This window comes from Marmota marmota, unplaced genomic scaffold (genome assembly GCF_001458135.2).
Source record: "Marmota marmota marmota unplaced genomic scaffold, marMar, whole genome shotgun sequence".
In the NCBI taxonomy this organism is placed as follows: Eukaryota; Metazoa; Chordata; class Mammalia; order Rodentia; family Sciuridae; genus Marmota; species Marmota marmota.
The window spans coordinates 58,950,759-59,011,706 of NW_025999900.1; the positions used below are offsets into that span (position 1 = coordinate 58,950,759).

The 60,948-nt window shown below is 53.4% G+C and overlaps 4 protein-coding genes and 2 long non-coding RNA genes across 17 annotated transcripts in view; 2 read left to right on the forward strand and 4 right to left on the reverse strand.

Moving 5' to 3' along the window:
* Positions 1-9,246, reverse strand: part of LOC107144704 (putative alpha-1-antitrypsin-related protein) — an 11,645-nt gene extending 2,399 nt beyond the window's left edge. The window contains exons 1-5 of the mRNA XM_048799274.1: positions 8,648-9,246; positions 4,210-4,320; positions 3,913-4,040; positions 1,396-2,039; positions 1-65 (exon numbers count right to left, since the gene is read on the reverse strand). The exon at positions 1-65 is cut by the window's left edge and continues 206 nt beyond it. Coding sequence (XP_048655231.1) covers positions 1-65; positions 1,396-2,039; positions 3,913-4,025 — 822 coding nt within the window. The 5' untranslated portion in view covers positions 4,026-4,040; positions 4,210-4,320; positions 8,648-9,246. The remainder of the gene's footprint in view (positions 66-1,395; positions 2,040-3,912; positions 4,041-4,209; positions 4,321-8,647) is intronic.
* LOC107150222 (alpha-1-antitrypsin-like protein GS55-MS) overlaps positions 1-17,190 on the reverse strand; it is a 55,039-nt gene extending 37,849 nt beyond the window's left edge. For 5 of the 6 annotated variants that reach the window (XM_048799269.1, XM_048799265.1, XM_048799268.1 and 2 more), the window contains exon 1: positions 17,069-17,190. In XM_048799269.1, coding sequence (XP_048655226.1) covers positions 17,069-17,175 — 107 coding nt within the window. In that variant the 5' untranslated portion in view covers positions 17,176-17,190. Of the gene's footprint in view, positions 1-17,061 lie in introns of all 6 variants that reach the window. The other variant, XM_048799267.1, reaches the window with a different exon arrangement.
* On the reverse strand, positions 10,250-15,349 carry LOC107144711 (alpha-1-antitrypsin-like protein GS55-MS; the record flags this gene model as incomplete). The annotated part of the gene is made up of 4 exons (XM_015488524.2): positions 10,250-10,526; positions 11,340-11,487; positions 12,691-12,961; positions 14,746-15,349. Coding segments are annotated over 4 exons (1,215 nt in total), but the record flags the coding sequence as incomplete, so codon positions are not given.
* Positions 17,191-31,880: 14,690 nt separating the features above from the next.
* On the forward strand, positions 31,881-34,513 carry LOC125615354. Of its 2 annotated transcripts, XR_007345958.1 has the most exons (3): positions 31,881-32,253; positions 32,698-33,410; positions 33,742-34,513. It is a non-coding gene; the product is annotated as an uncharacterized LOC125615354 (long non-coding RNA). The 2 variants fall into 2 exon arrangements; XR_007345959.1 differs by having other exon boundaries at positions 32,698-34,513.
* Positions 34,514-36,398: 1,885 nt separating this feature from the next.
* LOC125615355 lies at positions 36,399-45,775 on the forward strand. 2 transcript variants are annotated; one of them, XR_007345961.1, is made up of 3 exons: positions 36,399-36,726; positions 37,362-37,530; positions 37,980-45,775. It is a non-coding gene; the product is annotated as an uncharacterized LOC125615355 (long non-coding RNA). The 2 variants fall into 2 exon arrangements; XR_007345960.1 differs by having other exon boundaries at positions 37,362-45,775.
* Positions 45,776-47,690: 1,915 nt separating this feature from the next.
* Serpina11 (serpin family A member 11) lies at positions 47,691-59,091 on the reverse strand. 5 transcript variants are annotated; one of them, XM_048799272.1, is made up of 7 exons: positions 58,989-59,084; positions 57,488-57,535; positions 56,474-56,539; positions 53,759-54,404; positions 52,260-52,533; positions 49,530-49,677; positions 47,691-48,024 (listed from the first exon to the last, which is right to left on the reverse strand). In XM_048799272.1, the coding sequence occupies exons 4-7, from the start codon at positions 54,399-54,401 to the stop codon at positions 47,821-47,823; spliced, it is 1,269 nt and encodes a 422-aa protein (XP_048655229.1). In that variant the 5' UTR covers positions 54,402-54,404; positions 56,474-56,539; positions 57,488-57,535; positions 58,989-59,084; the 3' UTR covers positions 47,691-47,820. The 5 variants fall into 5 exon arrangements, with proteins under 5 accessions (XP_048655229.1, XP_015350691.1, XP_048655230.1 ...); XM_015495205.2 differs by having other exon boundaries at positions 56,474-56,651; positions 58,989-59,074; XM_048799273.1 differs by having other exon boundaries at positions 56,474-56,536; positions 58,989-59,059.
* Positions 59,092-60,948: the final 1,857 nt, after the last annotated feature.

The following is a 60,948-nucleotide window of genomic DNA, read 5'->3' on the forward strand; positions in this document are numbered from 1 at the left end:
CTTCCTGTTCACGTGAAAGTTCTCTACGATGTGCCGCTCAGCATTGGGCTCCTCATTCCATTTGCCTGGAGGCAGGGAGGGAGGCAGGGAGGGAGGGGGTGAGATGTAGGTAGGGCACTAGGCAGCCACCAGGGCGCCCTGAGCCCCCTTCCTGTGAAGCTCCTCTCTGAGCCTCAGTTTCAGTGTCTGTCAAATGGGATGAAGATGGAAACAGGCTGCTGAAGGTTTATGTGGATACAATGGAAAGCCAGAGGGGGTTTTAGGATTTGGATAGAGTCAGGCTTAATGTGAAAACCCGACTCCAAAGAGACATGGCTCTAGGTGGATTTTATGTGGATTTAATAGTACCCGGAGGTGCTAAGAACACTGATGGCAGGATCGCCCCTGGGTGCTTCTTTCCCGGCGGTTCCCTGTCCCTCGTGGATACATGGTTTTGTCTGTATTCAGGACACCCCTAAGTCCTCGTCCTGGACCTATGTGAAGCCCAGAGCTCCCCCTGTGCTGGACAACAGTGCCTGACCCTCACTAGCAGCAGAGTGGCAGGGGCCACAGGGAAGCCTGAGCCCTGATATCTCATTGGGCAGGAGGAGGTGGTGCTGGGCGGGACAAGAGCTGCCCTAAGTCTCCGAGAGCTGGCCCCTCAGTTGTGCTGCCAGGTCCTGGGGCTCAGCACGGGATTCCGCCTAGGAACAAGGGAGCCAGGGTGGGAGGAAGCCGACCCTGGCCTTGACTCTGCTGGCCTCCCCTGGCCATTGCCCTGGGGCAGTGGAAGCTGCCTTAGGACCTGGGGCCCTGGAGTCCTGGCAGGTGGCAGGCTGAGGGTCCATGCCAGCTGCTTAGCTGTGATGGGCCCCCACTGTGCCATGCTCTGTGTGACTTGGGTACTCCTTTCAGACCTGACAAGATAGGACAGTCACATCCCAAATGATGAGATGGCTCCTCCAATGTCAAGGCCATTGGGTGGTGCAGGCAGGATTTGAACCCAGGTCTTGCACACCCCCAGCTGCCACACTCCACAAGAGTTGTCCAAAGTACATTTCATGAAAGGGCCCTCCCTCCCTCCACCTGCTACCACTTGCATTTGTGGCTCTCTATTTAGGAGCCATCACATGTGTCCCTCCCTCTTGGGGATCCCCAGTGAGCAGGAGGACAGACAGGGCTCTGACAGGTCCTGCAGAGAAGATGACCCATGACCAGATTGAGCTCGTCCCTCCCGAGCCTCCTTGGTTCACAGAATGGATTGAATCGTGTCCTAGTGGAAACCCGAGGAGGCCAAGTGGAGAGGCCCTGCCCTATTCCTTTCCGCATCATCATGAAGGAGAGTTTAACAAGAGGGAGCCTGAAGGACACTTTGGATTATTTCACCGGAACCAGCTCAGGCTGGAGGCACCTCACCATGGAAGGAAATGTAGTTCAGCAGGGCAAGAGCCGTGTCGTTCTCCAGATGGTTGACCAGACCCATTACTGTCCTTCGGGTTTTCTGCTGCACCTGACTGTTGATCTGTTTCTTGGCTTCGTGGGTGTTCCTGAAGTCGACGGGGACGATCGCTGAGTGGTACAGATTCTTGGTGTCTTGGACAAACTGATCCACGAGCTTTAGGCTGCTGTGGATGAAGAGGCTGCTGCCCGTGGTCAGCTGGCGCTGTTGGCTGGGCTGCTGGAAGGTCTGGAGGAGATGCTGGAAGCACTCATGGATCTTAGCCTCCGGAGTCTCCCTGAGATTCAGCTTCAGGCCCTCCAGGATCTGGGTGTGAGTGTCACCCTTGGTCCCCAGGGAGAGCATGGCAAAGGCCATCGCGATGCTCACTGGGGAGAATAAGATATTGCTGTGTCTTGACCATGTGGCTGGCTCCCTGTATAAGGTGAAGGCCATGTCAATGACCCTGGAGGAGACATTGTGGCAGGTTGAATGTTCCTCATGCTCGTGGCCATGATCAGATGATTGGGCCTCCTGGGGATCTTGAACCTGGGAGCCTGGGGCCAGGCAGCACAGGCCTACCAGCAAGAGGAGGCCCCATGAGACGGAGGATGGCATCGTCCTGCAAGACAGAGAAGGGAGGGCCATGTCCTGAGCACAGGCCAAGACGACTCCCCTGCCCAGTGATGGACACCAAGCAAAAGAGTCAGCTGACTGCCCGTGTGCCAGGTGCCCAGCCCACGCAGGTGCTGCCTACATCTCCATCAGCAGTGATGATGGTGCACCTGAAAGGCACAGCAGGGCCTAACCCCCACGGTGAGCTACCAAGAGAGTAGAGCCTGGACCAGGCCCTGGGGAGGTGAGCAGGTCTAGATAAGGCCACCAGGGTGCAGCCCCACGATTGAATCTGGGGGTCTAATTAGATGAGACACCAGAGGAGACACACACCTGCTCCCTGAGTCTGACCACATGACCCCCGTGCCGCCTTATGACATCTGGCCATCAAGACAGCCCTCAGCAGATATGGACCCTTGGCCATGAACCTGAGCCGGGAGTCCCAATAAACCTGTCCTCACCAGGATCGACCCAACACAGAATGCACTCAGTCCTCATCACGGAAAAGAATCAGGCAAATATCAAAATGAACATGATGCTGTCCCTCTGGTGACCTCGGCCCAGCTATCACCCGTGTTCACGCTTGGCTTTCTTGTCACAGTGCTGAGGGGAGAATTGTGACTACTACAGAGAGGTTAAGGCACATAGATGTCCAAAGTCAGCCAGCAAGTAAAATGGCAGAACCAACTCAGGCAGCAGGCAGGCTGGGTCCTGAGCCCCTGCAGTGACCTTGAGGTGCAGGTGCCCCAGACCCCATTCTACAATGAAAAACCTGAGGCACAGGAAGCCTGAGAGTTACCCAGCAAATGGACTCTATCAGATCAGGGAGGACTTTGAAGCATCCGAAATATTTCTGCAGGCTCCCACTGATCCCATTATACAATAGACAGAGCAGTTGCTGCCCAGAGAGGGCAGGATCTCTTGCCAAGACCCACAGCCAAAACACAGAGCAGCTGTGGTCATCCACAGCTGCCTGATTCCAGCCCATGCTCCCCAGATCCCGAACACTCCAGGCATTTCCCTCTTCTCGCAACTACGACAGCCCTCACTTCGTAAGCCACTTGAATTTGATATTTTTCTGAGTCCCATGACATTCCTAACCTGGGAATTGCCACTGATAAAGAGCCTATGGGATCACCCTGGTCCTTGACACTTACAGACACTGGCTTTGGTCTCAAAGCATGTCTTATTCTACTTTTCAGGGTGGGGGAAAGCAAGGCTTAGAGTGGTTCTAGTAACTCACTTAAGACTACATGGCAGTTCAGACTGAGCTGGAGCCAGACAGGTCTGCAGTCTGCTGTGGTGCTCTGTGGGCAGCTGGGGCCGTTCCTATCGTTCTGAGTCCTCTGAGGCTGGGAGTGTGGCTACTGTTCAGGCTGAGCACCCAGGATGGCAGAGTTCCGGGTCCTGGCAGTGTGGACATATTGAGCTGGGGATGCTTTGCCATGGGGGACTGCTGCAGGATTTGTGGCAGCCGAGAGAACACCAGATGTCTGTCATGACGCTGCGGCCCCCAGGTGTGGCAATAAAATAATCTCCAGACATTGCTGAGTGTCCCCTGCGGAGCACCATTGCTGAAGAGCTTTGAGCACCCCAGCCAGTTTGTCCTCTTTCTGGACTGGACAGAAGCTCTCCTTTGCAATGTGGGTTCAATCTGCCACATTGGAGCCAAAGTGTGCCCAAGACCCAGGCATTTGGGATGTTTCTCCTTCCTGACCTGAGGGCTGTGTGGGGTCCCAGGATTCCTCTGAGGCTGCTGTACCCACCCTCCAGGACACTACAGCTGGTCTCCCACACATCAAGGTGCACCTCAGCGCCGCAGGGTCCACAGTTCATGAGAGTGCGATGCCCCCGGCTCGGGGCAGTATCCTTGGACTAACCTGCTGCACCTGTCTCCAGAGGTCAGGGCCCTGCATATACATAGCCAAGGTCCTATCAACAGCCCAATGCTCTGTCCTGGCCACCAATGTTGTCGCAGACCTTTTGTGGACATGATGAGGCCTTCTCTCTGGAAGATCAGCATTTGGGGCAGGAAGAGAGTTAAACAGACCTGAGTTCTAATCCAGATTGCCAAGAGCAGCTGTGCCACCCACACGGCACAGTGGAACCTCTCTGAAACTCATCTTTCAAAAAGGACGGGGACAATTAAATGAAATAAAGGTCGATACCAAACTTACATCCAGATAGGACCTGGGAGGGCAGCTCCTGGGGGCAGAGATGGTGGGCTTTGTGAACCCACAGCCTTCAGAATGGCGAGGGGCTGGCGCATAGGACACAAAGCCATGAACCTAGTGAGAAAGAGCAAGGAGAGGGATGAAAGGGCAGCCAGGTCACCGAGGAGTTAGGTATATACCTCTCCTGGGATCTCCAGCAGGAGATGAAGGGCAGAGGCCATTGGGGCCGGAGGGTGGGTCAGTGAGTACAGGGGACAGGACCCTGGACCTCCTCGGAGTCTGAGGAGCCAGCTTGATGGGCTGAGCTCCAAGGGCCCCCTTTCTCCATGAGGGGGTTGGGGACATGCAGTGCAGGAGCCTTGGTCTGTGTCTCTGGCTCAGGCTGGATTCCCAAAGCAGCAGGGTAAGGGGACGGAGCAGAGGCCCAGCTGGAGAAGAGGGCAGGGGCTGCCCAGGTCACCTCCTCCACCCTCTGCAGGGCAGAGACCAACAAGGACAGGAGGCTCAGAGCCAGTGCATGTGTGGAGGGGCCACAGGAGAAGTCACCAGGTCAGCTGCAGCCCCAGCGTTCACCCCGAGGCCCACTGTGTTCTGGGGCGGCAGAGCCAGGCCCTCACCCTCCCCGAGTCTCCCAGCAGCACGGCCAAGGCCAGGCACCTGGGCTCAGATGAGACCTGCCCATGGTCCTGAGCTGTGCCTTCCTCTGCTTCTCCTGGGTGGACCCCGGATGCTGGAGCAGGCAGGAGGCCGCGAGCACTTCCCGAGTCAGCTCAGGAGGTGATGGGGGAGGACTTACTGTGCAGCCCGGGGAGCCACAGGGAGACTCACCAGATGCCCTGCACCATGAGCTGTCCCTCACTCACACACACCCCTCGAGGACTTATAGTCCACCTTAGGAGTGTGGGGACACTGAGTTCCTGTGGGAGCAGGAGCCTTCTGTGCTGGACATCAGCCTGGGGCACCTCCTGAAGCTGGCCAGGTGTATGCCTGCAAGGTGCCCCTGTCACCTAAGGCCTTGCGGTCCTCCCTGACTGGGCAGTGCAGTAGAACCAGCTGGTGCCAGGCCATCAGGAGGGGGAGGTGCGAGGAGCCTAGTGGCCCTCCCTGACCTGGGGGTCCCCTCTGCTGAGACACACCTCAGAGGTGTGGGAAAGCAGCAGATATGTCCTGCTCAGAGTCATGTCCTGCTGGGCCGCTGGCACACGCCTGTAATCCCAGGAGCCAAAGAGGCGGAGGCAGGGGGATTGCAAGTTCAAACTCAGTCTCAGCAACTTAGGAAGACTCTAAGCAACGTAGCAAGACCCAGTGTCTAAATAAAACATACAAAGGCTGGGGTGGGGGTAGGGTGTGGCTCAGTAGTTAAATTGCTCTGGGCTCAATCGCTGGTACAAAAAAAAAGAAAGAAAAAAAATTAGTGTTGTCCTGCACCTTGTCCTGCACCTGATCTGTGTCGACATTCACCTATTTACTCATCTGAAGTTGCAGGGCTCTTTCCTTTCTTATTTCTCAGTACCAGGGTTTGAACCCAGGGATGTTCTCTCACTGAACCACAACCCCAGACCTTTTAATTTTTTATTTTGAGACAGGGTCTCACTAAGATGCTGAGGCTGTCCTTGACCTTGCGGTGCTCCTGCCCAGCTTCCTGTGTCCTAGGCTCTAAAGCCATAGGAGGAGATAACAGCCCAGTGCCAGGTGGCACAGAGGCCCCAGGGTTCAACTGGGGAAGGATCAACTTTACAGTCCCACGAATCCTCAGGAGTTCCTGAGCCCTCGTCCCTAATCTCTACATCTGTTCCCAATGTCTTAGGAAACAATGAGTGTCCTGCAGTGCATGGGGCCTTGGAAAGGGGAACCACCTTCCCTGGGGGCCACAGGAGCCTTGAGGCCCAGGGAGCTTCAGGAGGACCCAGGGGCTGTGTGACCCAGCGAAGGTTGTCTAAGGTCACGGCAGAGTCAGCAGCCGTGGTCGCAGAGCCAGGGAAGAGCTCCAGTGCCCAGGACCCTGTACCTGTTGACCCATGAAGTGAGATGTGCTTTGGAAAATATCGTGATGTTTCCAGTTATCAGTCAAATAAGGCTTGAGAGCCTTAGGGCCTTCCTTGATTTTGGTTCACACTTGAAAAACACATTCAGACACACACATGTGGAGACTCACACACAGGAACACGTAGACACACGACCCCAAACTCTGTCCTGTCTCATGAGGCCGCACAAGCACCACGAGAGGCCACACCTAATGGACTTCCGAGGCAGGGGCTGGACAGGAGAAGCCAGCCATGACCTGGTGACGGGGTGCTCTGCACAGGGTGAAGATGGAGATTCTCTCCTCATGTTGCTAGGGGCTGCTGCAAGTTTCAGGAGAGTGACTTGTCCTCTTTCCTGCAAGGCCACAGCATCATGACTACTTGCAGGCCCAGGCCAGGCCCTCCCTCAGAACTGACCCCAGTCTGCCTCCCCAGCAGTCCCTGAGCTCCCTGACCTCTGTGTCTCTCTCGGAGCCCCAGGTTCCCACACATGAAGGAAGGATACTGCCTGCCCGGCCTCCCCTGCCGAGAGGGACCTGGTGAGTGGGGAAGAGTTATGAGCCCGTCAGCCCCTGTGGCGGGGTCATTAGGACGGCCCTCTGCCTGCCTTGGGAGGGGCCCCATGATGTCACATCAGCCTCCTGTACTTGGGCATGAGCAGGTTCCTGCCCCTTTTGTGTGTCCAGAGAGGAGCCCACAGAGGAGAAGCCCAGGAAGCTGGGGCCAGGGGCAGGGAGAAGCCACCTTAGACCAGGTGGCTCTCAGTCAGCGCTTCCTGCTCTGGGACCCCAGGCCTCTCTCTGCTCGGAACAGACCTAGGAACCATGGCCAGTGTCCACAAGAGGGCCTGAAAGTGTCTGTGCGCCCACAGCCCAGGCCACTCCTGAGACCACGTTTGATGCCGAATCTGCCTGTTGGCCCAGGTCTGTGCACAGGTCTCCGGTCACCTGCCACCTGAGTACCCCCACCTGTGTGGGCTCCTATGGGGAGTTGTACCCCTTAAGGAGGTGAAGAGGCTTTGCCTGCTCTGTCCCTGCCTGGGACCTCCTCACTGTGGGTCCTCTGGGCATTCCTGATGCCACAGCACCCGTCACTGCTGTGATGCCAACAACGGCTGTGGGAGCTCCAGACATCTAGGACCTGTATGGGCACCTTTGAGCTCCACTGACCAGCCTTGTGCCCTGCCTGGGGACAGCCACTAGAGGGAAAGGACCAACATGGAGCACTTCAGGTTTTATTGCAGTGTGGGCATGTGGTTATGCTCGAGGGCTCTGGGCTTCCAGTGCTGCACCCCCACAACACAGGTGGGTGAGCCCCACCCCGCCCAGCTCAGGGCCCCAGGAGGCTGTCTGGGGCGGGCATGGCCAGGACAGGGGCTCTAGATAAAGGGCCCTGTCACTGTGTTTTCATGGAGACACTGCAGAATGGAGATTTCTGTCCTATTTTTGATGAGGACATTGATGCAGAGGCTACAAAGTCACAAGGGTCAGTTACCTTCTGTCCTACGTGACACTATAATAGCCAGAGCTCTGCCCACACCCAGCGGGTCCCTCCTGGTTCCCACCAAGCTGGTGAAGTCCCCTCTGGGGCTAGAATATCTCCCAAGTAGAGTCCTGAGTCCTTTAGTGACAGGCAGGTTTAGAATTTAAAAGACGGGGTCAAAGGTCAGAGGCTCTGGCTTCTTCCCCCCTTCCCTCCCCTGAACCCTCAGGTGGCAGATGGCCAGGTCCTCTCCTGTCCCCTCCCACACAATGCCAGGGCGAGGCCACATTGAGATCTGTGGGCGGCTTCCCAGGGCTGTGGGCTGCAGAGGCAGGGGGAGGCCACTCCATGAGGCACAGGCTCTTCCTAGGGAAGCACCAGGTGCCACCAAGCACAGGTGTCAGCGATTCTCATGGTTTAGGAGGAATTACTGCTCATGAGCCCAGGGAGGGACAGAAGGGTGGGTGAGGGGTTGGAGGAACAGGGTGAGCCATGAGGTCAGGTTGCCACTCACTAGCCATGGGACGGTGACAACATAGGCAACGGGTAGCCGCCATGAACCTCGATTTTCTCCTTGGGGCTTGGAAAAGCACAGATATCTGCTGAGGGCATCACGGTGCTGCCACTAGGATTCAGGGGAGAGACACTGGGACAGCACTTCCCAAGGAGTGCCCTTGTCCCCACCTGCTCTATTCAGAGGTCTGGGAGGCCTAAGGCCATGTCTCAGGTGACTCCCAAGCCAGCTCCAATGTGGGCTGTACTGGCAGCAGTGAGTTTAGGGGCTCAGAGAGGTCTGACAACCTCACTCAGGTCACACAGCTGCTATGTGTTAAGATCCAGGTTTGGGACACTCACGTGTCACTTCATTCTGGGTGACTGATGACGTTCATATCATGAGAAGTGTATGTGCAGGTTGGAGGTCCCTATGTAGAAACCTAGAGATCCTGTTTCTTCTTCAGGGAGAGTTCAGACCCATTGACAGGTGGTGCCATGTGATGGCAGAGATGAGACTGCTCAGACTGTAAAGAGGACCCTGTGTCAGGACCCCACCTAGGGCGTCATGTCCACCGTCCTCCCATGAGAGGTGAGGGATGATGCTGAGATGGCCGTGAGGTGTCAGTGTGGCCACAGGAGAAGGGGACCCCAAGCCCTGGGCTCCCAGCTACTTCAGCCCAGAGCCTTGAGGGTGGAAGGGGCCAGGGCGCCCCATGGCAGGGCTGCTCCAGGACAGCATGGGCCACCCACCAGACCTCCTGCTGTCCTGAGGACCTGGGGGGAACCCTGGAGGAGGCGCCAGGTGCACGTGCCCCAGTGAGAGCCCAGGCAGGGCAGGAGGGCTGGGGTTCCAGGGGGGCTGTCCTTGCCCTGTCACAGCCAACGCAGCCTGCCGTGACCTTTAGGAGCCATCCCTGGGGACATGGCACAGGACTAGGGAGAAGGGACATAGGGTAAGTAGCCTGGGGACCTGGGGGCCTGGGGCCTGGTGGGCTTGAGGGGGAGACAGTGACACAGAGCCCCTCCTGCTCACTGGGGACAGGGGGCTCTTCCAAGAGGGGACGTGTGAGCCTCCTGGGCAGCTATGGAAAGACAAGGACAGAGGTCAGTGTCCTGGCCCAGCCCATTGAGGAAGGCTCCTCACCACCTCCTCCAACCCCCCTAGGACATGCCCTGTGAGGCCAGCGGCCAGGTCTGGTGAGGGGACAGTGTGGTGAGAGGGGTCATGGTCACCTCCCTGCTGTGGCTGTAGTCACAGCTACTCAAAGCCAGGGTGTGAGCCGCCAGGTCTGGGGGCACAGAGGGTCATGGTTGGATGTGAGGTGTCCCCAAAGCTCAGGAGGGAGACACTGCAGAAGGTTCAGAGGAGAAGTGAGGGTTGTGAGGCCCTAAAGCCGATCAGTGAGTCCTCCCTGAGGGGTTACCTGGGGGTCACTGAGGGACGTGGGGGTGGCTGGAGGGGAGGGCACTGGGGACATGGGTTATGGCTGGAGGGGGAGGGCACTGGGGACATGGCTCTGGGGTTATGTTTGTATCTGGTCAGTGGAGTCTCTGTGCTTCCTTGTCACCACCTGAGCCGCTTCCCTCCCCCCCCACTCCCCCACTCTTCCCCCATGGGGGTCAGCCTCACCTTGGGCCCTGAGGAATGGACCTGGCTGTGTGTGGACTCCGACCTCTGCCACTGTGAGCCCCAGGTAAATGTTTCCACCTCTGAAATTGTCCTGGTCGGGTCTTAGTCAGAGGAGCACAAAGGCTGACTAACAGGTGGGGCTTCTTGGGTGGGTGTGGCCAGCGATGGGTGGGAGGGGGCATGGGGTGCTGGGTGGACCCTGGGCCTCTGGCTGCTGTTGGGCCACAGACCCCCTCAGGATTCCCAGACAGGACATAAGTTCTCAGAATGGACATGCTCAGGTCCCGCAGGACGTGGCCTCAGCCAGTCACCATTGACCAGCACACACCTGACACAGTGTCACTGAGAGGTGCTGTGACCTGGAGTCCTCTCATGACCTCAGGACACAGAGGGATTCACCAGAACCACAGGATCAGGGTTGGCCAGACCACCCATTGTTTAATGTCATCTGGGAGGGGCCCAGCAGGCAGGAGGGCAGATTGTAGCACCCGAGGTGGCTACGGTTGTGTGGGGTTCACCACCTTCCCCACAAAGAGGGGGCTCTTGGTGTAGTGCTCAATGATGACCAGGAGGAAGGGCCTGTCAAATTTCACGTCAGGGGGAAGAGACATGGGCATCATTTCGAAAAATGTGGCCCCCGCAGCCTCTGTGCCTCTCTCATCGATGGTCAGCACAGCCTTATGCAGGGCCTGGAGGGGAGAGAAGCAGAGGGCTCTGAGGTCCCGCTGCCCCACCCCAGGCTGCAGCGAGGCCCCACGTGGGAGCCTCCTACCAACAGGACCTCACCAGGGCCTTCCTGCTGGACCAGCCTGTCCTCTCCTAGGCCTCCCTGTGGGTCACTCAGGTCCCCCCAACCCCATCTCAGCCTCTGCCTGACTCAGCCTGCTGCCCTCCCCCTCCTTTCCTGAGCTCCATCTCTCTGGCCATTGGATGTGACCTCAGGGCACAAGAGCCTCCATGTCACCTCCACATATATCCCCTCCCCCTGTAGGGCTAGGAGGTCCTCAGCACAGGGACACTGGTGGTGACCTTCCCAGCGCCCAGACCCCTATAGAAAGCCACCCACATGGACCTGCAGTTGCTTTTGGTCCCTTCCACCTTTTTCTAGCAAGTGGCCCACTGGACTCAGGAATGATTCAGATTTGCTGGTTCACAAGTAGCTCTAATGTCACAGATGGAAGATTCCAGAACATTCCCTGAAGTCACTGAGCCTAATTCTCTCAGTGTTAATGTGGGTAAACAGAATCCCAAGGACTCCATGGCCCTGGGGAAGGAAGAGGCCAAGGGTCAGTGAGCTCCTCAGGGGAGGTCCCTAGAACAACTGCAGCACAGGAGGCCACCTCCCGGCCCTGTCCTCCTCCCTGTCAGAGCTGGTGAAGCTCTGCATCCTCAGGAGGACTTGACTCGCCCTTGCTGTGTCCCTTGGCCCCTCCCTCAGCCTCAGGCCTAAGCAGGCCCCCACCACTCTGGCCTGCAGACCCCTGGACCATGGCCATCCTCACCTGGGAGACCCTCAGGGGAGCGTCCTCCGTGATCCCAGACAGGTCAGCCTTTTCGCTGAAGACGTTGGTGATGCCCAGACTTGTCAGGACGGGCTTCAGATCGATGGTTCCAGAGATGTTCAGTTTGGGGAAGTATAAATTGACGGAGCTAGTATGCAGATAGGAAATGAGGGGTTCACAGAGTCTCTGGGGTTCCGCTGGACCCAACGTGCTCTGAAAGTGTTTTCTCTCCTGATTGGTTATCTTGCTTAATGCCCTGTCCCCACCCACATCCATCGAAGTGCTTTGGCTTACTTACGTTTAGCTTCCTGGACACTTGGCATGGAGAATGTTCCCGTCAGTGGGAACATCTTGTCCTGTGGCCCCTGCACACCCCCTCCACCAAGGAGCCTTCCAGGCAGTGTCCTCCCAGAAGCAGGGGTCATCCTGTAGCCCGTGGTCACACCAGCCTGCCCAGCCAGGAGCCTCCCTGGGGACTGTGGCCCAGGGTATCATGGGTCAGTGCAGCAGGACTGAGGGACACAGGCTCACTGAGGGAGAGGTTTGTCACCTCCAAAACCCAAGGCTGCAGGCTCATCTGGTGTCCCCAGGGACAGTGACAAGACCAGGGGCCTGTGCTGAGGCTGCACACTGGCACCGAGCCTCAGGGACCAGTCCCAGGATGCACTGCACTTTGTTCCCAGCCCAGGTGCAGGGACCTCAGGAGGCTGGGTGGGCCAGCAATGGTGACCATCCAAGTGCAGTTTAACCTGGACGTGTGTCACATCTGTCTGCAGTGTGTCTCCTTCACCAGTGGCCAAGCCTGGGCTCAGGACAGTGCACCTGCTCTGTGTCACATACCCAGCTGTGTGGTTCCTGGGACATGTGAACCAGCCTGAGATGCGACAGAGAAACAGAGCCTGTGGGAACGTGCCCTGAGCTCCCAGTGCTGCCTGTTCCTGTTCTGGGCCTTTCCATGCAGGTGCTTCCCCTGTGCACCTCGGCAGGCCCTCCAGGAAGTCCTCCCTCTGGCTGCCCTAACCTGCAGGCCCAGGCCTTTGTCCTTGATTCTGCCACAACATGTGCTAGTGTCAGTGCCCCGGCCAGGCCCTGGATATTGGGAGGGGACCATGTACATTCTTGGAGGGAAGTTCCCCTCCAGCTGGATCTGTGTCCTGCTCTTTGACCACTGTCCCTTCTCAGCTGCTACCTGAGCTGAGCCCTGGCATTTCCTGTAGCACAGGGTCATTCACTGTAGCTGTGGCCCCAGGGATGGTCCCCCCTGCTGCCCGTGCTGTCTTCGGATGCATTGGTCCTGAGGGAGCTTGAGGTCTGTGCCTGTGCCGTCCAGCGGGTCCCTGCCTGGACTCACCTGCTCTCCCTGTTCTTCAGGAACTTGGCGAGGATTTCCTTAGTGATGGTGTCCTCCAGGTGCTGCAGTTTCCCCTCGTCGGGCAGGAGGAAGATGGCGGTGGCGTTGCCCAGGTAGTCCATCTGCAGCACCCAGCTGGCCAGTGTGGAGCAGTAGTGCAGGTCGAACATGCCCAGGCGGTTCATCATGGGCACCCTCACGGTGGTGGCCTGGTCCACGTGGAAGTCTTCTTCCTTGGTGTGATCTACCTCGAAGGGTTTCTTCCATTTGCCTGGACAGAGGGAAAGTGGACGGCAGCGGGTGGGATGGAGGCTTAGGTGTGAGAGGAGAGCAGAGGCGCCCTCAGCCTGCCTGGGGGGAAGCTCCTCACCCACCTCTGCTCCATCCTGGGCAGGAGGGCCTCCAACCCCTCCAGGATGGGGATAGAGAGACGGGCGTTCAGGACTAGAGGATCAGCTGGGATTTCTAGATCCTGCAGGCTGCCATGGAGACGCCTCCTGACTGTGCCCAGTGAGCATTTCTGTTACAATTACATTTTTTATTGAAGGGCAGTTTGGGATTAAGTGAAAAGCTCTGGTCCCAGTCTACAGTGGGACCTCTTCTCCTGGACCTCAGGATCCTTATTGATTGACAGTTCAGTTGTCACTCAGGTCAAACATTCAGTGTACCCTAAATCCTTGTCCTGGACTCACATGAGAAGCACAGATGTCCAGGCAGCCCGCCTCTTCTAGGCAAGAGCTCCTCACCCTCTAGGCCACCAAATTGGGAGGGTAGTGCAGGGAACCCTGAGCCCACATGTCTCAATGGAGTTGGGAGGAATGAGACCTGCCCTAGGTGCAGCAGAGCTGGCCCCTCAGTCGTGTTGATGGTGGCCTGGGGCTCTGTACGGTAAGACTCTGCCCAGGAACAAGAAAGCCAGGGTTCAGAGGAAGTCACCCTGGCCTTGTGCTATTGTTTGGATGTGGTGTCCCCCAAAAGCTCACTTGTGAGACAATGCAGGGTGCTTAGGAGGAGAAATGACTGGGCCATAGCCTTAACCTAATCAGTGAATTAATCCCTGATGGTAACAGGAGGCAGGTGGGCTGAGGCTGGAGGAGGTGTGTATTTGGGGGTCGTTGGGGACATGGCTATGGGGTATACATGTTGTCTCTGCAGAGTGGAGTCTCTCTCTGCTTCCTGATCACCATGTGAGCTGCTACCCTCCCCCACACTCCTCTGCCATGATGTTCTGCCTCACCCTGAGCCCCAAAGAATGGAGCTAGACATATATAGACTGAGACCTCTGCAACTGTGAGGCCCAAATAAACGTTTCCTCCTCTAAAACTGTTCTGGTTGGTCTTTAAGTGACAGTGGTGAAAAGCTCAGTAAAACACCTTGACTTCCCAGGACTCCCGAAGCCATTGCCCTGGGGCAGTGGAAGCTGCCTTAGGTCCTGGGTCCTGCGGAGCCCTGGCAGGTGGGCAGGCTGAGGGTCCCTGCCAGCTACTCAGCTGTGACAGATCCCCACAATCCCATGTGTGACTTGGGTACTCCTTTCAGACCTCACAACATTGTCCATGACAAGATAGAACAGTCACATCCCAAAGAGGTGAGATGGCTAGTCCTATGTCAAGGCCATTGAGTGGGGTAGGCAGGATGTGGACCCAGGCCTTGCACACCCCCAGCTGCCACACTCCACAACAAGAGTTGTTCCAAGGACTTTCCATGAAAGGCCACTCCCTCCCACCACCTGCCACAATGTGCATCAGTGGCTCTCTAGTCAGGAAACATTACAGGTGCCCCTCCCTGCTGGGGTCCCCAGTGAGCAGGAGGACAGTCAGGACTCTGATGCGTCCTGCAGAAAAGTCAATGCTTTTGACAGTTTTATCAACTTTTCCCTAACTTAACTGATGGTGGAAGACATTTCAGGGCTTAGACATGGAAGATTGAGGAGCCACTGTGAGAGGCCCTGCCACAGCACAGACAGTGCTGCCAAGGAAAGTTCCAGAACTGGTAGATGGAAAACAACTTTGGGGTTTCCATGGGAACCCACTCAGGCTGATTGACTCGTCTTACCTTTAAAGAAAATGTAGTTCACCAGGGCGAGAACTGAGTCTCTGTTCAGATCTTTCACCAAATCCACAATTTTCCCATGGGTCCCTTTCTCCACATAAGTGTTGATCTGCTTCTTGGCCTCTTCAGTGTTTGTGAAGTTGGTGGAGAAGGCCTCTGAGTGGTACAGGTTCTTGACATCCTCCAAGAACTTGTCCAGCAGCTTCAGATTGTGGTCAATGAAGAGGCCGCTGCCGGTGGTCAGCTGGAGCTGGCGGTTGGGTTTGTTGAGGGTTTGGAGAAGATGCTGGAAGCCCTGGTGGATTTCAGCCTCCGGGATATCCGTGTTGTTGAAGCCCAGACCCTCCAGGATCTGGGTGTGAGTGTCAGCCTTGGTGCCCAGCGAGAGCGAGGCCAAGGCCGTGGCGATGCTCACAGGGGAGAAGAAGATGTTGGTGGTGTTGGACTCATGGGCCAGCNTTCTTCCCTTTAGAGTGAGGGTCTGAGGCCCAGAGAGGGTCAGGGCCTGGCCAAGGCTGCACAGAGAAGCTGAGGCAAAGGTGGAACAAGCCTTGGTTTTCTCCTCTGGGTCCAGGGGCTGAGACGTCCTGCCCTTGGGATCCAGGCTTCATGGATGTCAGACCCAGGCCCTGACAGTGACCCCAAGCTTCCTGCTGGGTTCCCTCTATTTCCTGGCCTGTTCCTGAAAGCCTCAGGGGCCCAAGACCTGCTCCCCCTGGGCTGCTACTGCAAGCAGCACGCTGCAGCCCCAAAACCTTGAGCTGGGCAGGCCAGCTGCAGAGGGTGGACTGGAGCCCTCAGGTACAGACACGGAGGCCAAGCCTTCAGGAAAGGACTGGAGGTGGCACCCTGATGGTTCTGGAAGGGGGTGTGGGTGGGAGCAGTCAGTGTGAGGCAGGGAGAGGGAGGACCCCCAACCCAGCTCATCCCACACCATTTCTGCTCCTCGTTGTTGACCCAGAGCAACGAGGCGGGGTCCAGGAAGGAGCCCTGACCTGAGGTCACAACCCATGGAAAGCACCAAAGCCCAGCATGAGCCAGCCCTGCCCCCTGGTGACAGTGGCCTTGGTAAATGACTTCCCCTCTTTGAGTGTCACTTCCTGTCCTTACAGTAGAGAGGAGAACCTGTGAAGGAAGAAGTGAATCACAAACAAGGTGACCAGCAGGTGGCACTGACCCTGGGGAAGCGCCCACACCTGCAGGGTGCCTGCTGGTGGCCACTTGCCCCAGGCCAGACAGGGGCTCCGCTCAGCAGTGAGCTGCTTCTGAGGGGGCATTTCCACCTGTCCCCACGTGTCTGCCTGCCTACTTCTCACTCTATGCCAGAGCAGACATCAGCCCAGGGTCACAATCATTGTCACATCATTGTCACCAACACTCCAGAAACCCAGGCTAGTGAAGATGAGGTAAGAGAAGAAAACCAAGAATTTTCTAGGCCTTGCTCAATGGTCCAGAGGCTGAGCTACAGTCCAAGGTCACAGAGCAGCTGAGAGGCCTCCAGGCCAGACCAGGCTTCCTATTCTCCAACTAGGGTCCGAGCCCCGAGAGAAGCATTCAACAGTAGGCCAAGGTCAGCAGCATGAGCTCTGGAGCCCAGTGCCCGAGTTTGAGTACTGGGCACTGAGTGATTTGGAGCAAGTTTTCCACCTCTGGGTTCCCAGTTTCCTCATCTGTAAATGGGAATGACCACAGAACCACCTCAGAGGGGCTGTGAGGCTGAAATGTGTTCTTATGTGCACTGAGCTCAGCGGCGGCTGGCTCAGAGTGGTCACTGGGGAAGGTCAGCTCTAACCCCATGAAGGTGACCTTCCCAGGGCTCCCATTCCCCTGGGTGCACAAGGTGGGCTCAGAACCACGGCCCGGGGGAGCTTGTTCTGGTTCTGTCCCTGGGCGCATCAGAGGGGATGGAAGGTGCCAGCCGGCTCCTGGCTTCCCTTTCTGGCCTTCTGTCCTCATCTGCAGAAGGGGAGGAAGGTCCTCACCCAGGCAAAGGGGCTGCAGAGGCTGCCGAGACACAGTGGCAGGAAAGACCAGGCCACCAGAGCCACTGTCCCCGCGGCTGCTGTGGCCGCACCTCGACTCCCCAGGGCTGTGAGCTAGATGCCCTCTGCCACTGCTCAGGAGGGCTGGTGACCCACCAGATGTACTGCCAGGTTCTGGGGTGGCTGGGGGAGATGGAGGGGACCTTCAGGGTTACTGTGGCTAAGACGACAGGAGGGCCAGCTGAAGCCTGCCCTGTCCACCCTGCCTGCGTCCTGCCTCTGCCTGCTTGGGACCCAGAGGCTCCTAGAGGCTGTCCCCAGGGAAAGGCATACTCACCACTCACTGTCCCAGGACCGGTGTGGTGATGGGGGCTGAGGAGGCAGAGCCCTGTCCTTGTCTGTATTTAAGCAGTGTACATAGAGGGGCGATGGGGGAGGCTGTAGTGGACATTAGCCAAGGTCACTCTGGTTATCGGAGAAGCAAACAGACAGGGACTAAGTCCATCGGCCAGATCCCAGCTGCCACCCACGCTGCCATCGGCGCTGCCTAAGGGGTGCACAGCCTCTGCAGTGTGACCACCTCTTGGCCACAGCGCCATGTGTCGGAGGGTTGTGAGTCACTACTGTGAGTCTGGGACAGCACCATGGAGTTGCCCGGTGTCGCCACAGGGATTCTCGGGGTTGTCCGGCTGTTTATTGAGCCAGCTGCTTGGACATGCCTGGTGCTGGCACCCGGATGCCCTGGCAGTCAGAGCAGCATGAGCCCACCTGACGGATGGGGAACCTGAGGACCAAAGTAGTGAGGCAGCTCCTGCAGTCACCCCTCCAGCCTTACATGCAGACACTCTCTTGACTTCCCTGAAGGATGAATGGGGCATGACTGAGGGGGGACACAGTCGTGATACCCTGGCCATGGTGCCCGTCAGCCCGGCCAAGGGCTGCAGTGTCAAGAAGAGCTGTTCCGTCTGAGGCAGGCCTCTTCACCTCTCTGACCAAGGAGGCATTGTCAGTACGGGCTGGGAAGCCCCAATGCCCAATGAGGTTGTCAGGACAGACCTTGGTCCAGTGGTGGGACACAGTAGGCTTGTGGCTTGGATCTCTCTGGCCCTCTGTCCAGCCTGCCAACCAGTGGCCCTGAGCAGGAGGAGGCCAATCTCTGGCTGGTCCCAGGCCTGATTCTGCTTCTGGCTCCCAGAACACCTGAGTGACCCATAGAACTCACTTGCATTTTCCTGGGGAACTGCCCCTCACAGGTGGGCTGGGGGGTGTAGGGATGAGGCTAATAGGGTCCCTCTTGATTGCAATCCCTTTCAAAACTTCGTCCAACCCTGAATCTCACACACCGCCCTCTGCAGTCTCTGAGAGAATGGTGGGTGCCCTCTGGCCCCCCGGTTGGTGTCCAGAGGACCCACAGGACTGTCGGGTACACTCAGGTCCAGGCCAGGGAGCCCATTCAAGTCCTTTAGCCTCTCTGTGACTCAGTTTCCCCACCTCTAACATGGGGACCCCACCTCTCTGGCTGCCTTGAGGACTAGATGTGGCAGTCCCAGGTAAGCTCACAGCCTGGCCCTGGGGCTGCCCCTCGCCAGTGGGTCTCCCTGATGTCACTGGGCCCGAGGGGGCGTTTCAGGAACTTTCCTCCTGGCCTTCTCAGTGACACTGTGAGGGAACATGCACACCATCCCCCTGCAGGAAAGGGAAGCTGAGCTCAGCCCTCCTCCACCCTCGGGCCCTGGCCTCTCCTGAGGGTGCTGTGGCTGAGGGGGAGGCCTCCGTACTCCCTGGGCCTGTTTCCCCTTCCTGGGCCTCAGTGTTGGTGTCTCATCTGTACAATGGCCTCACTCCAAGCCCAGCTGTCCCTCCCATCTGTCACTGTGCCAGATGCCCCACCTTCCCTGCTGCCCCTCTGCCCCCTCAGGTAGGTAAGGGTGTCAGCGAGAGGTGGCTGCCCCTCTCCCTGGGACTCCTGGCAGTGCCACCCTCCTGTGCCTGCGACGCCCTGGTGTGTTGGCAGGAGCTCCTGTCTCTGCCCCAAGGGAGGACGCTCCCGTGGTGGGGGTGCCACATCCAGCAGGGGCGAAGAGCCAGGGCAGGAAGGGGCCTTGCTCTGCGCCAGGGGGCCCAGGCCGTCCAGGGGGCCCAGGCAGTGCTGCGGGTCACCCACTCTGCTTCTGGGTCTAGGCCCTGTGATCCAGGGTATGTCACCCGCACTTGGAAGAGGAATGGTCCCCTGTACCTCTGTAGAGGGCACAGTCTCGCAGGCTGAGAGGGTTACGGGAACAGACAGGCCTCACTCACTGGCCCCAAGCCTGGCACCGACATCTCGGCAGATTTCCGAGGCAGCTGCAGAGGGGAGGGAGCAAAGTGCTCTGAAAGGCCCATCTGTGCCCCACGATGTCGCAGGTCCCAGAAGGGACCCCACGGGTGTGTCGTAGGTCCCAGAAGGGACCCCAGGGGGCCACTGTGGCAGTTGGAGGAGGAATGAAGAAAGTGGGGGGCCGTCAGGGCCTGCAAGGGGCTCAGATCTAGGGGTCGGGCCCTTAGGGTCAAGGGCTCGCCCTCGCCCTGTTCTGGACACCATGGTAGGAAGGAGGGGCTGGGAGGATCTGGGGAAACAGGCCAGAATTCCTAGGGGGTGTGGGGACCATGACCATTTTTGAAGAAACAGCTCCACAGACGCCAGGCTGCAGTGGGGGGAAGTCTTGTCCACTGGTCACACCTGGAGTTAGCTGCTGAGCCTCCGATTGTCTCCCTGGGGGTGAATACACCATGGGCCATCCCAGGGCTGGTTGTAGACGGGGCTCCATAAGGCTGGGGGTGGGGGCTCCCTGTGGGGTGGAGTCCGCATCAAGGAAGGCTGTGGAAGGGTCCTCAGGCCAAGGGGATCAAGGAGACGCAGCGGGCCTGGTGGCCCTCGGGGGAGCTGACCGGTCGTCAGAGCTCTAGTGCAGACCCAGCCTGTGCCCCCACCCCCTACCCCGTGCACACATGTGGACACGCCCATGCCACGCTCACCCTCCCAGGCCTTGGCTCCCTTCTGGGAAGCAGGGGACAGTGTAGGTCAGTGGTGGTGGCGTGTCAGGGGTGTGCCTAGGGGTGCAGGCCTTCCTGCCACCACTCCCTCCTTGTGAGATCTTGGGCCATGTGACCCTGGAGCCTCCGTTTCCTCATCTGTGGAACAGGGCTGACCCGTCACTTCCTCCAGGACTGGGAAGCGAAAATGCCATAGCATGCAGACACTCAGGCAGCCCGGGCACACGCAGGCCCCACGTTGCTGCTAACCACTGTGGGCCATGGGTGTGACCTTTCAGGGGGTCCCAGGCTCCGAGAGGGAGGGGCTCTGTTCGGCCCAGGTTAACAGGGCAGCCCTCTGTGCCCAGGGAAAATGCCTCAGATTGCAGCTTCTGCTTATCCAGAAAGGCTGCCATCCACCTCTTGGTAGCTGGTGTTCATTTTGCTTCCTGAAGGGAGGGGGCCAGGTATATTTAGCATCTTTCTGAGCATCTGAGAGGGGCTGAGGAGGTAGTGGGGAGCCTGAAACCCCAGGCAGCCTGGGGATTTGGGGCAGGGCTCTTGTACACTTCTCTGACCCTCAGTTTCCCCATCTGTAAAATGGAGATGAGTCCTTTTTGCACACAGTTCTTGCAAGGGTTTAACGAGGTGATGTCTGTGGGGCGTTCCACACAGCCCTGCTGGGTTGGCAGAGCGGGCACTTGGATCTGTCTTCTCCTAACTTGTTTATACCTAGTTATTCCAGAATTTATACCCCAGGAGATGAATCAAAGCACCATCTCTTCACCCCCACCCTCACACCTTGCAAATCAACCAATTTGCAACCTACAAGGACGAGTGGACACTTTTGTCTTCTGTGCCCAACCTCCAAGCCTGCTGCCCACACAAGGGTAAATTCTGCTTTCTCTGGAGCCAGTGGCCTCATGGCTTCTTGTTTTCACTTCTCATCCACCCTCAGAGGAGAGAAGCAAGGCAAATCTGCACAACGTGGCCCACTGTGTAGTTAACAGAAGAATCAAAGACACGTCCATAGCTTGGCCTTCTTGTTAAAATGAATGGGAGTGATGTTTGACCACAACTTTAGTTTAACTTCACTCTTTTCAAGCTCTAATGGCCATAACGGACTGGTGGCTCTTAGGAGATGCAATCTGTCCCATTTAACTAACAATTTTTTTTTTTAAATGATCAACTTGTCATGTTTTGGTCCAAGAAGTCCTTTTAGATCTCTTTTCTCCCCGCAGCAATCTGGACGTGACACCATGTCCAGGCCCATCTTCATTGTCTCTGGTTCCAAGACATGAAGAGGGTGACAGCCTTCCTTCTGGAAGCTGCAGGCGGGGCTGTGTGTGCAGGGCTGGCCTTGCGTGGGGTGTTCAGCTATCTGCTCTGTGTGGGCCGCTGGTGCTCAGAACTTGCTCAACTCAACCTTGGCTCCGAGTGTCCATCTGCCCTGTTGACTTTTCCTTGTTGACATTGGGAATTTTCCATTTGACCCGTTTTACTGAGTCTCTCTTGCTGCACACCCCTGCACTGGCTTGAGGCAGGGCGCGACCTCTTGCGTCAGGCTTGCTCTTTCCTGAGCACCTACTTCCTGCCAGGCTCTGCTTTAGACACATCCTGTCTATTAACTCCCCTGGTCCAGGGCAGTGGGTGCCGTTCTTCCCTCCTGTGAGCCAAAAAGTCATAACTGAGATTCAAATAAAGCAGACGTATTTGATCAGGGTCAGGAGAGGTGAGGGATGTGCGAGTCGGGAAAACACGGGCGCAGTTTAGAAAAGGTTAATGCTCTGCCAAGGTTAAGCAAGAATTTTACAACCCACAGGAACATTCCTCCGTAGGGCAGGCAGGAAGGGCAGAAGTCCAGTGACAGGACACTGACGGGCACCAGGGCGCTGGTGGGTTCTGTAAGCTCTTTGGAGTGCCGGGCAGACTGAGGCTCCTCAGACCTTGCCAGGTAGTGTCGATTCTGCAAACACTTCCCTCTGCCAGATTCTGCTCGGGATATGTCTTGCTGTCTTTCTGATCATTCTGTATCCATTTCTTTTTTCTTTTTTTTCTTTTTGGGGGGATGGTGGTGTTTACTGGGGGTTGAACTCAGGGGCACTTAACCACTGGGCACGTGCCCATCCCTTTTTTGTGTTTTATTTGGAGACAGGGTCTCACGGAACTGCCTAGGGCCTTGCTAAGTTGCTGAGGCTGGTTTGAACTTGTGACCCGCCTGCCTCAGTCTTCAAGTCGCCAGGGTCACAGGCGTACTGCCATTGCGCCCGTCTCTGCATCCATCTTGATGTTGGCGCCATTGCTCCCCAGAGCAGGAAGGACGCTGGGGCACCAGAGGTCAGCACCATGCTGTGGATACACGCTCCCTCCCGCCTCCCCTCCTCTCCCCTGTTCTCTGCTCCCACACACCTTGCACAGAGCCCTGTTTCCCTCCAACCTGTGAGGTCTGCACATCAGCCACCTCTCATCCAAACAAACCAACCCAAAACTCAACCAGTTGATTTGTGACTTAAGCTAAAAGGGAAGACTGGGAGAGCAGCAGCCAGGGTGCCACCCTGGGATGGCCGCGGCTGGGATCCCATGACACCCAAGGCTGGGCCTCCCCCTCCCCCTCCGTCTACCCCAGGAGAAGAGAGGGACAGTCCTGGTAGGGAAGCAGGATGGGCGGAAGTCCAGTGGCAGGAAACTGACAGGCACCAGGGCTGCGTCAGGGCCTGGCCCCTCCTCCCAGGCTCCACCTGGCCTGTGCAGAGTCCGCTCACCTTGACCTCCCTGCCCAGGAGCTGACAGGCATAATCCCAGCAAAAGCAGCCTGTTTCCTGATTGGCTACCAGGCACCCTGTTGGCCCATCTAACAGCAGCTCTCATGTCCCCGACGTCTATGCAAGGTGGGCTTTGTCACAGCTGCTGAGGTGAGGTGAGGTGCAGGGGGCCAGGGATGGTGGCCAGCCGGCCTCTCCTGCGTCCTGCCCTCCCTCTGGCCACCCTCATCCCTGCCAATGCCTAACTTGCCTTCACTTTTGATGGATTTATTTTTACTGAGGTGTTTGCATGTAGTAAAAGCATAAATCCTAAATGTATAGCTCAGTACATTTTTACATTTGGGTACACCTGTGTGACCACCACCCTGAGCCAGACAGAACAAGCCCAGGGAGTCGTTCCTGTCCCTTCTGTCAACCCCTGAAGACAATGACTGTCCTGACTCCTCTCCTCTGAGACTGGATCTGCCTCTTCCAGGACTGCATATAAATGGGATGGTGATCACACACCTTTCAGCATCTGGATTGTTTATTTTACCTGGACTTTTATTTATTTTATCTGGATTTTTCTTTATTGGGATTCTTTAAATGAATCTGGAGATTCATCTAACCTGCTACGTGAATGGGTGCTTTGCTCGGGCTTCGTGCTGAGCTCGTCCCTTTGCAGGAGAGCACCATACAGGGTCCCTCCACTGATGGACATCTGGGTGGTTCCTAATTTGCGGCGTTAGGAGTGAATTCCCACGAGTGTGAAAGCACAGTGTAGTCTTCACATGAAGAAGCTTTCACTCCTCCTGGGTGCGGAGGCTGGTGAGAGGCCAGAGTATGACAACCTTTAAAAAGAGGGGCTGCCTGTCCTCTGCAGCCTCGCCTCCTCCTGCTGGCTTTGAAGGCCTGGGGGAATAGAGTGGGGAGGGTCCCAGAGACGCAGTACAAGTCCCAGACCTGCCTTGACAGATGAGAACCCAGAGCCAGACACTGCCCTTCTTATCCATGGGATGGAGACGGGGGTCCTGATGCCCTGGGGCTGCAGCAAGGATCCAGGAGGCAGTGATCCCCAACTTCCTGGCTCAGTAAATGCAGCTTCCCTTTCCGTCCCCCTGAATGACTGTGTGACTCATTTTAATGGCAGATGAGTAGAAATCCAGTCATTCAGTGGAAGGCCTGGGACGGTGGAACAAAATGGCTCCAGGAATTGGGTGAGAACTCCTCGATGACGTGCGTGCCATGGGCCGTTCTCAGGGCCCGCTCCTCACTCCTCGCCTGGTCACAGAGTTGGGCAAGCGGGCAAACACCACAGGTCCACAGCGCTGCCAGGAAGGTCCAGGCTGAGCAAACAGCGAGGACGTGCTCTCCGTGCTCTCCGGCCCTCCCTGCAGCCCGCCCTCCCTGGGGGCTAGGTGGGAGCAGGCTGCTCAACAGGGGGGAAATGTATATATATTATATATATGTATATTTATATAAATACATATTAAATATATGTGTGTGTATATATATATATAATACTAAAGTGTATGCATAGAAGGTTCTGGAAGGAGGCACACCAGAGATTATCCAGGAATTTACTAGCTGGGGAGACTTTTGCTTTGTTCTTTATGTTCCCATGTGTTGTTCATGTCTCCACAAGGACAGATGGCCTTTATAAGGAAGGGAAATTTGATCCGTTTTAGCTGAACCCAGGGGAAGGATGCTGTGTTTGAATACAGCTTCTTTCAGGTCTTCTTAGGAAGGTGGCTTTCTGGGTGCTCTCTGTGATCTCTCTGGCTTTCCTCCAAACGCCCTCAGTTGGGAAACAGCCTGACAGTGTGGAAAGGCCTCCGTGGGGAGGTCAGCCAGGGCTCAGGTCCTGATCAGCTGCTTATTTACTGAGCGTTCCCTCAGGGAAGCTTAGTCACTGTGATCCCAGCAATAAGGTGGGGATCATGCCTACTTTGGGGTGCTTGGGGAGAGTGGAGATACCCCGTATGGTCTGAGCAAAGAGCAGTTCCTTGGCAAGTTTCCTCCAGGTGTCGGATGTGGTGCTGAGTCATCTCCAGGGTGGCTGCCTCCCAACGTCCTGGACACGAGTCACAGCCCTGTCATTCTCCTCTGCCATGAGCATCTGAGGCAGAGAAGTGAAGTATCTGGGGCAGCGTTTGGCCCTGGAGAGCCAGCTGGGTTCCTTATTCTCTTGCTTACGTTGCAATACATCCATGGCCTGTGCGATAGGCACGCCATATTTTGGCTTTGGCCCTGGTGCCTGGAGAGGTGGTTAAGTCTCTGTCATTCACTGTCCTCCTGCAGTTTGTACCAGGTGTGTAACCCAGAAGCTTCCCTGAGGATGGGACCCCCTGGGCCTGGACTTTAAGGATTAACCCGCTGGCCTCATTAGCATGGAAAGACCTTAGGGAATCCCATACTTCTGCCTCCAAGGACATTTTCACATGCAGAAACAGCACCGCCAAGATCCCCCTTTGGATCTTTGTGCAGAACTCTGAAACTGTGACTTTTTACCATTAGGAACCAGACCTCCAGGCGTGACTTGCTAAACCACGACTCCAGATCAAGCGGGCACACCTGCACCCATGGCTGCTAGCCTGTGTCCCCTGCGACCTCAAGCTCGGTGTACGAACCTGCACACAGAGGGGAGAGCTGTCCATGGGCCCCCTGGACTGTGTCAGGTTGGGTCCCTTGGAGTCCTGGGATTGCAAAGTTTTAACTGAAGAGGTTTCTGAATAAACCTCTTCATCCCACACAGTTTGCTGTGGCTTCTCTCCTCTTTCGTTGGACTTTGGCCTCAGCAGGAAGCCAGCTGATGGTCTTTGCCCTGTGTCCACCACACCGGGCAGGAAGCCCGACTGGTAAACCTCTCTCATGTCTTTGTTGGTAGATTTTCCTAGAGTGCCACCCTCCATGTACACGAACACGGGGTCTCCATTTCTCCTAGGTCTGTGGGTCCGTCCCTTCCTGTAACGGGCTGTGACATTGCAGTCAGCTTTATACCTTCAGCGTGTGTGTGGGAAGGCATGCACAGACACCCACATGAACATAGCCCTCGGCATTTACGTGTCGTGGAAATCACTCCTCCCTGCCTTTGTAGCAGGGAAAATGGTTTTGCCTTCCTTTTCCAGCTTCTCGGGGAGAGCAGTAGATACGTGTGCATCTGTGAGAAAAAGAACAAGGACATATTGTTCTCCTCAACTCCCTGCAACTGGTCTGGAGGCCAACAAGCCTAGAGATGGCTAGAGCTAACTGAGAATCCCTGTTTCCTAGGTTCAGCCAACATCTGTCCCCACTGTCCTTTCCTGCCAGCGCCTGGGGAACGCACGTCAAAGGCTCCTACTGAGCAGGGTGCACAGGTCCAGGCCATTTCAGGTGACGGTTTGCCCCCTGCAGGCCATAAACTGACCCTCATGAAGAAACTGTGGGGCTCTGAAAACCAGATGCCAGGGCACAGTTGGCTGAGTAGAAGTTTCTGGAAGGGAGGGCTGAGTAGGGTAGACATTGCTTGTGCTTGCCAATGTCTGCTTCTCCTTTCTTTGAGGGCAAACAGGAGGCAATGCTTACCCAGTTGCCCATGTTCCAGCTCAGGAAATGCAGGAAGCAAGGTTGGGTGCCACACCTGGACTGAAGCAGGGAAGAGCCTTTGAGGACTCCAGTCTATCTTACCTCACAATGGTCAGTATGGCGGCCCTGTGCTGAGAAGTGAAGCCTTAAGAATGGGTACCTCAGACCACTGTGTTGCTTCACACATGATGCCCTGAAGGATGGATGCTCGGAGAGTTATTCTATCCAGTGGCCAACGGGCACGAGAGAGACATTCTGTTGTGAAATCACTAAGATCGTAAGGGCTGTTTGTTACTGAGGCAAAACTTAACCTACCCTGACTAAAACAATTAGACATTGACATTTTCAGGCCGTCTCATGGCCATAGAATTGCTATTATATTATAAGGATCCTTTTAGTTAAAACAATAAATCTGTTTGCCTTGAAGTGATTAAAGTTATTATTTTGTTTGCTACAAGCTAAAAATTGAACTAATGATTCCATATGTTTGAAGTAAGTCTAGACCCTAAGTCTTATTGTCCTATTCTGCTTTCAGATAAAATTTCTCAAAATTATTGCACCTGTGGGCGAGACAGTTTTACTGTCCTGTGGGCGAGACAGTTTTTCTGTCCTGTGTGCTAGGAAACTGGAAACCTGTTTATTTCCCTGTGTGCATCCTGGAGGACCTGACATGGGGTCCTGCAGGAAAAGCCTATTTGTTAGCGGAGAGTGATGGCAGGGAGTGGGCGGGGTGAGGGTGTGGGAGGGGAGAAGGTCCCCGGGGATTACAGTGATTGCAGATCTAAACTGTGGCTAATTATGGTGACGGTGCCTCTCCATCTCCTGCTGTTGCAGGGTCCATATGGAGTACACTGCGAGGAGGACTCAGCCGGGGTGGCCTCTGCCAGTACAATCAGGGGAAAAGGAGCACGTGGGTCCATGAGTATAGTGAAGGGTCACAGTCTTGGCAACTACAGCAGAAAGGGTGTGGCCACAGAGAGCGTGGCTTCAGTGGGACGAGGAGCTCTGGACTGGGGAGGTCTCTCTATGTGCATATGGAAACTACAAAGAACTGGAACAGGACGGGTGATGGAGCCTGAGGATAAGCCAGTAGCTAAAGTCTTCAAGGAAGATGAGCAAGTAAGTAACAGAAATGCTGTGATCTGGAGGAAATTTAGAAGGAGCCATGACAGAAAATAAAACTGTGTGTGGGGACCCATCTTAGGGAGGTGATCAGGGAAATCATCTGTGAAGAGGGAACCAAATCACTGACAGATGGAGAAACATGCTGGATAGGGGGAAAGGGCAGGTGTAAAGGCCCTGAGGCAGGAAAGAATTGATTCCTGGCCCTACAGGAGGATTCTAGAAAGTTCTAGGAAATGATAACAAGTAAGAAAATAGTGGTAGGTGTTTGTTAGATGGAGGAAAAACAGAAGAGAACAGCACTTATTGTGGACCAGGAGTACCAGACGGATTCCTTTAACTTGTCAAATAAGCCCAGTGAGCACTGAGCCTCTTTGGGGGTGGCCAGGGAAGAAGGGTGCAGCAGCTTGTCCTTGGAAAGACCTCGAGCCACAGCCCTGACCACACATTCCCTGGAAACCTCCTCTGTGAGGCTACCTGCCCCTGAACTTGGGCACACTCACAAGGGCACCCTTATCAAAGACGTCAAAGCACTCACTGTGACCAGACGTGATGGTGATGGGCACAGTGTCCTTGTTGCTGTGGGCCCGAGGGACTGTTGGCAGTAGTCCAAGGTCATTCTCCAAATCCACTCGGCTCCTGCACCGTCCTAAAGGGTGGGTTAAGTGAGACCCCCGAGAAGACGGCCGTTCACGTTCCCCTCTTCCCAGTTTCTCATCCTCTCTTATCACACATGTGAGAAATGTCCAGCACTTCCAGGTTCGTCAAGCCGACGCCCCTATTCTAAGTTTTAAGGATTCCATTTTTGTTCCAATGTCCTAATTAACAGGGGCCACTTGTGGGGACTCTGAATTCAATGTCACTGCTGTTTGGCAACCCACTGGATTAAATTTTGTGGTTGACTTTCAGCCACGTCAGTCCTGTGGGGACAAGAAACAGTTCTGAGGCCACCAGACAAGTGTCTGCTTCTCAGATGGACTTGAACAGAGAGGCCCTGGAACTGGCCTTCGCCCTCACCCTCTAAGTGCTCGCGGGCACTCAGAAGGCCCTTTGCTTTTGCTGACAGTCATCTTGATTGTCACAACAACTAGCACGGGTGAAGCCTTGACTGACTTTGATGCCACCATGTACCCACACTACCAATGTGGCCGAGGAGCCCCATGCTGGGTCAAGCTCAAGGACACAACCGGGTGAATTCCAAAACCCCAGGTCCTCCGTCTGCTGGGTCCACTCTTAGTGATGATTTCCTGTCAGTCTGGGTCCAATCATGAGGGATAACAGGCAGTGACTTTAACAGGGATTGTCTAACGCACAAAAGATACCGACTGCAGAGAGCAATTGAAATAACGGGACACTGGCTTGTAAAAAGTCAAGGGGATTTTAAAGAAAAAGAGACCAGGTAAAAGAAAGAGCACTACCTCTAGGACTGAGATAAAACACCAAGAAGGGCCCCCAAGCCCCAGAGCTGAGATGCCGGGCTCACTGGAGAGGGTCAGCCATGAGTTCCTGAACCTCAGAGGAGTCACTGTGGCCTTGTGTTGGCAGACAGTTCTTGAAGCCTGTTGAGAGCCATAGCCGAAGGGGCCCCAGCAAACTTCCAGCTGCCAGCAAACTTCCAGCTGCCGGCTGATGATTGGTTCACAGCGGCCCCAGCAACATCTAGCTGATTGGCTCCTCTGCGGTGATGCTCATTGGGCTGTTTCCCTGCCCTTTCAGACCACGGAGCTGCTCATTGGGGGACTTTTTTGGCTCCGCCCATGTGACCCAGCCAATCGGCCTCAAGAGCAGGAGGATTGTGGGAGGTGGAGAGAAGCTTGTGTGGGAGAGAGAGGCTTGTGGAAAGCCGGTGGTGGCAGTTGGGCTCTGAGGGGTTTTCCTGAGGAGCTGTGTGGTGTGGTGTGTGTGTTCTAAAAAATAAAGTTTGTTTCTTTTGACAAGTGGCTCCTGAATTGTGCCCAGCCAGACTGCGGCAGAAGCCTACTCTCCAGAACTTGCTAGAAACCAACTTTCTAGGGTTGCTGGGAAAGCCATTTACAGGGAGGCATCTCACTAGAGCCACTCGGTCCTCAAAGCAGCCCAAGTGGTGCCAGGGGAGCCGCTGGTGGCTGGTGGTGGAGGCCTGAGCCTTCAGGAGGCTGTCCAGGGAGGACACTGGAGAGGGGCAGCGGCCTCCTCCCCTCCTGCCAGGGCTCTCTGGTTCTCTGCACTCACAGAGCTCCAGATGGGCCAGCCGCCAGAGGACAGGCTTTTAAAGGACCTAGGTCCACTGTTCTCAGAGGTCACAGGGAGCTAAGGGACACTGAGCGGATAACCTGCAGTAGATGACGGCTCCCTTCTCCTACCTGCCCAAGAGGAAGCCCTTGGGATGACCTCACAACCACTTTCTCATCCCACGTCTGATGGGTCAGCAGATCCCACCAGCCTACCTTCAGAATGAGTCGGGACAAGCTTGCCCTCTCCACAGCTGTGGCCTGGCCAGGTCCGGCCTCCTTCGTCCCTGGCTGGGGTTATTGCATGTCAGGTGGTTCGTCTCCCGAGCCTTTGTGTGTTGGAGGCTGGCTCCTCAGCGCACCAGTGTTGAGGTGGTGGGACCCTTAAGAGGGGGGGGCGAATGTGAGGTCCTTGGTACCTGGAAGGGATCCAGGTAGCTCTGGTGGCCCCCTAGGTGAGTTCTCAGAGAGGCACGTTATTAAAGAATAATCCCGGCCACTCTGCAACCTCATTGGCTTCCCATCTGGCAAATGATCTCTCCCTCTTGCATGTGCTTCTGCCATCGTGACACCAACTGCCATGAAGTCCTCACCAGAGCCACACTGATGCCAGCACCCTGCCTTTGAATCTCCAGAACTGAGCTAAATACGCCTTTTTAAAAAATAAAGCTACCCAGCCTCAGGCATTTTATTTTGGTAATAAAATACAGACTGACGCATTGCCACAGCATCCTTATTCATACTTCTGTCTGGGACCCCCTGAAGTCCCTACTCGACACAGTCATCAGATCATGCTACTGCTCTTTGAGAAACATCTTCAGTAATTTGGAGTCAACGATGAAGTTTTTACAAAGATTTACTTGCTAACTGCAGGTTAGTGCTGAGTCCAATTTTAATCAACCAAAGTAGTGTTGTAGGGACAAACGAGGCAAGGCACCGAAGACAGCAGGAAACAATTTTATTTGGCTGCAGCCAGGTTCAGAGGGCACAGATTTTGCTGTAATCAATCAATCCCCCAAATCCCGAGTTCAGGGAGTTTCAGAGTTTTATACCCAGCATGTAAGGGGGGGGGGGGGGCTCAGAAGTTCACAGTCTGCAGAAGTTCACATAAAAGCAGCTTTTTCTCTCACTGTTCTGGGTAAGTTAACTCTTCAAGGACAACACCTGAGAAGGGGGGAGCTTCTTCTCCCCTTTCTTTCCTCCCCTGCCAGCTGTTACCATGGGCCCATTTGTAACTTATCTTAAAAATAGAGACATCTCTGTGAAGCCCAGCTCAAGGCCAGAGGCCTTGTTTGCACATTTCTACAAACTACTAAACTGGATATTTTTGTGAAAAACTAGTAAGGGGGTGTCCAGCACCTGGAGTGCTGGTATCTTCTCGGCCAGTGGCCAAGTAAACAGGGCGACACAAAAATAGAAAGTTTATCTACATTGGACTCTTTTGCAGAGACTCTTCTGCTGACAGTCTTAAAATCAGCCATGGAGAAGAGGGCTTTTCTGTGGAGAAAGGGGTGCCACTTCACTAGGGAGCAGGGACAGCCAACTGCAGCTGCTCCCCAGTTTCTTGTTCTTCTCTGACCTCATCCTGCATGACCCCTGCAGCCCATCCCACTCCTCTCCAGCTGTCCTGGCTTCTATTGTTTTCCTGAAATATGCCCCAGGGTCTTTGCACTGGTTCTCTCAGTCTAGAGTTCTGTTCCCTTTAAGACCATTTGATTACCTTTCTTGTATCCTTCAGGGCTTCCTCAAACATCTTATCAGTAAGAGCTCCTCTGGCCACTCTTTCTTAAAATGTAAGCCCCTGCCCTTGATGTTCCACGGTCCCCTTCCCAGTTCTTTGTTCCTCTCCTTAGCACTCTTCCCCACCTAGCCTGCTAGAATGCCACTTTCTGACCTTTTTTACAGTCTCTCACCACAAGAGCAGGCTGCAGTGTGTCTCAAGTATCACCGAAGCCTCAATGCAGGTTGTTTGTGACACAGAAACACTAACAGCACAGGTCTTTGCCTGAGGAAGCCCCAGGGCCTGGAATCGGGAGCCCAGTGTCTCCACTCAGCCCTCGGCTAGTTCCAAGGGTCACAAGGCTTTGCCATGTGGTGGCCTCAGATCAGACGTGGCCGTGGCCTCTGTGGTACTCTCCCTCTTTGCCTGTAAGGAAGAGATTCAGGGAACAGAAAGCAAAATGCTGCAGGAAACGGCTGAATTTCAGCAAGTCAAAGAGGACACCGGGTGCTCTCCCAAGTTCTGCCTTTTTCGGAAGGGACCTCTGTCCCAGTCCCGCCCTTTTGCCATGGGCCCCAGGATTCCTGCCCCTCCCACGGTGACGCCTGTTCTCTTGTCAGAATCTGTTTTAACCAGCCTGTTATGACCAGAACAATTTTAGAGGAGGGAAAGTTCATTTGGGGGCTCACAGTCACAGAGATCTCCGTCCATGGACAGCTGGCTCCGTTCCTCGGGCTCCAGGTGAGGCTGGACATCACGGGGGAAGAGTGGGGTGGAGGGAAGCAGAGAGAGACTCCACTCTCCAGATACAAAATGTAGACCCCAAAGCCACGCCCCAGTTCCCACCTCCTCCAGCCACACCCCCCCCTCCAGGCACCACTCATTAATCCCATCAGGGACGGATCCACGGATAAGGTTAAGGCTGTGGCCCCCCGTCGTTTCTCCTCCAAGCCTTCTTGCACTGAGTCACTCAGGAGCTTTGGGGGGACACCTCACACCCAAACCACAACAAAATCTGTGTGATGGGTCACCTGCTGCCAAGACCCCTCCCCTAGTCCTGCTTCCCTCCGGTGGTAGAGTGTCCGACATTGGTGACAAGCCAGGGGCCATTGTGAGCAATATTTCTCACCCCAGGTCTTCTTAATTCCCATCAGAAAATGGTGAGTGGTAACTTTATGTTCACTCCTCTTAACTGTGTGTGTGTGTGTGTGTGTGAGTGTGTGTGTGTGTGAGTGTATGTGTGTGCACGTGCACATGGTGGGGGATCCAGAGCCCCTAAGAGGAGCCCAGTGGACAACACGGCTCCTGTATCTGTGGACAGGAGGGCTCAGGAGCCATCCATGTCAGTGGGGGCGTTTCTGCCCCTGGAGGGCTGGCCCAGCGTCCCAGGAGCAGCTGCCTTTGTAAGACCAGGGCCGCCCTCGGGGAAGAAGCAGCTTCTGCCTCGCTTGCCCCCGGGTTCTTGGTTTCTTCTACTTCTCATCTTGTAATTAATGTCACTTTTAGGAACTTTTTAAAATCTAGATTTTTTTCTAGCACAGGTGATTCTAACAAACTGGCCATGACCGGAAACAGTGATTTGTTTCTTTCCTTTTTCACCTCAGGACTTGGAGCCTCTGCTTTGGACAGTCGTCCAGGCAGCCCTGCTCATCACCAGCTGCTCTCCAGGCTGCTCTCCCCCAGGGGCGACCTGGGGCTGGGAATGTGAGAGCAGAGGCACTGAGCTGGTTGCTGCTGTCATTTTGGGGTATCCCAACCATCTTACTCCCACCATCTATTTGGGTCCTCTGTCACATCCAGTCGCAGACTGGAAAGCCCCTGACCTAAAGAACATCTGTTGGCACCCCTGGCACAAGAGCCACACTTGGTCCTTCCCCACAAGAGGAGGCCAGGCCTGCAGCCCACCATCAGCCCCAAAGACCTCCACTGTCCACAGAGTCTGGACACAGATGAGTCTGACCCGAATGCTTCTCTGTCCTCTGAGCCTTCTAAGTCCTCTGACATCAGGGACATTTCAGCAGCCCAAGTCCCCTGGATGAGCTTTGTTCCCCTCTTCTGGGCAGAATGTCCAGCACTGGGCCTGGAAAAAAGAGAACGTTCAGAAGAGTCTCTTTGGATTCTCATCAATCCACCCTCAAACTGTTGCAATGCGGAGGAAAGACGGATGTCAGAGAGCCAGGAAGACACTGGCTGAATCCAGACTGTGTCATTTATTATTTATGGATTTTCTTTTCCCCATCTTTCTCGGTTCCCTTGCTATAATGAGAACAGTGGCTTGATCATTTCTAGCAGGACCGACACCTACTTTCCCTGTCAGGTAAGGAGAAATGGCAAGTACATGATTTAATTTTCTCCCAAACCACACTGAGGTCCCTTCCATGTGGCCTGCTAGTCATGGAGGTGACAGAGGACCCAACCCTAGTCAGTGCTTTGTCCAAAGGAGAAGCAGGCGTGGCATTCGCCCATCAGAACGTCCTCCGGGTGTGGCTGGGCGCGCTGTAAGCTGGTCTTTGAGGGCAGCTCCTGACCTCTCACAGCAGCCAGGAGATCTGAGCTTTCTTTTTGCAGACTCAGGTAGGCCACGGGGTCGGCCTGTTCTGCTAAGGCTGTGCTGCTTCTGAGTTCCATGCGTGTTCCTTGCCATCTAGGTAGAATGGGAAAATAGGAAACATTCCAGAGGAGAGACAGAAACTGTGCCAGGAACAGGGAGGATGTGCGGGACAAGTGGTCACGCAGAATTACCAGGCGGCAGAGTCCAAGAGTGCGCCGATAGACAGAGCCAGCCAAGGGTCCCCAAGGGGATCTCAGCAGCGTGCCCTCCATCCTTCATCTCATGGTGGACAGCAGCTCTGGGCAGCCCCACCGGCTTACGAGGGGGAGAGTAGAGGAGGCCACTAAATCAGGAGGTAACTGTGAACAAGAGCAGAGCGAAAAGAAAAGGACGTGTGTGACAGTTGGTGTCTCTGGGTGTCTGTGAGCCAGCCCCCCTGCCATGGTGATAAGCTCACTGCCGGCAGTGACTCCCCTCCAAGGGTTCCCAGGTTCCAAACAAATGTGCAGAGACACATGTTTCCTTCTTCACTAGGAATGTGGAGTGCCCAGCAACTGTGCCCAGTGACCTGGTCAGCCGTGGATTGTTCTAGCTCAAAACAGACAGCACCATGCAGCAGAGGACTAGCCCTGGGGCCTGTGGGCACATGATGGCTTTTGGACCCTCTCGTGGAATTTCTCCAAGTTCCAGGGAGGAGTAGTTTTATATTCCCTGGGGGCTGGAGCAGATAGGTTCCTTTGAAGCATGGGTTCTTTTGAAAACTTGACAAAGTTTCACCTTTTGCTCGATGGTAAATCTGTTTGTTTTGACATGAAAACAATGTTTTTAATGAGTTACTATTGAATAAACTGAAACTCTGGTTATGTCAAGGTTGGGGTAGGTTCTGGCATACATTGTGGGCCACAGGCCAAGCGTGTTGATCTTCTGTCTGGGTACAAACTCTGTCTCTTTCTAGAGAGACTTTGGTTACTTCCACAGAGAGTTAATAGGATAAGAGGGATGTCTTAGTTCAGGCTAATGTTGTCTCCACACTCCAGATTCACAGGTTGATACCTAATCCCCAACTGGGGGAGGCCACCACACCATGTGACCAGCATTTTCCTTTCCTGATTGGTGGAGGCTTTGTTGGTCACTTCCCATGATCTGGCCTCATCAAAGTGGCCCTAGATGGCTGCCCCGATCTTGGAAGTCCCATAATGTCACAAAATGTGTCTTCATGTGTAGGCGTGCCTTCCTGCATCCCCATGGGTGGAGCTACGCTCACCTGTTCCTTTGTGATATTACCCCCTTGCCCTGTTTGGGATGGAATGTTCCATGAAAAGGCCCGTTGTGTGTCCCCTTCTCTTGCTCTGCCCTTGGGTGTGGCCTTCCTAGATGTCAGTCAACATGCTGACAGCAGACATCAGGAAGCTAGACTCAGCCCCTTGAAACCTGACCCCTTGACTCATTTGAACGGCTTCTTCTCAATAAAAGGGGTCGTTCGCGCTCTCTCTCTCTTTCTGCGGACACTTAAGGTCAGAGGAGCCATCACAGGAAATAGGAAAAAGGTATCTCTGTCTCTTGTGTGGTTATTTCACTCAGCCCAGTTCCCCTGGAGTGACCCTGAGAGTTTTGTCGCCATGAATGCGACCCCCAGTGAGGTGGTATTAAGAGAATGGACCTCGGAGGTCGTTAGGTCATGAAGGACTCAAGAATGGAATCAGTACCCCTAAAAAGAGGCGCCAGTTGGCTTCTTCACCTTTTCCACCAACAGAGGACACGTGCTGGAGCAGACACCAAATCAGCCTTGACCTTCCCAGTTTTTAGGGCCGTGAGCCACACATTTCTATTGTTTACAAATTACCCCGTCTAGGTTATTTTGTTATAGCAGCCGGACCAGATGGAGACAGACTGCTTTAACAAGTCACCGTAGATGGGTGGCTTAACCAGCAAACACTCATGGCTACAGTTCTGGAGGACTGACCCCCAGGATCAAGGTGCCTGCAGACCTGAGGTCCTGCTTCCTGGTTGGCAGGGGGCTGTCTTCTCAGGTGTTGAGGACAGAGGCAGGGAGCCAGCTCTTGCATCTACTCTTCCAAGGACACTAGTCCTATTTGCGAGGCTCCACCCTCATGACCTTGTCCCCACGCATGGCCCCTCCTCCTAACACCATTGCATGAGGGGATGGAACTTCAACATGTGCATTGGTGGTGGCAGAGGGTTACAGTCTACGACAGCGAGGAAGACCTTCCTGGGTGGCTAGACTTGAAGAATATTTCTGAGTGAGAGTCTTGATGGTGAAGTGCTGCCTTCCATTAAAAGCACAAGTCCTGAACACCCAGGGCCACAACATATTCCAGTCCTAAGCCCTGACCACCAGCCAGTCGCCCACAGCCTTCCTCCGCCACCCTTGAACACTCTGTCCCCAGCTCTCCTGTCTCCCTGTTGGTCTCAGTTACCCACACCTTTCCCTCATCACCATAGCAACAGCTGCCGGAGCTGGGGTCCAACAGCAAAGGTTGCCTCTGTGCAGAGCCTGCAGGGACTCTGGGGGGAGGGGAAGAAGGATGGGACTGGGAAAGTCAACACAATGGGTCAGACGTCACTTTCCCGTGTCATATCTGAGTACACGACCAGCGTGACTCCACGTCACGTTCAACCACAAGAGTGGGAAGTTACACTCCATGTATGTAGGATATGTGGAAATGCATTCCACCGTCACCAATAACTAAAAAGAACAAATAAAAAAAAGAATTAAAACAGTCCCAAGAATAAGGTCGCAAAACTCTTTAGTCCGGGGAACATGAGGCCTGAGTCTGCAGTCCCCTGGGTTATCCTGACCTCCACCACAGGACTCTGCCGACTCCCTGACCCCATGAGGATAATGAGCAGCTCTGCTCCTAGCTGTCCCCTTTCTTTGCCTGGAACCGCCAACTCGCTGTGACTCCTTCTTGTTCTTTCTATACAGCCAGAAGCTGCTGATGTCATTCTGGAGCACTTGGGTGGGCAATGGGGACACGGTTCTCCTGTGGCCATCCTCACTTTAGCTCCGTACCTTGCTCTGACCTCGGTGTGTCTCCACCTGACTTTCAGGTGAACGATGGTGAGTTGAGCTGTCTGACGTCAGGGGCCATCTGTACTTGGTGATCTTGCCAAGTTACAAACTTCTCTGTGCCCCAGGACTCTTGTCGCTGTGAGATAATGTATTACTTCTGAGTTGATGTGAAGATGGGCTGGGAGGTCGAGCCGAGCAGACATCCAGCAGGGAGGGCCTGGGAAACGGCAAAGCCCCTCTGCCTGGGTAGCTGTTGGGGCCACTGCAACCTCTTTGCCTCCCACCCAAGCCTCCTCCAGCCTCTCTCAAAAATGCATACCGCCCACATACCACCATCTCAAATCTTCACAGTTAAATTTCCTTGAAAGTATGGAGTCTAAGACTCTCACCACAACAGCACAAAGGGTGTAAAGGTAACTGCCCCACCCACAAGGCTGGATCCCCCATTTTCCACGTGGCCAGGCAGCCACTGATCTGCTCTGGGTCCCCCTGGCTTCCAGGTTTTTTTCAAATATAACGGCACAGATGGTCTCCTTGCATTTGGTTGGTTTCTTCCCCTCGGCATCTGTGTAACTTCTTTGGTGAAATGTCTGTTCGCATTTTTGCCCCTATTTCGAATTGAGGAGTTTGTTTCCTATTGTCCGGGGCCGAGGGTTCCTCATAAGCGCCGCCGTCTCTTTCAGATCAGCAAACACTGGCCTGGTGATGGCAGCCCCGGCTTGTCTTCCTGGGTTTTCATCCTTTCCTGGATCCTGGCTCAGTGAATCTCATTATCCTGCTGGGTTTCCACTGCTGTAAGGAAGACAGTTGAAGAGTATGGAATTCAGCTATTTTCACTGTCTTTGGTGGAGAGTGAGTTCAAATTACTTGTTCTAACGTTATCAGGAAAAGAAGTAGGGTGGTTATTTTTTTTCCCCTTAATTTGTTTGCTTTTGTTTTGGTTTGTTTTTGTTTTCCTTATTCAGTTATCTTTAGCCAAACAGTTAAGGCTGGTTTTTCCTGAAAGATGAGGTTGTAGGGGAAACGAAACTTCTCTTTATGATTTTGCCTATATACCCCTGTGTATCACTCTTACAGTTCAAAAAAGTACAGCTGAAAAATACAAAGACACAGTATTTCACGGAGGAGCACGGTGTTGGGCACACGGCATTTCTGTGATCTTCTCCTTGGTTGGTTTCCTCTTAGGTTTGTTGCCCTGTCACCACCAGGATGACTCTGCCATTCCGTGTCTTGCTTCCTGGGGCTGCAAACCCTCCTCTGTCACAAGAGCCCCACACCCACTCTCCTTTCTCACTGTGCAGCCCCAGATTTAGGTGTGGCTCAGGTCTGGTCCTTACCAGGGTGGGAAGGAATCTGTCCATCCCTGGGAAGAGCAGAAGTGACAGGAAACTGAGACACGTGGGGGTGCCCCGGCTACTCACCGTGGACCGACCCCACAGCTGTGGGGCAACTAGGAGTCAGGTGGGTTCAGTCACATGCCAGATCTTGGCCCATTCTCCTGGAGTGGGATCTACCAAATGCCACATCTGTCATCTCCCTGTAAGCATGACCGTGGCAGAACCTGAGACACTGGAAAGTCCTTGCTCCTGAGAGTCTCAGAGAAACCAGCTCCTAAGCACCAACCCTTTCGCTGTCTGTGGAAGGTGTGCAGGAGATGCCCCCAGCTTTCCCGTGGGCCGCCCTCCCTCCTGCGTCTCCCTGAGGCCTCCTTTGCGCATCCTCCAGGATCCCGATTTTCTGCACCCCTTTCCATTCAGTTTCGAGTTTCGTCCTGTTTGACATTTGTTTTTACATTGAAAAAGACAACTTGAAGCTAAGTGTGGATGCCAGAGAGAAAGCCTAAATCATGACAAGGGGACACAAGTGCTTCTGTGACATCCTCTGCCAAAGCAGGGACCCATTCTGGGTGCATTTCATAGGGGATGTGGCAACCTCCAGGGAATGCCCTTACCCAAGCACAGCAGGCACCTACTTTCATGTACCTAACATTTATTCAGAACCTGCTGTATGCCAGGAACGTTGTACAGCATTAGCACGTTAGCTGCAATATTCCCTCCCGAGGGGAGCGCTGTGTGGTGGGTGGAGTGGAGGGAAAGCCCAGGGCATAATGATTTGCAGATTTGTGTGTGTGTGCATGTGTGTGTGTTGATCTAGGTTTTTATTCATTTATTTTTTATTAACAATTGAGTTTCTTCATTATTTTGACTTCTTTAAAAAATTGATCTATGATTATGTTTCTTATGCCAGTTAACCATTTATAGTCTTTCCCCTACAGATTCACACTTAAATACAACGCTCTGAGGTCACGGAAGGGATCTCTTTCAACATTTCTCCTTTACACTGAGCGTGATGCCAAGCTTTCTCAACAGGGGGCGCTGGGGAGGCATTGAGGGGCATTGTAATAGGGCTGTGTCTGTGAGAGGACACCTGCTGGTGCCATCCCGAGCACACCAAGGCCCAGCGCAGCTACCTGGACATCACAACTTCCTCAACATTGACTCCATGAGCTTCAGACTTCCTGTCCTTGGCACTTGTGTCCCATGTCCCTCCATTTGCCGTCCCATTCTAAGTTTTGCCTCCCATGACCCTTCTGATGCCATGGCTCTCCCATATGGTCACCACACGTCCTCCTCCAGAGTCCTCCTCTCTCTGGATGTTTTCCTAGGAAACCCGGCAAACCTCTCTGACATCCAATGTGCGGCAGCAGCACCTTCTCCAGTGAAGCCCGACGTCTGGGGAGGAGACCCTCCCTCCCAAGTTTATCTTCCTTCGTCTGCCCTGGTGCCCTGCAGAGTTCTCGTACGTACTGTGGTCACTCTTGCATCAGAACTTAATCTCTTCATGTGAAACTTGCCCTGTTTAAGTCACACTGTGGCTTCTGTCTCCTGATTGGACCTCGATTGGTACAGAAATCAACATCCAATTAGCGCTGTCTGTTCCATGAAGTTCACGTGGGTTATTTCACAAAGACAAGTGTGGTGTGGCAGAGTGGATCAGAGCGGATGAGACTGGGCTTTGGGACAAGGTGGATCTGTGTTTCAGTTCTGACTCCGGCACTCATTATCCCTGGGCCACCTATGTAGAGTGTGCTGTGGTATGGGGGATCCCCCTTCCAGACTAAGATTCCCATTCATTCCACTGCCCACAGGGTTGGCCGCTGTCAGCTTGTGACTTGTTCCTTTATGACAATTGTTCTGCACTGAAGGGAGTTGTCTTGCCAATTTTACAACCTCTTGGGAGGGATCCATACCAGCGATGGCTTGATGTGGGGGTTCCCAGGCCCAGTCCCTTTGACTTCATCTGGCATGTCTCCACTCAGGGTGCCCTGTGGGGTTCAAGGTGACTATGGCAACTGCATTGAAATTCTCCTTCTGTCCAAACCCACTTCTCTTACTTCTTCCTCGCAGTTGCTCCTGAGAGCATTCCTTAAGTAAACTTCTTGCATGCGAACCTCACAGCGTGTTTTCCAGGAACCTGAATTGTAACGGTAAGTCATTGAACCGCTCTGAGCTGCTTTCCTTTATGCAAAGTGCTTGGCAAAGTACCAGACAGATAGCACTCAACAGAGGTTGGTATTAAGAACATCAATAAATCAGAGGCATTATTATCCCCATTGTACACACAGGACCACCGAGGCTTAGAAAGTTTAAGTAACTTGCCAATGCCACATAGTACACAGTGCAGCTTGGATTTCTGTTTCTGCTACTGCTTTCTATTGCCTCTTGTTCTTTGATGCAGCTGGCAGAAGTTTTGAGAGAAGTTTTCGTTAGAGCTTGTGGAGGCCATTGGGAAGGCATGTAGTCGCTTGTCTAAGGCTGATTGAAAACGTATGGTGATGAGCTTTAAAGACCCACAGGAACAATGGCTCCATGTTAAACTTCTATGGGATGGAACCAAAGAACAATCCAGCAAATATTTAAAGAAGTTCTGAATCAGTTGTTGCTTGGATGTGCCAATCAGGGGCAGGAAGTGAGAAGCTGAAGCAACGCACTTCCAAGAAATTTTAATGCTTCTCAGAATTATTTCTACCTGCTTGCCAAATCCTTACAGCGGGAGGAAGAACCCATGAGCATTTTTACAATCCACAGGCAGTTTTTCCTTTTCTTTTTCCACTTCAGGACAATGGAATTTCCTTTGTGAAGGACTCTCCTGAGCCCCTGTGGTTGAAAGTAGAGGGACATAAAATAAAGAACAAAATGATAAGAAATGCTTGCTGAAGATTGGGACTCTAGCTCAGGGGTGAAGCACTTGCCCAGCATGCAGGAGACCCTGAGTTCCATCCCCAGCACCTGAGGTGGGCGTGGGGGGACTCACAGGAAGTGACAGACGAGGTAACAATCAGAACACGTCAGTGAGCCATGAGGATGGGTCGAGCTATCAGCTCTCAGCAGCTGTGCCTCTGGTGTTATTGTCCCCAGGACACTACTATGGGCTGAAATCCAGCCATCTGTCTTCAGGCAGGGCCAGACCATGGAGGGAATCAATGCACCCCCAGCCTTTTCCCTGCCTGCTCTCAGACCCTGCTCAGAGCCACGCTGTCACCCAGGTGGCTCTGTCTGCCATCTTGCATCCCACCAGCAGGAAGAGGGTTCTCGCCTCTTTGCATCTGCCCCAGTGTGGGGCCTGGACAGTGTGCTGGACCTGGGCCATTCTCAGGGGTGCACTGTTATATTCCACAGCTCCTTGCTGTGGTGTGCATTTCCCTGAGGACACATGACATGGGTCTTCTTTTTATATGTCTGCCTGTCATCTGTACACCTTCTTTGGTGTGGTGTCTGTCAAGGTCTTTGTCCCTTTTTGAACACTGGGTTCCCTGTGTCCTTGTTGAGCTGTGAGAGTTCTTTGTGTACGCTGCATGACAACCCTTTATCAGATAAGCCAGTATTTTCTCCAGTCTGTGGCTTGGGTTCTCGTCCTCGTGGTCTTGCCTTTCACAGAGCAGCAGGTTTAGTTTTCATAAAATCCAGCTTGTCAATAACTCCAGGGGTGTGACATGCCCTTGGTGTTCTAAAAAGTCATCTCTGTATTTAAGGCACCTACATATTTTTCTAGTTCGTCTTCTAGAAGTTTCATAATTTCATGTTTTACATGTAGGGCTGTGATCCATTTTGAGTTAACTTTTTGATGATTTTAAGGTCTCTGTCTAGTTTTTTGTTGTTGTTTTTTGCATTTGGATGTCTGTTGTTCTAGGACCTTTTGTTGTAAATACTCTCTTTGCTTGATTGTGTTGCTTCGCTCCTTTGTCAGAGACCAGTTGGCTATGATGAGTGTTTACTTGTGGGCTCTCTATTTTTCACATATTCCCACCATGATATGCTCCCTCACCACAGGCCTCAAACAACAAAGGCAGCTGATCATGGACTGGGACTTCCCAAATTGTGAGCCAAATAAACCCCTTATCTCTATAAGCTGATTATCTCAGGTATTTTGTTACAATGACAGAAAGTGAACACAGCATTTTTCCTTCACTGTTGAAATCAGTGTTCAGAATTCTAAGTGTAGTGTGGGGAGGGGGCACTTTTTCTCTCAGTATTTCCAATGTCTTTAAATGTTTTATTCCACCATTTTTGCTTGCATGATTTCTAAGGAGAAGCTAGAAATAACTTCTATCTTTGTTCATTGATAGGTAACTTTTTTCTTTTGACTTTGGTGAGTTTTTCTTTACCTTTGATTTCCTAGAGTTTGAAAATGACATGTCTAGGTGTAGACTGGAGTGGCATTTATTCTGCTTGGTGCCCACTGAGTTTACTGAGTTTCCCGGCTAGGTGTCTGGCATTAATTGGGGACATTCTCAGTCACCCCTGTTTCTATGGTTCTTTCCCTCCTCCTTCTCTGTCTGCTGTTCCCACTCTGCATGGTCACACGTTCATGGTCATCTCAACATCACTGGGTATTCTACTCTTGTGTGAGTCCTCTCTGCTTTTCAGCCTTAGAAGGTTCTGCTGATGCCTCCTCAAGCTCAGAGACTCTTTCCTCAGCCCTGACCTGCCTAGGGTCAGCGCATTGAAGAGCACCCTCATTCTGTCGCCGTGTTTTTGATTGCAGCGTTTCTCTTGGGCTCTTAGCACCGCCACCTTTCTGCCTGGTTGGCATCTGTTCCTGGTCGCTGCCTCCTTGTTAGAACTCTGAGCATATTAGACTGATTCTTTAGATGCCTGATTCTGATCAATCCTGCCATGCCTGTTTCAGATGCTGGCTCTGCCTCCTAATTCCATGGTTTTTGCTCTCAGCATAACTTTCATTTTTTCTCAGTAGCTGGACATGACACACCAGGAAATAGAACCATGAATGGGCCTTCAGGGGCGTGGCAGCAGGAGAGGTCTGGGGGCCCCGTGATGATGGCCCCGTCTTTCAACCAGCTGGTGCTCCGGACTGTGGACTTCCCAGGGGCTTCCGGGGTCCTCCCTCCTCCTCGGTGGGTGGGACAGGTGGATGGCCAGAGCCAGCTGGAGTTGAGCCTCCTTCCCCAGGCAGACGAGGCTCTGGTTCCCTGGCCTCCCCTGGACCCTGAGGGTCAGGACGAGGAGTGGTTTTTCACAACTTCCCCCTCCACCTGCTGGAAGCGCAGGGGATCTTCAATATTCACCGTGAGAACTCGTCAAGCTCCCGGAGGTAAAATCATAAAAGTGTGGGATCCCCGAGGTGATCCCCCCAGTATTTAACACTCGAGAGTCATTGCACGGAGCCTCCGGGACTCCACAGCTACGGGTCAGGTTTCCCTACCCCCACAGCTTCTGCTCAGGGACTCAGCTGAGGTCAGTCGTGCGTCCCTGCACCGCCCGCCGGTCTTTCCAGCCTCCCTGTGTCCTCCCCATCTCACAGATCCCAGAGACGCTCTGGATCTCTCGGTCGGTTCAGCTTTTGACTGTATTTCCTAGGAGGGGGTGGAGCCTTTCCATCTCCTTATGTGTCCAGCTGGACGACCAAGGTCCTTCTTGGTGTTTAAAAACATAAAAACAACTGAAAAGTCCATCGAAGGAGAATTTCAAAGGAAAAACACATGCCACCCCTAAAACAATGGAATGTGAAAGTCATTAAAATAATATGACAAAGAAAGTCAAAAGCATTTATCACAACAGGATCCCGTCTTGTTAAGTATTTGTGTATTTTTAAAGCATCACTTGTATTTCTATAAGAAAAAATATGTAACCAAGAGCCGGTCAGATGCATTCCTAGGTGTGCATTTTTGGATGACTACAGTTTACTTTTCACGTTGCTGTCGTGGCTTGTACAAGTGAGTACGATGGTCACGTGTGACTCGTGATTAGACATCCACAAAGGCAGCTTTTGTCGAGCTGAAAAGCCCTCACTGCCCAGTGGCTGTGTCTCATTCCTGAGCCACACAATGGGTGGCACCACACCCATGACGTCACTAGCCCGGCACCCACTGCTCCTCGGGGACAGCTCTCTGAGGGACGGCAGCTTCCTATTTCTCTTGCTTGCCTGAAGCCTTAGTCCCAAACTCAGAAGCCACTTGTTCAAGTCACTTTGTCAACTTGGCCAATGAAGTTGGATATCCTGGCACATACTTGACCTTCAAAGAGCCATTGGGAGCATCAATCGTGAAGACAGGACTTCTGCACCCTTCCACAGCAGAGCAGAAGGGACTGTGTGAATACAAACCCAACTGGCCTTAGATTCTAAGAAGGGGGAAAATGCATCTCTAGGTGCACCCGGAGCTCCGCTGTCTCCTGTCCCTGAAAGCTCTGGGTAGCTTAGAACTTTTTCTCTTTGCATCAAAAGCCAAGAACTGAGATCTGAGCTCAGGACACACAGGCAGGAGTGATTGATGATATCCATTTCTGCATTTTAAAATACTTCTTTTAATGGTTTTTGTTGTTTTTTTTTTGGTGCATTCTCATCTTGTGTTAAATTCTTCTAAATTCTTTCTAGGGATTCATGCAGGTCTCCTGCAGTAATGTGGAGCCCTGTAGACAGATCCCATCCACCTGTGCAGGTAGAGCTGCCGGAAGGATAACTGGCATTGAGATGGAGGCCACTGGGGTGGGGTGGGAGAGACACTGAGAGCTGTCGGATGACTCACCAGTTTCCACCTTTCCACAAATGCTGGTATGTCCTGCAGCTGGGCTCCTGTGAGCAGCCCTGTGTTTTGAGAACACAGCTCTGCCTGCACCAGCCTGAAAATGTGTCAGCTCCCTGGACCCTGATGGCCCCCTGCAAAGCCCCAGGCCAGTGCTGAGGGTGGGAACTGAGCTCTCCCTCCCAAGGTCTCTCTGCATCTGCTCCATTTTCTTTTGAACATTTCACATGTGTCCTTGAATGACTGATCTGTGACTTTTTGGCTGTAGTTCTACAGCTCTGTGACGACATCCACAAGCCCCCAATTCCAAATTGCCAGGAAAGGTGTCGAATGGCCCAGCCATCTTCAGAGCAGGACACACAGCTCAGGTGGTGAACCAATGGGTGGTTACCCTCGATCAAGCCCCACCCCTGGCTCCCTGCCCCTGCTCAAGGGCCTTCAGGCTGGCAGGGTCCCTGTGCTGGGGACTGGATACATCCAAGACTCACTGCTCAGTCCTTGGAGAGAACAGTGGACCTGACAGGACGTGGCCCTTGGGTGCTATGATTCATCATGTTGCCTTCTCAGGCTACACTGCCCAAAGCCCATCCTCAGGACCCCTTTCTTTTCTCTGGTATCAATTATTGTTTGCTGCATAACAAACAACCCCAAAATGTATCGGGTCAAAGCGATGGACATTTGAGGACATATTGAGCTCATGAACCTGCAGTCCAGCTAAGCAGTCCTGGCCTGGCTATGGACTGTGGTGGTCAGCTGGAGTCACTGGTGGAGGATGGCCTCATCCCCAGTGTGGCAAGAGGCTGGGGGTGGGGGCAGCTGAGCTTCGTGCCATTCCTCAGCAAGCCAACCTGGATTTGTTCACAGCAGAAGCAAGGGTCCTGCCCTGGCTCCTCCTCACAGCTCTGTCCTCTGGATTCTCTTTTCTCTGTCCAGATGCCTGGGCCAGTCTACCCTTAGCATCCTCAGAGTTTCTTTCCTTCCAACACACTCAAGAGTGTTGACCATATGCATGCTTTTCTAGGGTTCCAGATTTAGTAAATAAAATTACAGGACATCGTGATATTCAAATATTAAATAAACAACAGCAGAAACGTTTTAAGTATAAGTAAAGCTCAAATATTGTATGGGACATACTTATACTAGATTATTTGCTGTTAACTAAAATTCAGGTTTAACTGGATGCTCTATATTTTATCTGGCGACTGTACCCTCTTATGACCCTCCTCAATCCAGCCTAACAAGAGGCGGGGGTCACTGACTCTTCCAGGGCAGTGACCCTCTGCAACCAGCAGGGGGCAGGGCTCGCCTTTGGTGGTGGGCTGTGGGTTTGGGACCAGCATCCCTCAGTACACTGGCTCTCTCCAGGAAAAGGGTGTGCGATCAAAAGTGGGCTGCAGGTTCCTGCTATCTGAAGGCCTCGAGTTACTCTGAGAATCAGCCCCCTCCCACACAGAGCTCCACAACTCACTCAGGCGATTCAGGGTTGCACTGTTCATCTTGCTGGAGATGCTGTTGAAGTCGGGGGACCTCCCAGCCCAGGCTCTCTGGGTGTTACTTAATCACTCAGGAACCTGAATGTTTTGCAGACACTCCCACTGGGAGCCCGCAAGCTGAATCTGGGGCTTGGACTTGGGAACGTTGCCTGAGCTTGCTGACCCACAGACCTGTGGGTTGAACTGGATGTGTTCTGTTCTCGTCTCTGGCTGTCCCTACGCAGGAAGAGGTCGACTGTCCCCTTGCTAACACCTCCATATACTACCACAGTGGGTCAAGCTGGCCAGGGCTGGCAGGATCGCCCTTCTCTACCTCTGGGGGATGGCTTGCTTTCTTACCCGGGTCACTTCCCACATTCAGCGTGGGCACAGGGTAAACATATTCCTCTCTCTCTCTCTCTCTCTCTCTCTCTCTCTCTCTCTCTCTGCTTTCTGTTTACGTCTCCACCCACCTTCCTTCACCCACCTGCTCCTTGCTTCCCATTTTGGCTCATCAGAGTGGAAAGACCCAAGATTTGGGTCAATGGAGGAGGGTTTTGTAAATGATCTTGGTTCAGAGGCACAGCCCGGGGTTTAATGAATCTTGCACTTCCACTTTCCTTCTGCATATTGCTCCTACATGACCACTGGGACACTGCTGGAGAGCCAGGGCTGGGGACTGCAGTGGGACAGGGTGTTTTCAGACCCCACCCCTCTTTTGGTCTTAGAGCAGACTGGTTTCTAATACCCTGTAAATAAAGACGAACACACTTCTCTTCAATGCTAAAAGATCCAGAAAAGAGGTCAGAACATATCTTGGTGCCTGGGGTCCCCTCTCACAGTGGAGAGCTCTGGTGGATAAGTGGACACCCCATTCTTGCTTCCTCCGCTGGGTTCAGATGGTGCTCCTGAGGGGCACACCTGGGATGGGGGTTGAGCTTCCATCTCTAGGGGATGCTCTGTCTCCACTGGACACAGTCCCCCTCTTGCCCCCACCCTGTCTGCATTGTCGTCCTGCCATGTTGACTGTCCTGCTTCCTGGGCCTGGGGCTGCCCCTGGGCTCCTCTTGTCTCCTTGCTGCTTGCGTTTGGCCTCCCCCAGGCTCACCACCACTGCACTGCCCCCTCCTCTCCCCGATCCATGGCATGTGGCGGGGAGCACCTCCCCGGGGCCAGCCTTCCCTCCAGGTGAGACAACTCCTGAGCAGTGACAGCTCAGAGCACGTCACGTGGCTGATAGTGCAGAACAGCCATTGTGAAGGGGGAGGTGTCTTCCTTCCTCCTATGTCCTCTGGGCCTTTTATTGTGACCCTTTCCCAAAGGACACTTGGAAAGTGCCTGGCATGGAGGTGGCAACTTCTCCTGGAGGCCACAACATGAGCGCTATCGTCATTTTCAACTTTCCAGCCACAGTTAACCCTGGAGCTGAGCAGATCGGAGGGTGAGTGGCTCGAGCTGCTCATGGACTTGGCCTCCCTCCTCAGCAGGGCTCCTCGGGGTTCGTGACACCCAGGGCCAACTTTATTAGCACCTTTGCACACCCACAAGCTGGTCTGCTCTCCCACAGTGCAGGGGGCACAGCCTTCCTGTTTGGTGGGGAGAGAGGACCCCTGGGACCTCCCACCCCCGTCACCCTGCCACTGGGTTCACGACTTTTCCCAGAAAGAGCAAACTCTGGGTGGTCACCTCCCAAAGCAGCAGCAGGAAGGGCCTGTTGAAATGGGCGTGAGGGGCCGACGTCGTGTTCAGGGGCGGGGGCTGGGAGAGGAGGCCAGAGGCGGCCCCTGCCTGGGTTCCCTTCTCATTCATGTCCACCGCGGCCTTGTGTGACACCTAGAAGGAGAGAAGAGTCAGAGACGGCTCAATTCAGTAGCCTTTTTGGCAGAGGCTGCCTGCTGGACACTGGGGAGGAAGCCACCTGATCAGGCCCCAGGGCCCTGCCTGCCTAGGAAGCTGCTCCAGCCTTGGCTTCATTCCCTTCTCTCTCCACTTTCTCTCTCCTGAGGGTCCCCCCCACCCCCACCCCCCGCCCACAAGTGACGTCACCCTCAGGCAGAAAGACAAATGGGCCTGAGCCTGACTGGGGCCACCTGTGTTCTCCCGGCTGCAAAGCCTCAGGCCCAGGCCTGGAGGCCCCTGCCCAGCCTACCTCAGGTGTCTAAAGAGCTCAGGGTCACCCAGCCCCCCACTGGCTTCCATGAGAGGAACTTCTTTTCTAACCTCATTTCACACAACTTCTCAGGAAGAAAGGGTTCTGAGCCTTTAAAAGAAGCTAGATAAAAAAAAAAAGAAATGGCCTTGATGTTCCCTTTTATTTCCAAAAGGTTCTAGGAAAAGACAAGCTCTTAAAGGTACTGTACAAAAGCCTCTTTACGACATTTGACTATTTCTTTTCCTTCTTCTTCACCCTCCTGCTGCACAACGAGGTGCATGTGCGTGCACACACACACACATGCACGCACGCACACACACGCACACACCCACTCCATGCCCCTAACCAAAGCTCAGAGAGAGGCCTTGACTGTCTCCCCATCCCACGGACCATGATCATGGAAGTGGAACCTAATCTAGCTTCCTCCCCAGTGTCCAGCAGGCAGCCTCTGCCCTCAAAGACCACTGCAGTCTTATTAACCTGCATTCCTATTCCCAAATATCAGCTCTCCCCTCCTATTGGAGGGTTGTCAACCTTTGCCCATTCCATGTGTTTTGTGGGGCCACCTGTAGTGCAGAACATGGCCCATCCCCATGGACTGGGATCATGAAAGTGGAACCCAATCTAGCAAATGGCCTGGGCACTGCCATGACACAGGCCAGGCATGGGGACAAGTGTTAATGAGCTGTTGCACTTTTTCTCTTGCTTTCCTCCTCTTCTGTGAGAACAGAAGAGGACAGGGGCTTCTCCTTTACCCTATATCCCTGAGGGAAGCAGTCATGGGAAGCAGATATGTAGCTGATGTAGGGGTTGTTTGTTACCGCAGCAAAGCTGAATGATATACCTCCTGTTTTTGTCCCACTATTACCCATAGCCATAACGAAGGCAGGTAGAGTCCCACAGCTGCCCCAGTAAGAGGACATACTAGGAATCAAAACAAAGCTATCCCACACCTGGGAAAATTATGGTCCCATGAATCACCTCTAATGAGTACCTGCTCTATTCAGAACACTATTCCTGCACAGAAAACAAAGATCTAGGAGAAGGGGAGGTGGGAAGGGAGTTGTCCATGAAAGGAAGCTATAAAGATTTCAATTTTGCATAGGAAACAGACTGGAGGACTTGATTTCCCAGCATGTGAGAAGGGAGCGGCCCTGCATCTACCCGTGCACCTCCACTGCCTTACCCTGGAGATGGTCTTGTTGAGCCGCCCAGTGATCCCCGAGAGGTCTGCTTCCAAGCTGAATATGCTGTCGAGCCCGATTTGGGGAAGAATCTCTTCCAGGTTATATGTGGAGGAAACGGAAAACCTCGGCAGGTGCAAGTCAAGCAGGCTGAAGAGAGAATCAGAGAAATGTACCATCTTGTAAGTGTTGCCCTTGCCCGTCTGTCGGCAGCCTGCTCCGTGGAGGGACAAGCGTTTCCTAGTGTGGGGGGCGAGCAGTCCCCCGTGACACACCTGCTGTGGGGGACACTCCACCTCTCTAGCCAGAGCTCCCTCGCTGCAGCCCTCATGGAGTGTCTGGGGCTGGACCTGCGACGGCGCCTGGCATGGCCCCCTGTCCTCCTCTCCATCCCCTTGTGGAAGGCTCTCCGGAGTGGGGTTTTGAATGGCTTCACTGATGGGATCCACAGATGGCTGTGCGAAGTCAGTGCTGGTAACATTTCCCACCCCCACATCTCATTCACCTGCGATTTCTGTGGCTCAACCTCCAAACCGTGTCCTCACTCCATCTCCTGGCCTTCCCCTCGCCCAGGCCACCACCATCTCCCCCCTGTCTGAGCTCGTTTCCTCGTCTGTGAAATGGCGCAGAGATGCCCACTCCACGGGCTGCTGTGAGGATCCCGTGGCACAGCAGGTGTGCAAAATGTGAGTCACAATGAACAGGTCACTCCCTCCTGCAACTGGGCCTCCTGAGCTGTCAGATGGCCACACTTTCTGGGGTCAACTCAGAAGATTCTTCCTACCCACAGTAAATCCATCCTTTTCTCCTTGGGATCATTCTTTTCTTAATCATTGGTTGATGATTGCCAGGGCACCTACGGATTTGACTAGTTAATAACTAATTTGGAAACTTATGTCTCTGGAAGATCAAACTTGGGTTTATCATTATTGTTACCAGTTTAATCCCTAGGCCATAGGAGGGTCCAGGGGCTAACTGAAGTGGAAGGACATCTTGGCCTTCTTGACACATTTTTCACAGGGAGATCTTGGGTGGGCAAGCCCCAGGCCACTGGTCGGGGAGAGGAGGAGGGGGAGGGGGACAATGAGTAGAGTTTTACTCATTTCGAGAAGTCAAAGCAAACCCTTTTTGAGGGAAAATCTACTCAATCCAGAAGATTCTATGGTACTCCCTCCTGCAGTGGGAGACAGGGGCAGGCTCACCCTGCGGGAACCTAAAACTATGGGGCTGGAATCCGGGTTTGACTGGAGCTTTATGGGTTCAGAAAATTCCTTAAATCCTGGCCTTTCCCCTTGACCGCATCTCTTTTACTGGGTGCTTTAATTTCTGCCCAAATATAAAATGCCTCTCTCTACTCTCATGCCTCGGTGTGGGTGGGGCTCTGAGAGAAGATACCAGTAGCACAAGGAGGGGCTGGCAGCCACTGGGTCATGTGGGACTGCCACCCTGAGATGGTGGGTATGAGCCCTCCCCTTGAATCTGGGTGGGATTTGTGACCCTCCGGCCAGTGCAATACGGCAGGAGGGACACTGCTAACTTATGGACCTAACCCTTCAGAGGGTACGAGCCTTCACTTCCTTTTAGGGCCCTTCCCTTGGAGCTGCGAGGGGCCACACAGTGTCACACTGAGCTGCTCCGCTCAGGCTAGCCTGGGGGACACACTGCAGGAAGAGAAGCCGGCCCCTGCCCGGATCCCCTCCAGCCAACCCAGCCCAATCCAGACACACACGAAGGAGGCTTCGATGGCTCCAGCCCAGCCCCCATCTTCCCCAGGAGTGGGAAACAGGCGACTGGCCCTATCAACCCCGGCAGTGAGGGACAACAGCTGGCCTTCGGGCTGCTTAGTTTGGGGCTGGTTTCTTTGCAGCTAAGGTATCTAGATTTCAGGACCAGATTCCATCCCAGGTCACTCCATAAAGGAAGACACATCCTGAGAAGGGTGGGCCAGGGAGGGGGACCTCGGGAATCAGAAGAAGCTGCAACCACAGTGAGGAAAACACAATCTAAAAGCAAGTGAGAGGGGACAGGATTCCCCTTTCCCATCCCTCCTTCCTCCCCTCGGTCGCCTTTCTCTATTCCAATATTCTCCCTCTTCCTAAGATTCCCGAGGTGCCAGACGCTCTCTGTGCCACTGGTGTCTTCTTGGTCTTTCTCTCCAGCTTCTGCATGTCAGAGAGAACCTTTGACCCTTGACTTTCTGAGGCTGGCTTAGTTCACTCAGCGTCATCTTCCCTGGTTGCATCCATCTGCCAGCAAATGCCGTGACTTCATTCTTCATGGCCGAGTACAACTCCACTGTGGATATATACCACATTTTCTTTACCTAATGATTGTTCTTAATAATCGTCCTTTATCTGGTATTTTGGTGACACTTTGTTACCGTGTGATATTAAATTACTATGTGAAGAAGGAGGAAAGCCAGGGGAAATGAGACTGGGGTCAGGACACCCGGTGGGGGGATCATGGTCCACACCTAGTGAGCACTTAGGTTCCAGGTATCAGTCTAACTATGGACTCAGTTAATCCTCCAAGCAGTGCAATTCAGGAGGAATCAAGGCCTCAGAGGGAACCTGAGGCGGCCCAAGGAGGAGAGAAAATTGCCCAGGATCCCAGAGTCAGTAAAGGGCAAGACAGAGTCAAACTTGGAGTTTAGCCTTTGGGGACAGGAGTTGACCAAGACCTGCTCCGGCTCTTGAGCAAAGATTGCTGGAACCCTTCCATGTGGCACCTACCTGGGCAGGAACAGCTGTCCCCACTTTCTCAGGGTCTCTGGCTGCAGAGCGGCCTCCACCTGCCTCATCCTGCCGGGGTCAGGGAGCACCAGCAGCAGCCAAGCATTGCCACTGTACTCTATCTGCAGCACGGTGCACGCCACCTCCTGGTCATAGAGGAACCTGTGCATCTCCCTCTGCTGCATCATGGGGACACGGAGAGAGGTCCTGTCATCCACGGAGAAGCTTTCCTGCTTCCGGGTCTGGTAGCGATCGAAAGGATGCTTCCACTTGGCTGAGGACACAAGACCCATAACACATGAGCACACGTCCCAGGAGAGCGACCCTGGGCGGCTGTCCACAAAGCCACACTGGCCTGGTGACTTTCTCTTGGGTATGTAAGTGTGAGGTGAAGAAAGAGCTTGGGGGCAGAGCCAGGAGGCCAGAATCCAGGCCAGGGCTTAGCCACTAGCGTGTCAGCAGAGTCTGAGCTCCAGGGCCTATGGTTGGGCTTCCTTTCAGAGGAATTTAGTTCTCGAGACCACAATGCATTCCCATCCACTAAGCACCTTCCATGGGTGAGGCATTGTCTCTAAATCATCACAAAAATTAACAAGAAACAAGTGTCATCATCCCCTATTAGGGAGTGGGGAAACTGAGGCTTGTGAATTTCTGTAAACATGCCATTTACAAAGCCAGGAAGTATCTGAGCTGAGATCAGTGGCCTGATTCTGACGGCACAGCTCAGGTTATTTCCAAGCCACTTGAATAGGCCCTCAGCCCAGCGACCCCTATATGACCAGCTTATGCAGAGACACTCAATCAATGACCAAATACTGCAGATTCTACTTCCAAAGCCACAGGTTTATCAAGGTTAGCATCACCCGGATTTGGTCCACTTTGAGAAACGCCTAACATGTCTTTCCCCTCCCGTCCTTACTCCAAACCATTTCCACACTGTATCCAGGCTCGTCTTGCTCCTTTGTTTTTTTAAATCTGGGTCTCACTGTCCTGCCTGAGCTAGTCTCAAAACTCCTGCTTCCTATCTCAGTCAAGTAGCTGGGTCAGGTCCCACCTTTACGCCCAGCCACACTTGCTCTTTCTAAACAGACGTGATCATGTCACTCTACTGTTAAGACTGGAATTCCTGGTATTTCTTTTCTCTGAAACTTTACCTGAGCAGATCCAATTCACTCTTCAGATCTCCACTCAGAGGCCTGCATTTCTGGGGAGCCTCCCCTTGCTCCCCAAGTCTGCATGGATGCTCATCTCCTCCGAGAGCTCCAGGGCACCTACACCCGCCTGAAAGCACGAATCCCTCTGAGCTCTGTTGCCGCTACTTGCTTCCAACCCACGTGGGACATGAGCTACCCAAGGGTAGGAAAGCTGCCATTCACAGATTTTCCCAAGAGGCTAATAGCATCGCCCAAAGCTGGCAAAAAATGTTTGGTCACCTCTGTGCGGTGACAGTGTCTACTCACGGAGGAGGAGGCAGTCATTGTGTCTGAGCGAGCCCTCACCTTTGAAGAAGATGTAGTTCAAGAGAACCATGAGTGTGTCGTGGCTGAACTGAGGCAGGCCGTCCGTGACGTGCCCGTACGTCTGCTTTCTCACGTACTCACTGATCTGCCTCCAGGTTGTAGCCGGATCCGAGAAGTTGGCAGAAAAAGCAAAAGCGCCATACAGCTCCTTGGTGCTGTCCAAAAAGTGCTGCAGAGGCTTGAGCCGCTTGTCTAGGAACAAGGAGCTCCCTACTTTTAGTTCAAGTTTGGGGCTGGGCAGGTCAAGGGTGCGGAGGAGGCTCTGGAAGCCCCGGTGGACGTCGGCTGCTGGGGTCTCTGTGAGGTTGAAGCCCAGGCCCTCCAGGATCTGTGTTGAGGTGTCACCTTGGGCCCCAAGGGAGAGCAGGGCCAGGGTGCTGGAGAGGCTCACGGGCGAGAAGAGGATATTTCCTGGGGTGCCCGCCGCCAGCCGCTTGTACAGGCGCAAGGCAAAGCTGGTAATGGTGGGTGTGACTTTGTGGTAGGCAGGAGCTGGCTCTGAGAGCTGATGGCTGGGGGGTTGATGTGCCCCTGGGCTCTTATCTCCATGGGCAGGAAAGGGCTGACAGTGGACAGAGGCCAGGATCCCGGCTCCCAGCAGCCACAGCCTAGCCGGCCCCATCCTCTGAAAGCAAGACGCGAACACGTCAGTCCTCCCCTTCACAAGTGACTTCATCTGCCCCCCTGCTTGCCCATCAACCCCACCATTCAGACTGTCCCACAAGGGTGCCATTGGCACACTGCAGAGGACAGTGGTAGATGACAGTCCTCCCAGGCTTGGGGAAGACCAGCAGCCCTCTCTCTGCTCCACGTGCGATAGAGGTTTTTGAGTAAAGGACTCCGGGCTACAAAAAAGTCTTCCATAGTTTATCCTGCTCCCCTCCCTGCCTCCCTCCCTTCCTATCTCCTCTACCTTCCCCCCCTCTTTCCTTCCTCCTTCCTTCTTTCCATTTCCTCTCAAGGATCTATCTGACTCAAGAAATAAACCCGGTATTGAATATCGAGTGGGGAGAAGAAAAAAAAAATCCCAATTCCCGACCCCACAAGCTTCAGGTCCAGTTGGAGTGGCCTGCATTAGTTAAATGAGCAAATGTATATGTTACTATAAATGGAGAAGAGGGCTGTGGAACAAGTGGTCAGGACACTGTGACAATGAGTGACACTGGGCCTGCCTCACACCTACGCACAGCCTTAACCTGGAATTTCATCTTCCAGAAGGAAAAGGATGATGTGCAGAGCCTCGTGTCAGCCCCACGGGAAAGAGGGGTCCCTGGGCCCTCCTGATCCTTCCTTAGCTGGATGTGAGGGTCACCCACCAGGTGGCGCAGATGAGAGGGGCCCATGGGCGAGGACAAAGCGACAGGACTGATGGGTCCCGGGAGGAGAGGAGGGGGCATGGATCTGTCTCCACATCTCCATCAAGACTCTGCTGTCTGTCATGTGCAGTGGCTGGAGCCTCCATCTTTGATTGATGTGGAGGTTTAGGAACCATCTGTCATGGGTAGACTTGCTTTTGCTCCAAATTTATAAGCTGAACCTTCAGCTGCTAGGACCCCTGAAGGGGATCTTGTTTGAAAATAGGATCATCACAGATATATTTTGTTAAGATGGGGTCATTAGAGTAGGCTCTCAATCCAGTATGACTGGGATCCTTATAAAACAAGAGCTTTAGGCACAGAGACACACGGACAAGACAGACTGCAGGTGATATCCTACCAACTGAGCAAAGCCAAAGACGGCCAGTAACCACCAGGAGCTGGGGAGAGGCCTGGAGCAGACTCTTCCCAACGGCCTCAGGAGGAGTCAGCTCTACCCACCCCTTGATCTTGGACTTCAGCTTCCAGAGCTGCTAGGCAAAAGCTTCTGTGGTTTAAATGCAGCACTTTAACAGCTTGTTAAAGCAGCCCCTGCAGACGAGTACGACACCTCTTGGTTATAAGACATGCTGGAAGAAACGCTGGTCCACCTCTAGGGGATACGGTGGTGCAGGAACAGGAAGACCCCTGGCTTCCAGGCAGGATGTGCAGGGGAGGGGCACCGTGTTGCGCTGTGTCTAAAACCTTCCTTTCCCTCTCATGTCCCCCTGCCCTTGCACAGACCCCTGGATCCTGCAGACCCTGATGTCCTCCTGCTCCACTTGAAACCACCCTTTCCATTGTTCCTTCAGTGGGGGCCAAATTCTGACCCCCTGGTGCCTTGTGGTAGATTGTCCTGAAAACACTGGTGATTTAATCAGCACTTTGAATACTCTTTGCCCAAACTAATGACCTCTGGACAAATTACAGCTGTAGTGGCAGTGCTGGGGAGGGTAGCGTTCCAGGTGGCATTTGGCCCTGGTGTCCTGAACGCTCTGCCCAACCACTATTCAAAGCCCAGCTGCCGGGAGGCACGGATGCTGTCTCCTCTGTTATGTCGAAACGCGTTTGCTGGTCAAAGTGTGATGGGCACTTTTCCAAGGTCATGTCCTCCCTCCCTCCGCACAGCTCAGTGGGGGAGGCTCAATGACATTTCCTGTACATTTCAGATTTGCCTTCTGATGGGAAATTTGTAAGATGCAGAACAAATTAAAACTTGGTCTGTCCCTGGGTAAAATCAGAAGCACAGCAGTGACCAAACTACTTCTCATTTATTCCTTCTATGCCATTGAACTCAGCACCGTTTACTGCCCCCATGGCACCCCAAGAACTTCCTGACCTGCAAAACGACGTCTACTTCCCAGTGGGGCCTGGGTTGCAACCAAGGCTCTGCAGGAACTCACTGCTGCGCAGAGCAAAGAAACCTCCTTCACACGGTGTCAGTGTTTGAAAAATGCAGGCAAAGTCCCCTCCCGGGCAGGGCAGGTGAAGGCTTATGCGACAGACACACAGAGCACCTAACATAGAAAGAACGTCATGGGGTTTTCTTCCCATCCACCAAGGCTTAGTGCAATGACATCCAGTTCATTTCATAGCTCCTTTTCTAGAAAGATCCCAGAGGAAAACGAAGAACCCTACCCATTCATTATAACATTTCATTTATTAAGTGTTTAGAGGGCTGGGGATATTAGGTACGTTGTATCGCTGTTTTTCGGACAGATGTGTTTGTAAATTATGGAGGAGGGATGGGAGAGGTGGGGGTGAGTGGTGTTTCTGGTCATATCGACCACAAGAAACGGGGGTGCTCTTGGCACTCAGTGGGTGAGATTTGGGCACATGGAAGCTTTAAACTGCCCAGAAGGGTCGCATACAGTGAAGAATGGTCCTTCCCAAATGCAGGTAGCACCTTCTTTGTGTCAGATTCAATCCTTCTGAGAACCCTGAGGCACAAGGATTCCTAGCCCAGTTGTCCATTTGGGGAAACTGAGGCTCAGGGCAGGACAAACACTTGGTAAGAGGCAGGAGAAAGACTCGGGTCCAGCTCAAGGCTTCCAAGCATGCCTCTTTTCCCATCACAAGATTTCTAGTAAGTTTTGTCCTTTGCTGTGGTCTTATCTGCCAGGAATATTCGGAGCTCCTCTGTCCAAAGTCTTGGATGCCAAAGGTCATTGAAAACCTGAAATTCTAACTTGGAGACTCAGAAGCAGTGCTCATTCCATTCTAACTCGAGAGGACTCACTTCTCCCACCCCTACCTTGAAGCCAGAGATGGAGAAACAGAGAACTAGAGAGGAGGAGGGGGATAGAGCGGTGACAGCCGCCTGCCTTCCTTCCCGGCAGAGCCCAGTACTCACAGAGCCTTATCACCAAGCCGGGCCCAGGTCCTCAGCCCGCGCGTCCTCCTGCCACAGAAAAATGGTGTTGGAGACTCAGCAGCCTGGTCAATATTTGCCAGGTCAATTCCTGGAACTAGTGTGAAGACAAGCACAGCAGGCGCGGGAAGGGCTCTTCTGTTGATAGCTCCCATCCGGCTGCCTGTCCTCAGACAAGCAGGTGGTCTGGGGCCCAGGTGGGTCTGAGGTGCTCTGATGTTGGTGAGGTTGGTGGGGCCTTTGCTGCTGAACCCTGTGCCTATCCTTTGAATTAGCCAATCGCCCTCACCAGAAGACAGGGAGTCCATCCTCCACCACCACACCAAACTGTTCTGGTATTTTACCAACATTTTAAAGAAGGATCACACACAGAGTGGGGTTGGGAGAGGACTAGAGTGAAATTCAGTAAACAGAGCAAGGTCTTCCCTCCTGCTTGGCTGAAAGCCCTATAAAGTGGGACCATGGACGCTGCTTACTGGTGTATCCCAGGATCCACCAGGAACTAAAGGAGTGTTTCTTAGAGATGCCCTTAATGATAGAATGGAGGTGCCTTTTGTGTTCTTTATTTGAAAGATTTTTTAATCTCCGAATTGCTGACAAAGAGCACGTCTTGTTCATTACCAGAAAACAATAAGACATTATTTTTAAGAAGTAGAATTAGTGGGCTGGGGCTGGGGCTCAGCAGTAGCGCACTTGTCTGGCATGTGTGAGGCACTGGGTTCGATTCTCAGCATCACATATAAACAGATAAAGGTCTATCAACAGGTAAAAAAAAAGAAAAAAAAATTTGTAAAAAAGAAGTAGAATTATTTAATTGTGCAAGAAATCTTGTTATTCAAGAAAACCTTGTTATTCATTTTTCAAGTGTGAAGTTTCCCAGGAGACTGAGCCTGATCCTCTGAGAGACGGAGAGGAGGTGTCGGAGTTTATGTTTGTAAAACTCCCTGATCAAATGCAGCTTCCTCATGCAGCTGCACTGGAAGTAGCCAATCCTGTCTGGTCCTAATCTGATGCTGAATTTCCTCCGCTTGGTGGTCTCTGAGAGGCTCCCAAGGTGATTGACATCTTGACTAATATCTCACAAGAGACCTGAAGCCGTCTCAAAGAAACAGCTTGTTGTCCTAAGCTACTATCAAATTTGGGGGTGATTTGTTATGCAAGAAGAGGTAAATAATAGAATTTGTTAACGTGGGTCTTCAGGAAGATGTTAATAGGAGGTGGTAGAGATCATCATCCATTCTCTGAGAAAAAAAAAATTGTGAGTAGTTTTCTATGCAGAGGCCCCAACCAGCACTTCCAAACATCCGATTTCTCCCGTTCACTAAGTGGAGGTGATCCCTAGATGACGTGACAGGGAGAATCACCCCAGCACAGCCTTTGTCCCCTCCTGTGAGGCTGTGACAGCTCCTGCCACACCGTTTACATTAGGGAGACTCTTTCTTCCCTCCAGCCCCTTTCACTAGCTCTTGCCTCCTGTGCTCACCTGCAGGCTCTGTCACTGGAGAGGTGTCTGCAGGCTGGCAGGTGTAGGCTGAGCTCACTCAGGTGACAGTGCTTCTGCTCCTGGTGTCTCTCACCGCTCTCGTGAGGCCAGTGGGATTATCTCTCTGGGCGTGATACCCGAGAGTGCAAAGTTCAAAAGAGCACATAAACATGCAGGGTCGGCCACAGCTAATGGGTCACAGAGAGAGGTGCCCTCACTCCAGAGCACTCTCACTTGTCAAGCTAATGCCACTGGACTAAAAGGCTTTCATCCAAGATGTCGTTGCCATTCCAACCTCTTCTGCCATGGTTTGGATTTGGAATGCCTCCCAGAATCCCAAGCGTGGAAGACTCGGTTCCCAGCGCAGCAGTGTGAGGCTTTGGAAAATGATTAGCTTAAGAGGGCTGTGGCTTTATCAGTAGATGAATCAATTTGATGGATTATAATCTGGATGGACTACTGGCAGGTGGTGGAAACTATAGGCAGGTGGGGCATGGTTGGAGGAAGTAAGGTCACTCGAGGTGGATCCTCGGGGACCACTTCTCATCGTGACCCTTGCTTCTTTCTCTTGCTTCCTGGCCATCAGGGGCTGAGTAGCTTTCCTCTGCCATTATATTCTGCCTCCCCTCCCCTCAGACCCAAAGCAATGAATGGGCTGAAGCTTCTGGAACTGTAGGGTCAGGCAGCAGCCACCAAAAGGAGGCAGATTAAAAAGGCTGTAGAACGAGGCTTTATTGAGATTTCACTCCTGGTGAGACCCTCCAGACCAACAGGGTGGGTTGGGGAGAAGCGCATGGTGGGGCTCAGCCGGACTGGACTTTTTATTGGGTTTAGGGCAAGAAGGGAGGGATTGGGACAGGAAAGGAGGGTTTTTAGAGTCCCTTGTCTTACTGGGGTTGGTTGGGGGAGCTTGCTGAGATCCAGGATTGGTCAGGAGACCCCGCTGATTGACAGGCAGTTCTGTCCACACCTGATTGGTGGCTCTTTTGACGGAATAGGGGTTTTGCTGTGACTATACCCAACTATGTAGTTCAGAAGCCTTTGGAATCAGTTTATGGAAAAAATTTGGAAAAGTTTGAAGATGCAGGCTGGAGAAGTCTCAGAATATGGAGCACTTAAATGGGTGATTCTGGTGTAAGTTTTGAAAGAATCCTCCACACAAGACAATTCACCAGGGAGAGATCCACTTTATTGCAAAAGGCTGTGGGCTTATATAGATCTAGGGAGAGATGGCAGGGCTTAGATAAATGGCGGGCCACCCGTTTATTGGCAAGTTCTTCCAGATATCAGTTCCGGAGCCCAGGAATTAGTTCTTATTGGGGCTAAGGTTCCCTGCCAGCGAGATTTGAAATTGGCGCCGGCGGGAGAGTTCACACCCGCGGGAACTTTTCGCGCCAGTGGAAAAAGGGAAAAGTACAAAGAGAAGGTCCTTAGGTGCCATGTTGAGGTTTTTTTTTTCTCTGGGGTGCGGCTGCCGTTATACTTTTCCCAACAAGTTTGGAAGACCACAATGCTGATAACCACACGGACAGTAAAGACTGTGCTGAGGTTTCAGATGGGAAAGAGGACCCTATTGGGAACTGCACTTGAGGCTATTCAAGTTGTTACAAAGAACTTGCCTACATTTTGCCAATGTCCTGACACTTTGTGTCAGGCTGAATTTAAAGGTGATGGACCAATTAATGTGATGGAGAAAATTTTAAGGCAGCATAGCATTAAAGCTGTGACATGGATATCGCTGGTGACTTAGCCAGGATTCCTGTTAGAAATGGGACCAAAAAGCAGAGCATAAGGATGTAGCCATTTAGCTAGAAAAGTGTCTATATAATTTGGACCAAGGAAGTTGTCTTGCTGATGAGATTCGTGCCATTTTAAGAGAGGCCAAGGACAAAAGGGAAACATGCCTTAAGGACATCTCAGTAAGCAGCAGGATTATCCCTGTCACAGACTCAATGGCATA

Coding starts and splice junctions, on each gene's coding strand:
- Serpina11 (XM_015495200.2), bottom strand. CDS start 54,401: ATGGGGCCGGCTAGGCTGTGGCTGCTGGGAGCCGGGATCCTGGCCTCT. Junction 52,534..53,758: donor GAACTACATCTTCTTCAAAG/GTGAGGGCTCGC, acceptor TTGTGTCCTCAG/CCAAGTGGAAGCATCCTTTC. Junction 49,678..52,259: donor GGACAGCTGTTCCTGCCCAG/GTAGGTGCCACA, acceptor TTCTCTCTTCAG/CCTGCTTGACTTGCACCTGC.